We start from the raw sequence: 71,897 nt of genomic DNA on the forward strand, positions 1-71,897 counted from the left end.
TATTTATTCTGGGGAATTGACTTCGTTCTTTTACATAGCCACAGACTGACAATCTGTGGCCACAGTCTCATAGTTAGCCCAAAGTGAGGGCTATGGGTGTTCTTACCTTGGGAGACTGATCTGGCCCGCTATTTTCCAAGTCTGGGAAGAGGGTGGCTTGGAGGCTTTGGACAGGAAATCCGTCCCTCCTCTGAAATCACTTAGGATGGGAAAACTTATTAGAGCAAAAAGAGAAAAATATACTGTTACTTTCCAAGTTGGGACCACGGCATAGACTGGAGCTGACCTGGACAGACCAGATGTACGGTCACTCCCTGCTGCCACATGGCCCTGTGTCCTTGGGGAGAATAACAAGATTAGAACATGCCTTTGTTTGGTCAGGACAAAGTGCACACGGCACCCACGAGACCTTCATGATGCGCACGTTTCTTTTACTGGCCACCGAGGTCTTGTCCGACACATCTGTTGCTCGAGACAAAGGCTACCTCAGCTTGCTTCCAGACGACTCGTTTATAAAGGGCTCACAGCAGTGTCAAGCTGCTGCCTCCTGGGAGGATGAGCGAGCACTTCTTCCTGAATCATTCAGGAAATGATTTACAATACAAGACCCTGGCTGCAGGCTTCCCAGTGTGTATTTGTGGTGACACAGTTGTACCACAGAGCCGTTTAGATGTGCGAGAATGCCCTTTCTCAGAGTTGACAAGATATTGAGGCCCAGATGTCCTCATACTGTGAAAGTATTGGGGGAAATGCCCTTGTGCAGGACTTTTTGTATAAAAAGCTGTGGCAGGGGGCGGGGGCGGGGGAAGGGGTGTCTGGGTGGCTCAGTGGTTTAAGCGTCAGACTTGGGCTCAAGTCATGAGTGAGTTTAAGCCCCGTGTGTCGGGCTCTGTGCTGACAGTCAGAGCCAGGAGCCTGCTTTGGATTCTGTGTCTCCCTCTCTCTCTGCCCCTCCCCTGCTTGCACTCTGTCTGTCTCTCTCTCAAAAATAAATAAACATAAAAAAAATTTTTTTAATAAAAGTAAAAGCTGTAGGGAGGCTAGCTCAGCTCTAGCGACATTTGCAAAGAGTGACCAGCATTAAAAAGCCAGGGGTACAACAAGGCAGCTGGAGAAATGCCCAGGTAACTATAGGAACACTTCCTCGAAGAAAGGTTTTGGGCGATCGTTAATTAAACCAGGGAATTAAAGCTTAAGTTTTATCCACATATTTGCCTTATGACCTTGGTCGCAATGCCAGATCTCACTAAGCCTCAGTTTCCTCATCTATAGAGTTAGAATCATAAGAGTAGTACATGCATGTCTCGGAGAGGAAACACGATAATGTGCAGGGTTCTATTAGCACGGTGCAGAGCACAGTGGAAGGGCTTGGTACCTGCCAGCTGTTACTGCTGTATCATTTACTTCCTCTTGAGAAATCCTCCCTAATGCACAAGACCTGCCTCCTGTCATCCAGCTGTCTGTTCACTGACCGTCTAACTGCTGCCTGTCCAGAGGAGTAAGAATCCACAGGCATCCTATCCAATGCACCTCTGTGTCTGATCATGCAGGACTTAAGGCTTTATGTCCCTCAGTTATGGACTGGCATCCAGATCCTTGCATCTAACCTTCTCCCAAATGTCCTCAGATACCTCGAAATCAACATATGCCAACCTGCAATCATCATTTTTCCTCCCCAACCTGCTTCTTCTCCCTTTGGCCTCTGTCAGAGAATTGTACCCTGGCTTCCCATCACCCTGGCAGGAAACCTGAGTGTTACTCCACCTCTCCCCTTTCCCACCTGACTTTGAGCAGCCCTCAGCAGCACCTCTGGTCTGGATCATCCCAATGGCCTCTTTGCTGCTCTCCCGATTGCAAATATCTCTCTGCTGCATAAATTTTCTCCCCACTGTCTGCAATAGTGAAGGACATTAGACAATTACCCCTCTACAAATGAAACAAGGTTCAAATTCTCTAGAACGATGCATGCTGAAGTGTTCAGGGGCGAGGTGTCACAGAGGCTGTAGCTTATACTCAATAGATCAATAATCACTGAATCTAGATATTCATGCTACTCTTCCAACTCTCCTGTGGATTTGTAATGAATAAAATGGGGAGGAGCTAAAAGGTGTCTACACTAATCACTAAGGAAATGTAAATCAAAACCGAAATGAGATACCACCTCATACCCTTTAGGCTGGCCACTACCAAAACACAGAAAACAAGTGTTGGCGAGGATGTGGAGAAATTGGAGCTCTTGTGCGCTGTTGATGGGAATGCAAAATGGCGCAGCCACTGTGGGAAATGGTTTGATGGTTCCTCAAAAAATTAAGCGTGGAATTATCATCCGATCCGGCAATTCCACATCCAAGGGTATATCCAGAAGCACTGGAAGCAGGGTCTCGAGCAGATGTTTGTAGCCCCATGTTCACAGCAGCATTATTCACAAAGCTAAAATGTGGAAACAGCCCAAGTGTCTACTGACAGAAGGATAGGAAACAAAATGTGGTCTATAGATACCATGGAATATTCTTCAGCCTTAAAAAGGAAGGAAACTCTGATACATGCTACAACACAGATGAACCTTAAGGACATTATGCTGAATTAAATAAACCAGACACAAAAGGATCGATACTGTAGGAATCCACTTCCATGAGATTCTCCAGAGTCATCAGATTCATAGAGACAGACAATTGAAGGGTGGGTACCTGGGGTTAGTATCTAACGGGGTCAGAGTTTCAGTTTTACAAGATGAGAAGGGTTCTGGAGGTAGATATGGTAGTGGTTGCACAACAACATGAATGTATTTAATACTACTGAACTGTACACTTAAAAATGGTGAAGATAGTAAATTTTATGTTATGTGAATTTTACCACAATAAAAAAAATTGGAAAAGGTCTCTAAAAAGCTACACAAACCCTTCCTGGGTTGTCTCCGGCACAAGTCCTCAGCCTTGTTCTCACCCTACCCATCTACCTCACACTCCAAGTGTATGGGTTTCTAAGCTGTTCCACAATGTGACCTTTACTTCTTCCGCTCTGGGAAAATTCACCCTCTCTGCAACGTTCTGCCTTCCATTTCCCACCGGCTGGTCCACCCAGGGCCTCTTCAAATGATCTACTCCAGGAAGCTTCTGATCTCATCACGCAGCCCTGGGCTTTGTCTGTAGGGAGCCGTGCCGTCTCTTTCTACCATCTGCCATCACTTCAGGGTGTGGCCACGACCTAAGGAGCTTGGTCTCTACTCGGCACTCAGTGCCTGCTGTGTGAGCGAGGAGTGCCTTCCACCCTGGCTTGGTGTGGGTGCAGGTAAGGGAATGTCCATTCATCTTCAAACACTGTGCAGAACCCCTGGATCATTTCAGTCGCTCAGGAAACACCTTTTCTAATGCAAGTGGGTCAGGAGTAAAGGGAACTGCTAGATTAGCAATCGGGGCTGAAATGTCCCACCATGTTCCAGTAAGGCCATAGAGATTTTTTTACAACACTGCATGCTTTTAGGGCACCTGGGTGGCTCAATTGGTTGGGTTTCTGGCTCTTGATTTCAACTCTCAGGTCATGATCTGGCAATTCATGGGCTCCAGCGCCTTATCCGGCTCTGCACTGATGGCATGCAGCCTGCTTGGGATTCTCTCTCTCTCTCTGTCCCTCTGCCACTCTCTCGCTCTTTCTCTCTCTCCCTCTCTTTGCCACCCCCCAACTCTCTCTCATCTCAAAATAAATAAATAAACAAACACTTAAAAAAAAAACACTGCAGTGCTTTCAGACTGGTTGGTAATCAGCTCTAGTCCCCGTGCCTCCCTAAGTCTGCTTCAGAGCCCTGGCCTCACTGGTCTCTCCTCCAGCACCCCCAGCACCCCCAGATCTCCCCATGAGCCAACATGTATTGGGTAGCCCCCAGCACAGTACAGAGCCTCTGGAAACTGTCCTCAAGAAGTGCCCTTTCTGATCCTTTGGTGGCCATACCTTGCATGTTATATATTTTGTCATAAAAACTCCATTTGTGTTGGTAGCTTCAGGTAAGAATAAACAAAAAAGAGACTACAATGACTTCCAGGAGAACCACAGGTCCAGAATACGCTGGCCTGAGCCTCTCAGGGGGCCTTTTGCGGCGATTCCAGCCCGGGTGCTGGCGGATGAGTTTCAGGTGCTCACCCACTCCAGGACGAGGGTAAGATGGCCCTGGCAATAAGCAAACCTGGGCGGCGGCCTCCCCGGGGCATAAAAGTGCTCTTGGCTCTGTGACCATGAGGAATGGCTTGCACACAGCTTTGGAAAGATTTCTGCAGGGCACACACCTGGGAGGCTCTGACACGTGCTTTTTGGAATCAGAGCAGCAAAGTATTGGAAGGAGCTGACCAGTCTGATCAAAGAGAAGACTGTTGTGCTCTCTGAGCCAACCCTCCAGAGAGGCCGCCTGTATCACATGCAGACTTTTTTTTCAGGTAATTTCAGAAGGGAAGGTTTTATTTTTTTTCCAGCAACACAGAAATGATGCGTACTTAGCATTTTTAGAAGGAGATCATCGCTGTTTACCTTCATATGCAGACACCCTGAGTAAGTTCAGGCTGGTTTGGACATGCAGGATTTGAAGCAGAGAACAGTAAAGGTTTCAGGATTAATTAGGGCAGGAATCAGTGCAAGTTTTCAAGCGCTGTGATATTGCCTTTCATGCTAATTTTTACACAGCCAAGGAGACTGGGGGGCTGGGAGCCATTGCGGGTGTGAGCAGAATAACGTTGTACCCAGTGATCAATGCTACAGCTTACAGAAATATGCATTTCCAGGCCTTATATCGATCATCCAAATCTCAGTTTGGTTAGCAGAGCAGGACTGTGGGTGTTCATAGCTATGGAAAATTTGAGAGATAAAGTATCCTTGGACGCATGAAAAATAGGCCACACACACACACACACACACACACACTCCCAAACTTTGAGAGGTTCATGCCTTGATTGTTGTATAAAAATAACAAGTTAATGTGAATGTGGTTTGAAAAGTAGACATGGATTTCAGTTATGAGAGAGGGAATGGAAGTTGAGATTCCCTTACTGGAGGCTGAACTGGGTTAACTTAAACACACACTGCTTTTCTGGTAAAGAAGGGGCTATATTTTCATCTCGAGCAGGCGGCGACAGATGAGATGAGCTTACTTACGCTTTGGCACGCGGACAGTCTATCAGCATTTAGCGATGCGTGTAGCTACACATCCTTGCTGATTTCATCGCATTTGTTTTCTTAGAAGGAACTTCAAGCTGCTGCATGAAAATGACATGTTAGCAGTGGGAAAAAGGAACCCAAAAAAGCCATGTTCTGGACTAGCTTTCAGTGGGGAGACAGGTCCTACGGGTGTCAGAAAAACGGTTTCTTCCAGCTTTGCTGGCAATTGTCACTTATTGATCTATTGATTTGGAGGAGAAAAGCAGTGACTTAAAAAGGCTCCCTCCTGAATCCTGCTGTTGAACAAAACAGCACATGGCAAGAAGGGAAGTCCCTTGAGAGGAGGGGCCCAGGGCATTCCCTGACATTCACACTGACCACCCCGCAGACCTTGAAAAGAAGCTTTACCACCAGATGCTTCAGGGCCTGGCCGTGTCACATGGAGAAGGAAAGAGCCGATGCACTGTTTCGTGGGCTTGACTCACCTTCCAGGAGGTTTGCATGGACTCCACAGAAAATTCCTCTGACAGGGACTATTGGGTGGGGGAGGCTGATTAACACGCAGCTCTGTATTGTCCTTGGCGGTTCCCAGGGACGCTTTGCAGCTTTCCATGTTCTCTTTAGAGTTTCTCCGCCATTTCCAAGTCCTAACTACTATCTCCGTCCACATTCAAAGGACAGTGTGCTTGCCTGGGACACAGACCTGGCCAGACAGCAGGTCCGAGAGCTCAGGGACATGCTGCTTATGCTGCTTGGAACAGCTGCCATTCCAGCCAGGCCTGTCACCTCACCTAATGCCCCTCCTGCCCCTACCCAAACATTTCCTTGCTCCATTCCTCTCTCTTCCACAATATTCTAACTAGTGTCTTGAGTTTCACGGCCCCTTGAGCAAAAAATTTCAGTGCTGAGTTAGAGCTCAGCCAAGCCACGCACGAGACCAAGGCTTCTCCCCAGTTCCCTCCTGTGCTTCCCACTTCCCTTAGAGGCATCATCACGGTGGTAAGCACAGCTCATAGTCACATTATCCATTCCTGGGTCCCCAAATCTAGTTAGTGTCAAATTCTGACACCAGCCCCTTTTCCATATTTCTTATCCCAGCCCTTTCCTCCTGTTTCCTCTGGTACTTTCTAACTAGCCAACAGCCCCCTTCCAGCTCTCCCTGCCCCCAACTGGAGACTGTCCTGGACAATGTATCCTACAAACCCCTAAAGACTATCCCCCCAACAATGCCTCCTATGTGCTACTACCAGGCATCAGATAGGTCTACTCCTATCACGTATGCCCCTAACATACATGTGCCTGTGCATGTACACACACCCAACACACACACACCTAAAACACACATCCAACATATTCACCCAATACACACACACTCAACACATCTGCCCAACATACACGTATCTAACACATTCACATCCAGCACACTCACCCAACACACACACACTCAGCACATATACCCAACACTCACCCAACACACACATAGACCCAACACCCAACTGAACACACACACATGTAACACACACACCTAACACACACACCTTCAACATGCACATCACACACACACATATACACATACACATACACACAAACTCCTGCCAGCTCTTCCTAATATTCAGAGTAAAGTTTGTAGACAATGTCCAGCCTGACATGCAAAGCCTCCCACAGTTAGCTCCTACCTACTTATCTAGCTCTCCTCTCACTAGCTCTCTGCTCCAGAGATGACACATTTGTTTTTTTTAACACGTTTATTATTGAGAGACAGACAGAGACAGAGCGTGAGCATGGGAGGGCAGAGAGAGGAGGAGACACAGAATCCAAGCAGGCTCCAGGCTCTGAGCTGTTAGCACAGAGTCCAACATGGGGCTTGAACTCACAAACCGCGAGATCATGACCTGAGCTAAAGTCGGACGCTCAACCGAGCCACCCAGATGCCCTCAGAGATGACACATTTAAGGACAATTTGAAATAAGCTCATCATTTGCAGTGGAAAAAAATTTTCAGTGGAATATTTTGTGGTTGTTTAACTGTTCAGCAGACAACACAAGCTATATATGTATATACACATCTGCACATACATATGTAGATATATATGAGAAATGTATGTTATGTAATATATAGTATACCCACGTCTATGAGGAAGGAGAAATGACCCAAATGCCGGTCTTTGTCCTTATAACTTTTGGATCCAAGGCAGTGGTGAGGTTCTGTAGGATACAGATATTGATCCCCCAGCTCACTACTGGTGCCCCATTACAGCTTTTATCACAACCAGCTGTAATCCTTGATTTGCTTGTCTGTCCTCAACGGGATGGGGTTTCCTCTGAGACAGGGGAGAGGGTGGTGCACCCTCTTCATCAGTGTGTTCTCAGTGCTCAGCACAGCACAGAGCCAGTGTGGACCCCTTGTGATCTCCTCTAGTGAAACAGAATCGGGAGAGTTCTTCCACACTGGGGTTGTGGGGAACATGGCAAGGGTGCTGCTCAGTGATGTGTGTGTGAGCCTCCATGAAGCCTTCATTTGCAAATCTGTGATCTCTAAAAGGTAAGTTTCCAAAATCCTTCAGGCAACATTTTTTTGGGGGAGATGTGTGGTTTCCTTAAGCCAATCCACACCACTGTGGACACTGAGGCAGTGGCAGGCCTAGGGGAGATGACCAGGATCCTATAATGGCACTTCACATCCAAGAAAGACCTACTTGCCCCCCAAATTTTCCCCCTACTAATATCGTCACAGTGTCCAATCCATCCCTTTGGGTTGTGACCGTGATTCTCAACCCTGGCTACGTGTTTAAATCACCTGAAGCACTCAGTCCTGACACTGGAAGCTTCTGCCGAAGGTTCTGGTTAATGGTCTAGGGAGGGTGATCAGGATTGAGGATGCTTGCTAACACATCAAGAGGCACAGTGCTTCATTTCTCAGTTCCCAACCAGTGTTAGCGACAGTGTTCCATGAAGCTTCATGTTGTTGAAGGTGCCAATGGCACCTGCTTCTACTTTCATTTCAAAACAATAAATGAATAAAGCAATTACTCAGAGATTCCTCCCTTTCCAGCCTAACAACTTGCACTTCTAAGTATTCAGGGAGTGAGCCCACATGGCTATGCACATAGACAGTGCTCAGATTTTGTTACTCAGTTTGCTGGGTACAGCTAGCCATGCTGGTGCTTGTGACAGATTTTATATCATTCTTCATCTTAGTTTTACCTTTTAAATTCGTGCCCATAATGGGCCGTTGGTTAAACAAACAAGGCGTTTGAAATACTGACATTTAAATACAAGTTTATGAAGAAAATAACACAATCACTCCCTAAATAAGCCTCAAAAATTCTACCAGTTATATTCATTGAATCAAAACCCTTAAAGGACATCAGCTTCCAGTATCTCAAAACCATTGTCGACAAGAGAAAATACAGGAACTATTTTACCCAGTTGCTTTTCCATTTACTGAAAAGAAAATTTCACAAAAGAAACACCCTCTCCTTTATCTTCTTATTTTGAAACAAAGTATGAAAATTATTTAAAAAAATAAGTGTATGGGTTACTTTTCATGTCCCTAACATGACTAACTTTCAAGCTGCATTTTAATATTCGTTCTTTGCCCAAACCAAACACAATATAACAGGCCATTTTAAAAATTAGTTTGTCAACAAATTGTGCTTTTTCATATGAAATGAACACATATTAAACAGCACAAGCCACTTATTAAGTGAGAAAAGTAAAATGCATCTTATAAATAGTGATCATCATTACTCTAGCATTAGAAATACTTTATGACATCCTTTAATATCAGATTGATCTGAAATAAAACACTAAAATGAAAATAGCTTTTGGTCAAAGCCATGCAAAAATAATAAAATTGGGGCGCCTGGGTGGCTCAGTTGGTTGAATGTCCGACTTCGGCTCAGGTCATGACCTCGCAGTTTGTGAGTTTGAGCCCTGCATTGGGCTCTGTGCTGACAGCTCAGAGCCTGGAGCTTGCTTCAGATTCTGTGTGTGTCTCTCTCTCTGCCCCTCCCCCACTCACACTCTGTCTCTCTTTCCTTCAAAAATAAACATTAAAAATTTTTTAAAAATAATAATAAAATTATTTTTCTTAATTTTGAAGGAGTTCTTCAGATTATACATTACAAAAAAGAGGTGCGTGAGTTAGAAACTTTGGGGAAATGGCATCTTTCCCATAACTTGATTATCAGAATCACCCAGGGAGCTTGTAAATAAAGAGTCTTCTATTTCCTATCTCCTAGACCCACAAATTAATCTCCACGAGATGCTGAGGCACCTCTATTTTTATATGCACCCAGATGATTCTGATGGTGAGCCTGGTGTGGGAAACACCCATCTTGCCAGAAAGCAGTTTCTCGAGGCAAAAAGAAGCCAGAAAAGCAACTGTCTCAGCTGGCAGAACACAATTGGCAGAAGGCAGCCAGAGCGGCACATAGTCCTGCCCCAGAAGATGTTAGCAAGCTGGAGGGAAGGCAGGAAGACACTGAAGGGCTAGATTCAGGATTCCATGAAGATTAAAGCTATAGGTTATTGCAAACCTGCAGATGAAATGACTTGCCTCAGAACTGTCTCTTACCGTGGGACCTAGGGGAAGTCACTTGCCTCAGGTTCTTCATGTGTATAATGAAGGTTTTTATTTCTGAAGATTTTTATTTCTTTTCTTTTTTTTGTTTTTCTTTCTTTCTTTTATTTATTTATTTTTTAACATTTATTTATTTATTTTGAGAGACACAGACAGTGTGAGTTGGGGAGGGGCAGAGAGAGAGGGAAACAGAGAATCCCAGGCAGGCTTTGCAGTCAGCTTAGAGCCCAATGCAGGGTTCGAACTCATGAAACCACGAGATCAAGATCTGAGCCAAAACCAAGAGTTGGATGCTTAAAAGACTGAGCCACCCAGGCGCCCCAGTAATTAAGATTTAAAAAACAAACAAACAAACAAACAAACAACCTGCTAGGGTTGTGGTAGGGGTTAAAATAAATTATCCAGGCAAGGCATTTGGCCCCAAAACAGCCCCAACATAAGTAGGGATCCCCAAAGAGAGGCTGGGAATGACTTTGAAGAATGCTTTTGATTCTGCTTTTGACCTGCCTCAGCGAAACTATTATTATATTTTTTGAAACTATAACTTGTGTTTTGTCCTATTCTTTTAGGAGTGAGCAGTCTATTCATAACCAATCTGGGATCCCATGCCATTTCACTCAGCTGGCATTTCAAGAGGTGAACACTGTCTCCAAGCCTGGAAATGATTCTTCTCTAGGGAGATAGAGTTAAGAGCATCTTGGTAAAGGAGGTGGAACAATGCTGTCCTTTGAAAGTAACTTCTGTAACGTTCTCTGGGTGATGATGAAGGTTCTGGAGAAGGGGAGTTTTATAACACCAACCTCCACTGAACAAGCAAAGTAGTCAGGCTACCAGTTGGGGGCTGCCTACGCTGAGGTCTTTGATTTAATTCTGACCACAAAGCATTCGTTTATTTAACATCTTTCAGAGATGAAAATGTGATTGGGAGCTAGGCTTACAAATTGGTGGTCCAATTCTAAAGCCTGTAGACTAACTCACTGGAAGCATACGGGCTGGTAATGAGATTAGAGACTCAGCTCTCAGATATCACAAAGACTAAAATACATATTCAGGAAGCCGGAGATGGGGTCCCAGAGCAGACCAAAAATATGTTATGCAAATACAGTGTGTCTGTATTAGTCTGGGAAGTAATGAAAAATAGAAAAAAAGTAATCTTGAGACCTTTCTTGTCCTTAAAGATGTGCTGGGTTCAGAATCACCCCCCTGAGAGGATGCCCCCTCTCTGGGCTCTGGCTGGCTCTGCAGAACACGGATGGGTAGCTCTGGGAAGGCACATGCAGATGAAACCTGCCCCCCTCCCACCCCCCCCCCCGCCTGCTTCTGCCAATGCACAAGACCTGCAGCAATAAAGTGAAAAGCAGAGGAAAGTATGAAGTGATTATTTTTCTCTTTATCCCTTGTGGTTGGGCATGGCTGCCCTCAATCTGTTGTTTGAATTGATTGTGTTTTCATATCTCTGCCTTCCTTCCAGACACAATGCTCTTCACTGCTACAAATTATTAGCATATTTCATCAGAAATTCTTACAGCAGAAGTATGCCACATGATGATAATTCTTTTCATCAGCAGAATGGGACATTGCTATTCATGAAGTTACGTATCCATAGCATCTCTCCTTGATGAGTTTCCTCCCTAGTCCACAGGCTAACTAAATCCAGGACAGGAAATGTGTATGTGAATGTGATAAAGAGAAATTGAGATAATTTGCTCTGACAAATCTAATGTGCTGTTTTAAATTTACTAGAGAGGTCCAGCACGGGGGCCTCTCAATATGTACTCAATCTGTAAGTGAGCTCGTTACCACAGAGAAAGTGTCCCTTTAAATGAGTGACAAAATTGGTTCAGAAGTTAATGGTCTGATGTCTGCGGGGGGGGGGGGGGGGGGGAGGAGTGGCGGAGAGGCAGTATAGAAAAAAAAAATTCCAAACTTTATTATCCAGGTAGCAGTCTACAGAAGGTACAGATAGCATGGCTACCTACTAAATCCAAAACAGCATTCTAAAGATCTCCCATTGGGGTGCCTGGGTGGCTCAGTTGATTGAGTGTCCGACTCTTGATTTCTGCACAGGACATGATCCCAGGGTCATGGGATCCATCCTTGTGTCCAGCTTCACTCTAAGCATGGAGCCGGTTTAAGATTCTCTCTCTCTCTCTCTCTCTCTCTCTCTCTCTCTCTCTCCCTCCCCCACCCTCTGTCCCTCTCCCCCACTCACACTCTCTCTCTAAACAAAGAAAATGAAATTTAAAAATAAAAATAAAAAAAGAATAAAGAGTTCCCATTGATTATAGTCAAGGGTGAGGCAGATATTGCTTACGATATGCCACAGATTTCTTCCTCCTGAAAATTAAGCCATGGTGGAACGAAAAGCTGATATATGAATTTACCGGAGGCACCAGATGATCAGCTTCTAGAATATCATCTTTCCTTCTCCCAGACCCCAAGAGCCAGTAATTCATGATCTCTTAGGCTAACAAATGCAAATTTAAAAAAGATAAATGAAAGCCCTGACTTCTCAGGGCCCAGAGGACCTGGTTATGTTTCACAAGGAAGCAGCTGAAAACAGAAGATTCCACACTTGTCTTGGTGCTCTTCTGACCTGGTTTACCAGCCAGCAATACAAAATCTGTGCATTGAAGGAATGAATGAGTGGTAAAAGAATGGAAATGTGGACAAAGAGGGCCTTTCACAGGGAGAGGAAAGGGTTGGGTGGCTACATTTTGTGAAATTGAATTGGAGGTTGTACCTGGGTGGCTTGGTCGGTTAAGTGTCCGACTCTTTATTTCAGTTCAGGTCATGATCTCATGGTTTGTGAATTCAAGCCCCACATCAGGCTCTGTGCTTGACAGTGCGGAGCCTGCTTGGGACTCTCTCTCTCTCTCTCTCTCTCTCTCCTGCTCACTTTCTCTCTCTCAAAACAAATAAATAAGCTTTAAAAAAAAGACATTAAATTGGAGGAGTGAAAAGAATTTACACATGTAAGAAAAATAACTGGTTAATTCAGTAAATAGTCATAGGTTTTAAACCTGGGTTTATAAGCAGCAAACTGAAAAGTAAGGAAACAAACAAACAAACAAAAAAACTTCTCAAGATCACCAATAAAGTTACAGAGGCATTTCGGAGTTTCATTTCCTTAGGAAGTGTGCTCATTCATACCACACTGACGTAAAAACTTTTTTTTTTAAGTTTATTTATTTTGAGAGAGACAGAGACAGTGTGAAGGGGAGAAGGGCTGAGAGAGAATTGAAAACAGACTCCACACTGCCAGCACAAGTCCGACGCGGGGCTCAAACCCAGGAACCGTGAGATCATGACCTAAGCCGAAATTGAGTCAAATGCTTAACCAGCTGAGCCACCCAGGCACCACGCCATAGAAACTTTTCTTAAGTATTTTCCTGCCATTCTGTTGTTCCACTGAAGGATCCAGAAGACCGTCATATAGTGGATCAAGAGGACATTCCCACTTTTACCCCTATCCTGCTCACTCCCTCCACTAAAAGAATTTTGTATTAGTCCTTTCTTTGATATAAGAGTTCCTCGAAGTGCCTCCCAGCTAGGAGCCTGTTCAGAGAAGAAGTCTACCTATTCAGGATTAAGCCTTCCAGGCAGAAGGTATTCAGGCTGCAAGAAGACAGTGCAGACTTCCTATACAAAGGCATTATCTAATTTGGGATAATTTGGAATATGCATAAATATTTTTACCCACCTTATTAAGATGATTTTAATTCCATGTTTGTATGCGACAGCTAAATGGTATAAAAAATGGCCTGAATGATACACTTAGTCCCGTTTGCTTTTGAAGCCTCTAACTGGAACAGGGTATTCCCGGATTCAGAGTCATTTTTCCCAGGACAATCACCCTTATACCTCATGAACTGAAATGAACGGCCAGAGCAATAGGGAAGTGAAATAATTTGGATATGCTCAGTTTCTGCCTAATATTCTTAGCTATTAAAATAATTTTTTTGTTCATTGTGTTGGAAGTCACTTCAAACCCTTTTCAGAATGAAACAGTTATAATAAATAATTGAACAGTGTGTGTGTGGTTGCAATTCGAGGAATAACTACATTTCTCCTAACATGGGACTTAAAATCCTTGGAATTAATTTGAAAACACCCTCCTCGATTTCATTTTCTCTCAATTTAAAAAATACCGAGTACATGTCAAAATCTGTTTCCTGAAGGTGACCAGAAGCAGCAAAATTAATCACCAAGAGCTATTATCATTGAATATAAAACTGCATAAAGGCCCCTGAAGACTAGACTGTGCTTAAATTTCAAGAGGGTGTGGTTGTGGGTGTGAAATATGGGGCTATCATGTAAACCTTGGATGTTTGCCCAAAGCATGCCCACACAGCCACCCCTGGTTGGCCAGCTCTCTCAGAGAGACTGCCTTTAAGTAAGGCCCTCTTACAGCATGGTCTGAGAAGGAGCCATGTGGGCTCTGCCACAGCAGCTGCTTTGGTGATGAGTCTGTTTCTCAAATGCTGTGCATCAGCAAACCAGGGAAACGATCTCACTTACCATCACACTGTCATCTGCTGACACTGAACTTGGAGATTCAGGAGTATAGTCAGAATCAAAGGAGATCCCGGTCTGCTAAACTTTAAAATAGGTTAGTAACAAAAAGCAAAACCTACCAGAGTAGTCTGCAATGGCTTAGCTTCTGGACTATAGCTGCAGCCCAAAATTGGTCTTCAGAACTAGCCTTGGTTCCTTGGAACATACTTAATTTGGGGGTCTGATGGTGGATAGTCCCTCAATAGTAAACTTCCCACACATACATGATCTTCTCATTCGGAAGTTTAATGTAAATGTCATAACAATTTAACAAAAACTTCAGTAAAAGGAGGAAGCAAACTTTCCAGTTATTCTCAGCTCCTCTTCCATCACTGGCCCGAACAGGAGGTTTTTGGAAAGCAGTGTTTTGTCCATCCCTTTAAAAATATATTTACATGTTTTTTCAGGCTTATGACTTCTGCTCTGGGCTTACTGAAGCCAGGTCATTTTGAATGTTTGAGTTAAACAGCCCTTGGGAAAAGAAACTTCAATTATTTTCCTGTCTGGATAAGTGTCAGAACAATTCATCATAACAACTAATACAAATGTACTTACGTCTATGAAAGTCAACTCCTTGAACCAAGACACTGGTATTTGTTCCATTGCCCTGAGCTTTTTTTCTGATTTCAGTTCACTGAGCCCTTTATGCCTGGGCAGAATTTAAGCCCCATTGGTGAGGTCTGCATAGTCACGAGATAACATATAGCAGAAATTTGACAATTAGCTGAAATACTTGGGCTGTGCAGACAAGTAATTTGGGCTGCTACTTAAAAAAAAAACATATTCAGGCCAACTAGAGAGAAGGAGAGAGGGGTAAAAGTAGAAGCTTTCATTAACATGGACATATCTGCATTGAACATATCTGGGGATGAAAATACAAATAGGCACAAAAGCCAAAAAGAAAATCAGCATGTGATGATTTACCTTAGAAAGGCAGGTCACCCAAGACTCTCTAAAATTCTCTTGATTTGCAGTAAGCTATCTTCAAACATTATCTTGATGTAAATTTTCCCTTATTTTCTTAGACTGACCCTCAAAAAGAGCTAGAATGTTTGTGTCAAAAAGGCAAAGAGAAAAAAACAAGAGTGTTCCACCCTAGAATGGTTATCTTGAGATTCCAAAAGGAAAGCCACAGTGGTGCAGGAAATAAGAGATTATGTCCTGGAAGGAGAGGAAAGGAAGAACCCAAGTCACATGGGGTGTATGGCAGGGAACATGGCAGCAAAGGTGCTGTTGGCAGTGGGTGGGAAGAAAATTGAGAGAGAAGAGGACCATCTGGCAGGCAGCACAGGCTGCTGCCTGGAAGACAAATCACACAGGCAGATCCTGACATTGTGAGTGGTGAAGAGCTGTTCTACCTGTCCTCATTGGGCCAGGACCCTCATGGACACCTGCCTGCCCACTGCCAATGGACAGGGTGCTCATTTCTCCAAACATCTGCTGAGCCCTAGAACTGCCTCTTGTTTCCTCCCTTGAATGGCCTAAACAGAATTCCCCCCAAAGTAGAGTGGGTCTTTGCTACTCAGTCACACTGTTGGAGACAAATCCAAGGCCCTCAACCGTGTGGGTGAGATTGAGTGGAAAAATATAGCTCCCATTACAAATTCCTGCTCATTCTAATCAAATTTATGGAAATTGAGTCAATCCATATCTTTTCAGAAGCATATCTTCTCTATAAAGAGAGGGGTCCTGGAAGTAACCTTGGTCTTCTTGACTAGGAGCCCTTGTTCACCTCACCTATATGGCTGATGGGTGATGTGTTAGTTTGAGAAGGCACTAAATGGACAATATTTGGGGTATACAGATATGAGCAGATATCAAATGGAGTAAACATGACCCAAATGTTTCCCCATAATTTCCTAAAGAAGCCTGAAGTGCCTCACTCTCCTTTTCATTCACTCATAGAAGAAAACGTTTGCCTGGTACTAATCTAGAGTCCCTCTGTTATATCATGCAACTAATGCAGGTACATTCAGGGAAATAGCTGTACCTTCAGGAGCATTAATAATTGTACAACCAACATTGACTACAGTGAAATGATCATTAAAGTCCCATCTAGCTAGCAGGCGAAATGATTCTATTAAACTTTAGTTGAATATCTAACTTGGGGAAATTGGGTATAAAATGCAATGTCCTGGACTTAATTTGGGGGAGGGGGGTTCTTGTGTCCTACAGTGATGGTGGTGTGCAATAAACCTGGGTATCTCAGGACCAAGGACCCTTGAAATATAGCTGTCCCCACACTCTTTATTGCCTTGTGCACAGCTACAAGTTACACACAAGAAGCAGTATTGTTTGATTTAGCTTTTTCCTTGACTTTTAACTCAGTGAATAGGAATTCCTCTGGGACGAATTTTAACATGCTCGATAGAAATCCTTGCCCACTGATGCTTATACAGAATCTGAGCCTTAATACCACTTTAAGACTATCAGCAGAAATAAATGGCTTCTCAAGGCAGAAAACAGGACTTTTCCCCTCTCTTCTTGCTGATTTATGACTTACTGATTTGAAATCACATTTAGATTATCTGCATACTATAAAGGAGTAGAAATAAAAATATATTCTCCCTCTCCAATATTTTCTTTTAAAAATTTTCAAATATTCAAAAGTTGAAAGAATAAAATAGTAATAAGGGACTGCAACCCTTTCCTTGGATTCCACAATTATTAACATTTTGCTATAATCACCTCACCTATCTATCTATTTATTTATTGTGAGGCCAATTGAAAGCTAATGTTTAACATTATGGCATGTCATTACTAAGGACTTTGGCATGCAAAGCCTAAAAACAAGGACATTTTCAGTACAAAATATCATTATTACACTTATGAAAATAAAAAAAATTCTGAAATGCCATTTAATATCTTGTTCATCGTCTTTTCCAATGGTCTAAAAATTATTCTTTATGCTGATTAATAGATTTACTTTGATGTACTAGGTGTGACTTCTCAACACTTGGTTTCCTCTGTTGGCAGAAAGCATGACTTATGAGATTTGAGACTGTTGTAATATGCAGATTCTCATTTCTAGTAAATGTACTCCAAACTCAGTTACTTGAAGGCATATTTTATTTGACAATGAAGTTAGCCTGGTGGGATCACCAGTAATCTAAGTTGGTTATCTGTCTATGTGCATAGGCATGTGGCAACCAATTACTAAATGTTACTCTGACCTGTTCCTAGACGCAGATCACCGTGGACCATCTTGAGGGTGGACAATACCAGGGCCTCGACTGTTGTTTTGTTCAGGCAGGAAAGCAGCTCCTGGGCTATGGGCAGTTTTAGGTGTAGATCTTCCTTGCCCTACAACCATATGTGCTGGATGTTCCTCAGACATCGCAGTTATGAGGATTAATCAGATCCAGACAAGAATCCTGTCCTAGTGATTGAGAGCATATCCATGCTCTTTAAAAAAAAACAAAAAACAAAAAACAGAAAAACAAAATAACAAAAAAACAAAAAAACACCAGTTGAGCATTCAGACAGCAGGATGGAGTTCTTTAATGCAAAAATGCCTGCACTCTCCCCTGGCCAGAGTCAAAGCCTTAGCCATTTGCTATCTCACAGAGTTTCCCTGCCAGTGAGGGGACAGATCATGCCTAGTCCTCTGAAGGAAAAGAAAACACGGGAAGGAGCTAGTGATGGGTGGAAGCATCATGCTCTTTTGGTAGGGGGTTGGGAGTGACTCTCTTGTGAAGTGGTGGATTTGAGTAGAGACCAGGGAGGGCGGGAGCCATCCTGCCATCCGGTAGGACACCGGGCAGCTTTCAGCCCAGGCAAAGTAGCTGTGAAGGCCTGGGGTGGGTCTGCCTGACGTATCTGCAGGGGAGTAGACTGAGGGAATGGAAGAATGGTAGGGGGTAAGCTGCAGGCCTGGGAGGGCTGGGGGGAGAGGGTGACACAGCAGGTCATGTAAAAGTCTTGGAGGACAGGCTGGATTTGGGAGTTTAACTCTGAGATGGGAAGCCATTTACAATCTGCATTTAGTACCTGAATGCAGGTCTGTGGCCTGCATATCTATGTGGTAAATTTCCTTTGCTCCTCTTTCTCATCCCCTGTATTGTTTTAGACTTTCAGTTGTAAATTATGCATTTTTTATTGCATGTATAATTTGGAAAGTCACCTGAAATCTTTTGTGGAATCAAACAAGACATATCTGTATCTCTAAATCTATCTATCTAAGCAGTAAAAAAATTTTAAATTATATTACCTGTTTTGGCCTAACATTTCTGGTTAATATGAGCCGCTATGTTAGCTCAAAACACTAACAACCAAGTTCAGGCATGGAAATTTTATTTTGATTCAGAATAAGGAAATTCAGAATCCTAGTAGTAACCATGATCCTTTATTTAATCTAACTATTCAAAGAGGACTGATATCTGTCCTAATATAATAGATAGCCCTCATATGAATATTATGGGCAGTCACTGTGTCTCAAGCTACAATGCCAATTCCTTAATATTTCAACTTTGGTCTTGGGGTGCCTGGGTGGCTCAGTTGGTTGAGTGTCCAACTCTTGGTTTCAGTTCAGGTCATGATATGGTTCTTGAGTTAGAGCCCTATGCTGGGCTCTGTGCTGAGCATAGGGCCTGCTTGGGATTCTCTGTCTCTCTCCCTCCGCCCTTCTCCCCTGCATGTGTGCTCTCTCTCTCTCTAAAATAAATAAAATGAAAAAAAAATTAAAAGTATTTCAACTTTGATCTTTAAAGTTTCCTTATTTTTCCTGTATAGTTTCCACAAACAAGCTTACTAATTCTGCTCATGGTAGCCAATAGAAAACAGCTTGACTGGATGTTTTGATGAGCTAATAAATGTGAAAACAATGTTTATCTTGAAACCAGAAAATTATGTTAAATCACCTCATATATTCATGCATTTGTACCATTAGAGGAAATGGAATGGGTGCGGGGAAGAACTACAAATGTTGTGTCTGTCCACAGGCTGTTTGCTGACTCACCTCACACAGGTTATACATTGAAGAATATATATAGAATTCCAGTAACTAAACAGTGTGAACACCATCAGCCTTTCCCAGTGGGATTTTTAGGGCTGTGACTAATGCTGATAGTCTCAAACAGTCCTGGGTTTTCATTGAATTTTCAGAGTGTCATGCTAAAAAATGGCAACTTAAATTTAGGCAAACACCTTGGCTGCAGCGGAGGGTGAAGTCTATCTATTATCTAGGCCTTAAGTAATGAAATTCCATCCTCAGAAAAGGGAGAGTGTGAAACAATACTCAGTTTGGCAGAAGCAAAGACGAGATTGGCGGTGCAGGGGCTGAGGGCAGGTCACCTCAACATGTGCCACTTTGGCATATTGATGATTTCAAATAAAAGTTACCTAAGATACAGCAGTGCAAGAAGGACTTTCAGACTGTCCTCCCTTCCCCTAGAAGCAGGATATAAATCTCACATGGAAAAGGGACCCTCCTTGTACCAGGAGGTAAAGAGATATCCTTACCACCAGATAGAGGGAATTCAGAGCTTAGAAGGCCGTATAAACAATCTTTGCTACTTTTTACTAATTTACCACCCAGCCCAAATTCTGTTTAGAATTTTTTTTTAAGTTTTATTTATTTATTTTGAGAGAGAGAGAGAGAGAGGCGGGGAGGGACAGAACGAGAGGGGGAGACAGAGAGAATCCCAAGCAGGCTCCACACTGTCAGCACAGAGCAGGACGCAAGGCTTGAACTCAGGAACCATGATGAGATCGTGACCTGAGCTGAAGTTGGATGTTTAACAGACTGAGCCATCCAGGTGCCCCTAGAATTTCTTACTGAATGAAGCTCTCAAAGTTAAGTTTTATTCGTTCTGTCAACTCCCTGTAGATTTACGGTCTCTTTGTCTAAAAAGTATGAAAACTGCCTGTTTGGTCATTTCCTTAGTTCTTAATTTCACTGTTGGGCCTTCATGCACATTTAATAAAACTTTGGTTTTTTTCTCCTGCCAATTTGTCTTATGTAAATTTAATTCTTTATCCAGCTAGAAGAATTCGAAAGATAGAGGAAGAATTTTTTCTTTCCCACAATAGGAATAGGGTTAGGATCCCTTGGGGATAAGAAGGACGAGAGGGATTATATGGATAAAAAGACAGATTCAGGGAGAAGTGATGAGTGAGTGAGTCTCAGTGGTCATCTACAGCCTGATCTTACTTAGTAGTCAGGAAACAGAGACATTAGAAGCACAAGTGATTGACTACACAGCTAGCTGAATATCCTTAGTGACAAAGGAGAAGTGACCATGTAGACAGTATGAGAAAGAATCTGCTTAGATGAACTTGAACTTTTAAATTACCTTCGATTTACTGCAGTCATGCCTGATTATTGCATGAAATCTGGAAAATACAAAAGTGCACAAAAGAAAATAAAAACCCATCACTGAGAAATAGTTATCATGAAAATTTTAGTCTGTCCCTTTTTAAAATGGTTCAATGCCTGGGGTTGGATGATAAATTATGAAACTTCCCCAATGTCTAATTGTTGGAAATCAAGGGATGTCATTTTGGCAGGAGAACAGTGTTGGCTCTCTGGCTCATTCAGCCATTCTGCAGTTATTCAGTGAGCATTCATCAGGTGCCAGGCCCTGTGTTGGGCATGAGGCATACAAATATGAACAAGACAGGTATAGTTAGTCCCTGACCTCATGGAGATTACATTTCTCTCCAGGAAAACACGATTAACACTTAGGTACAATTATGAATGAATGCAGGCATTATGAGATTGTACAATGGTGTCTCTTGACATATTCCAGAGTCACTTTCTCTGGTTGTTGCTACCCAGAGTGGACTGCAGGCCATGAGCATCAACATCTCCTAGGAACCTGTCAGAGATACAGACTCTCAGGCCCATCCAGACCTAATGAAACACAATCTGCTGTTCACCAAGCTTCCTGGGGACCCACAAGCACATGAGGGTTTGAGGGGCACTGGTCTAAAGTATGAGTGGGAATCAGCAGTCCATGGCAAGTGGTGGAGAGAATGGGGAAGGCCTGTCAGGCCCATAAGTGGGCTCTGGGTGGAGATGCCTGCCACCTGGAGACAGTGGAGACAGGCCAGTGTGGCTGGAGCAAGACCAGATGGGGCTGGTGGGATGAGCAGGGAGGCCCTCAGTCTGGGGCTTGCCATGGGTTGGAACCACTTTAGATCCTCTTGGAGCCTTCAGTGTCCTCACCTGCCAAGGGACAATTATCCTCTGCCCCATCCCCCATCCCCAGGGGCTGTTGGGAGGCTCAGATTCGTTAATGTGCTACAGGTGTTCACAGCTGTGGGCCTCTCACTGCTCTTCTTTGGAAGAAAAACGAAGAGCTGTGGTTTCCAGGATGCTCACTGAATTACCTCACCATGTCTGGAACTGGTGAGGTGGGACTCAAAAGTAATTCCTGGTGCTCATACAAATAGTTTATCAAATGCATACTAAGCACAGGTAGTCATTCTGCATATTGGTGGAGGTAGAGTGTTAGTAGAGGGGTTACAAATGGTGGAAGCTGTGAGGTTAGGGCTGCCCCTGGGGCCAGGACTACCTCCCCCATCCCCAGCTCACTGCCTGGCATCAGCCCCCTGCTTCCTATAGTGTTGTGTTGTCAGACACAGGAGGGGGGACACAGGGTGACCTGGAGAAGTGACTACCAACCTTTGCACTGTCTTCCTCTTAACAGTGAGGCCTGGAGAGAAAGGGTAGAACTTAAAACAAAGCAAAACAAAACACCACCAACAACGACAAAGCCAAAACAAAACAACAAGAGAAGAAAAACAAACAGAGAAACCAACCTCCCTTCAAAAGTAAAGGCCTTGAAGCTCATTTGCTATTATGAATCCGATTGAAGTATCTGGTTTCCAAGGCTCTTACCCAGAGCAGGGCTCTTCCTGCGTTGCACCTGTGTAACTCTGCACCGGGCTTGAAAGATGGACAAGGTGAGCCAGAGAGCTCCTCTTTGTTCTCCACTTTCACACGCTATTATGCAGGCTCAGGCACTCAGCTGGATAATCAGCTTGATTTACAGCCTGAAACCACCCTACCTCCTGTGTATCTGGTCCTAACATTTATATACTACGGGCCTCAAAGGTGTTCACGGCTCACTTTCTGCCACCTGCCATGTTATCTGTCCTAGTAACAGGCATGGGCTTTTCCAAATTCTTGTTTACAATTCCTAATTCACAGAAAGGCATATCTAGGCCAAGAAAGTTTAGGTGGGTTTGAGGTAAAACAGCTGGAATCAGTCAGTGGCTCGACAGGACCAGAACTCAGAAGTGCTAGTACTTATTTCAGAGATCCATTCATCACCATCAGATGGTGATATTTAAGTAACAAAAAAAAAATACTAAGACGGAAATCTCATTAGCAATTATTCCCACCACCGAGACGCTAGCACTGGGGAACGCTCTGGCTATGTAATACCAGCCCCCCACAGCACCCTAGCCTTTTTAAAAATTACACAGTATATGGGGCACCTGTGTGGCTCAATCAGTTGAGCATCTGACTTCGGCTCAGGTCATGATTTCACAGTTCATGAGCTCGAGCCCTGCGTCAGGCTCTGTGCTGACAGCCCGGAGTCTGGAGCCTACTTGGGATTCTGTGTCTCCTATCTCTCTGCCCCTCCTCCCCTTCAAAAAAAAATAAATAAACATTTAAAAAAATTACATGGTATGTGAATTCCTCTAATTCAGAAATATACATAAGAACAGTATAAAGCCAATATCCCTCTGACACCCTCCTATCTGGACTCATTCACCACCCCAAAGGTAGCTTTATGAATTTGGCAGTATCTTTCTAAATTTAGAATTGCTTTGTCATACGTATCTTTATTACTACACTATACCCATCAGCTGTTTCCACTGACATTTTGTTTCTGGGATCTATCATACTTTTATAGCTGATCCATTTTTTTGTAGCTGTATTGTATTCTATCACGTGTCACTAATTTATTCATTCCACTTTTGATGAATGTTGAAGCCCTTTCCAATTTCTTACTGTGACAAACACTGCAACAATGAGTGTCTTTGTACCTTTCTTTTGCTGTCCACGTGTAAATACTTCTTTAGGATAGAATCCTAGGTGTTGTTGGATGAAAAGTTACACACATTTGCAATTTTAACAACTACTAAAGTGCCTTCCAAAGAGCCTGTCCCATCTGATGCAACCAAATCGTATGAGGGTACGTGACTGTCCATAATCTTGCAAAAATCCTTATTGTCAGACGTGTCCAAGTATACTTTTCAAAAGTTAAATACAACTCTCAAATGTTTCTACAAATATGGCATGCACATAGGTCAAATTTTTTTTTACTTCATCAATTAATGAGAAAATTTGTAAGATAAAAAAGTTGATTCGAAGACCATTTGAAGAAACAGGTTTATACAATCCTTAAAATATATTAAAACAATATTGCTAGACTAGACATAAAGATGGTTAATGTCCAGGGTGCCTGGTTGGCTCAGTAGGTTAAGCATCGGACTCTTGATTTCTGTTCAGCCGACTCTTAATTTCTGCTCAGTTCATGATCTCATGGTTGCTGGGATCAAGCCTGATTAAGCCCCACATGAGCTCTGTCAGCACAGAGCCTGCTTGCAATTCTTTCCCTCTCTCTCTCTGCCCCTACCCTGCATTCGCATGCACACGTGCATGCTCTCTCTCTGCATCTGTCTCAAATAAATAAAATTTTAAAAAATGGTTAATGTCCTACAGGGCAATAAATTATAACCTGTGAAGTTATCTTTTCTCTGGGGCGAAAATTATCTGCATCTCTACCAAGCACAAATCTACAAGTTAATATATAACTTTATAGAGTCTTAGCCTTTCATTAATAGTAAATAGCAACATCAAACAATGGTGCATTCTGCTAGAAAATTAACTAATCCTTGGGCTTTGAAACAATGCCTAATAACTATGAAAGGACATAGATTGAGAGGGTGACTATTCTCTTGGCCTTCTTTCTAGATATTGGATAAGTTTCTTAACAGATTTTTAGAAATCTGTATCAATGCAATGTATTAAAAAATGGTAGTTCATTGTGTTTCAATCTTAAGTTCTGTAATTACTAGTGGCTTTGGGGCAGTCATTACTTTTTAGTTAGCCCTGGTTTTCTCTCCTTCCAGGTCTCTTGAAACAAATATCACTGATAGGAAAACACTTTCTTCTCTTTAGTGACCAGGAATGCTCGCCACAGACTGAGGGGCAACTTTACAAAGTTAGGTCTCCCTAGCAACAGGGGCCCAAAGACCTGATTGTTCCTAGGCAAGATTTTACAGAATGCTTAAAAGCACCTTAATTCTGGCCTTTAAAGTACTAGGGATGGCTGTTCAGCCCAGTGGCAGTAAGAGAAAAAGAGTGTGTGTCCTGGGAGGGTGACCGTAGGGGGCAGGCGGGGGGGAGAATTGGGGGACTCAGTGGGGCTTTGTTGAGGGAGGTCAAACTCAGCCCTGCTCCACTCCTTCAGCCTCTGCCCTCAGGCCCCTGGGTGCACAGAGCAGACTCCCTGGGGTCAGCCTATCAATCACACCACACTTACTGATTGCCACCACAGTGCCAGGAGGCCATGCCAAATTGTGGAAAACCCCTTCTCCTCCCAGTTTGCACAGCAAACGGGGACTATGACCAGCACGGGGGACCGGGCGGGGGTGGGGGGTGGTTTAAGATAAACCTAGATGGTGAACCATGAAGATAGGATACCTACAAGTCACTGGAGCAGTCTGAATAAAACCTGGTGGTGGTGACGGGGTGATGGGGGTGGGAAGGAGGACACGTCTGGGTCTGGAGTCAGTCAAGTGACCAGCAACCCGCCCTCAACCTCTAAAGTTTTTGTGCACTAGCTGGCCTTTCGATACTTTCTAGAACTCTGCAAAGTGTGAAGAGCCAACCCGGTCTCTCCCACCCCTGCCTAGAGCGATGTGAAGTCACTTGAGACACTTCAGGACCCAATTTCCAATTCTTAAACTATCGCTTGAAATTATCTACCAATGAGGAACAGCCTAAGAAATCAAGGCTGCTATAGATCCCAGTTTTCAATGTGGGCAGTTAACCCACTTAGACTTCCGAAATCCCAGTCTCACAAAGGGCTACCAGGCTCCAGGGGAGGCTCTTTCAGAGGAGACGCCTTTCCCACCACCGGTTTGTCCCACTTCTTAAAAAGATTTGGGGTCTTCTTTTCCTTTTGGGGGCGACCGCTTGGCTGGCTGGCCGGACGAGATCTTAAGAGACGCCCCTTCTCAGTCTGTCCATCCCGGCGCGTCCTGGTCTACAGCAGGCGTCCGGGCTGCTGCAGCACGACTGGAATGCGCGGGGGGACGCGGGGCGGGGAGCGGACGCGGGGGGGGGGGGGGGTGGAGACGCTGGGCACCGGGAGGGGACGCCGGGCGCGGAGAGAACGCGGGGCAGGCGGGTCTCTGCCCTAGACCTCGGCTCCCGGCCCTGCCTGGGGTGGGTGGGCGACGGCTCAGGGACTAGCGCGAAGCCAACAGTCCCGACGCCCGGCGCGACCGGACCTCTGGCACCGCAGCCTCGCCCGCGCTCCGCCCAGCCCTCGTCCCGGCCCCGGCACACGTGCAGTTTCCTTCCCGGTCGCCGGCCGGGTGGGGCGCGCAGCCCCCCACCCACGAGTTCCCCAGGACCGAGAAACGGAAGAGAAGAAAGTCTGCACCGCGAGCCCCGGGAGTGCAGGCCCGCCCCCGCCCTCCCTTCCCAGCTTCTCGTCCAGTCACCGGTCGGCGGCTCAGGGGCCGGGAGGGGAAGGAAGCGGCGGGGGCGGTCCGGGTCCGGGCCCGGGCGGGGGGCGCGGGGGAGGGGCCCGGCGCTCGGGTTTCGGCCGGGCTCCCGGCCGCCAGGGTGTCGGCGGCCCCAGCAGCACGGGCTTCGCGTGGGCGGCGCGGTGCACCGCGGGCCAGGCCACCCCCTCCGCTCGCGGCCCGCGGCCCGCGGCGCGTCCGCTCACCCGGAGGCGGGAGGAAGGCGGCGGCGGCCTCGACGTCGACGACCGCGCCGCCCGCGATGGGAAGTGCCTTATAAAGCCTCAACTCGGCCGGGCTTGACCGACTCGCCGCCGCGCTTCCCCTGGAGTGCGCGCAGAGGCCGGGGGCTGACCCCAGACAGACCGGGGTTACGACGGACTCCGGCCCTTGACAGCCGCCAGACGGACCGCGGCTCCGGACAGACCTCGGACGGCCGGCGGACTCCGGCCCCATCCCGGGTCCGAGCGGACCACAGGCAGACCCCGGCCGGATCCCAGCTCCGGACAGACATCGGACGGACCCTGGCCCCGGATAGACCTCAATCCCGGGCAGACCGCCCGATCCCGGCTCCGGAGACCTCGGACCGACCCCGGCCCGGCAGGCGGGTGGGCGGGCGGGGGCCGAAGGCGCCCCCGGAGGCGGGGGCATGAGCGGCCCGCGGCATGGCCTCGGCGGTGTTTGAGGGCACCTCGCTCGTGAACATGTTCGTGCGCGGCTGCTGGGTGAACGGCATCCGCAGGCTCATCGTCAGCCGGCGCGGCGACGAGGAGGAGTTCTTCGAGATCCGCACCGAGTGGTCGGACCGCAGCGTGCTCTACCTGCACCGCAGCTTCGCAGACCTGGGCCGCCTCTGGCAGCGCCTCCGCGACGCCTTCCCCGAGGACCGGCCCGAGCTAGCGCGCGCGCCGCTGCGACAAGGTTCGGGGGCCGCGGGCACCGGGGTGGGGCCGGGGGGGCGCCTCGGATGGGATCTTAGCCGGAGATGTGGTTGCATGGTCGTCTTACAGCGCAATGAAGGGAGGAGGGGAAGTTATTTAAACCGAGATTGCGGCTTTCCCCTCCATCCCTGGCACGGGACGGGACGCTCAGATCCTCCGCTCCCAAATGAAGGGCGCCCGAGGCGGCAGTGGTCGGAGGACAAGGAGTCAGCCCGTGGAGCCCTGGGGCCTCCGGGCCGAGATTGGCAAGACAGGCGCCCTGACTGTCCCCAGGGACGAGTCCCTGACCAGTACCAGTGCAGCGGCCAGTGTTGGGGTGAACCCAGCCCCTGCTCCGGACTGGCGGCCTCCCCACCTCCCAACCCCCGGGAGGGCGGGCTGCGACCCCCGCCTCGCCCGGAAGGGGACAGGAGAGAGTCGGTGAAACATTTGGGAAGAGTTAACCACAGTGTCCGGCTGGGGTCGCGTCGGCTCTGGCAGCCGCCCCTCCGAGGGCTCCGCTGGAAGGGGCTGTGTCCCCGGTCTCCTCCGGTGACGGAGGAGCCTGGGTGCGAGGTGCCACGCAGCCTTCTGTCACTCCTCCGGAGGGGCCTCCCTTCTGGCGACTACTAGGGAGAACCCGGTCCCCACCCCAGGGGTGGGTCCAACATTTGGGTTTGATTAACCGCGGCAGCCTCCTCCCTGGCCTTGTGACTGCCCTGCCCCTTGGAGATTTGAGTTCTCAGAGAACTGCCGCGGCTTCCTTCTGCCAGGCTGACGCCCTTCCAGGGGCTGCACTTGGGAGGCAGCAGGAGAGGCGGCCGGCCGCCAGAGGGAAGGAAGCGCCTGAGCGAGGCGAGCCTAGAAGTAGGAGGGGCTGGGAGAGAGGGGGCCAGGGAAGGCTGTAGGGCTCTGAACAACCTTCCTCCACCACGGCTTGTGACCACCTGCAGCGCTGAGAATGGTCACACGTCACCCAGAGGCCGTCCTGTCCACAGTCTTCTAAACATACCTGGGGGCTCCTTTGGGGGCACTTTACTGAAGCAGAGGGTGACCGGGACGAGTCTCCTTAGCTGCTGGTCTGCCTGAGGTCTTATGATAACCTCTACTTCCCCAGGTCGATCCCCCTGCCCCCCGCCCCAGTGTGTGAATTATATGGATAATTAGCTCAGTTCTCATGACACATCCTTTGGAAAGGCTCCCAAAGCCAGCAAGTTTGAAGGCCCTGAGCCAGACGGCCTGCCTTTCAGGCTTCTCTTTGCCCCCCAGATTCTCACATTGATTTCGGATATGGAGATAGCTTTGTATTGTTTCAGCATGGCAGAGTTTTCCTTGGATTTGCTATTTGGGTGTGGATGTTGTTGTATTTTTTGATTTACCAAATGAATGCCTGAATCAGGAAAGCTTAGATGCAGGAACAGCAGTTTATTGTTGACTTACGTCCTTGCGGGAACAAGGCTGACCATGAGAGCCCCAGAGCTGGCCCTCCCCTCTGTGCTCCCCCCCACACACACCCCCTCCACCCCTGCTCTAGGTCTCACTCTGGTCAGGTGACACAGCTCAGGTGTGTGACCCCAAGCAGGTAGATTGGCTGGAATTGTCCCCCCACCCCCACCCCACCCCGTAGCATAGTACTTTTTCTATTCTTGTCTTTTTCTTTTCCTTTTTTTTTTTTTTTTTTTTTGGTGAGAATTACAATGCATAGTATAGTGTCCAGCAATAGTTAGTCCTTCCTATACTCTAGTTGTTACTGTTACCCTCAGCGTCAGCACTTCTGGCAAGGGTTGTAGCCAGCTGGGAGGCCCCAGGATATGGTAGTGAAAACACCTTGCCTGGAGCAGAGGCGGGGGTGAGTGTGAGGCACCAGACTTACTTTGCACACGCAGCCAGGCTCTGTCCTCTCTGTGCTCACGCTCTGGATCCGTTCTGGGTTCGTGATGCGGAGACACGTAGCATGCGTCTGAAGATGGAGCATCTACAAGTGAGAAAGGTTTAGGAAGAAAGTGATTATCAGGGAGAAAAGAAGATCCAGAGGGACAGGATGGCTGCTCAGGTATCTGAGGGGGACTAGAACTGGGTGTTAGCCAGGCTGCTGGTAGAGGTAGGGGCGGTGGAGGTGATCAGGACGGGGACCAGTGGTTGGCTTTGTACTGGAACTGTTGGCACTACCTCCTGGGCTAGAGTCCTGTCCAGTGGAGACCTCCTGCCAGGGCTGGGCTGGCACCCCCTGGAGGGGAGGAGATGGGGCACTGGGACCAGAGGAAGGCGTGACCTTAATTCTTTGTTCCGGTCCTAGATTCTCTGCCTGGGGGCAAGCTGGTACTGACCCCAACTGCACTACCTGAGTTTTGGGGCGCAATCCCAGGGGAACCCCTTTTCCTTTCTTAGATCCTTTTAAGTCCAGGGAAATTGTTCACGGAGTAAAACACATAACAGTAATGTAAGAGAAGATTCTACCTTATTTCTATGCAGGTTTATTATTTGCATAAAAACATTGTCTGGATATACAAACTGTAAATACAAAAGGTAACCAGGTGCATGTATTCTATTGGAAATGCCAGGTTTTCTCAGTATAATTCCCCATCAGATTCCCTCGCTTGAAATTTATTGAAATAGTTCTGGGCTGGGCTAGATCTGGGCTCTCTACTTTTATTAAAAAGCTTTGTGAGGAAATCTGGGTTTCAGAGCTCACGCTGGCAGCCGGCTGGTAGCTCTTATAAATGTCTGACTGAACACCCTCATGGGGTGTGAAAGCCTTGGCCCCTACTTGCATTTTTGAATCTGCATGCAATTAAAGGGATGTTGAGCCCTTTTTCTTAGTCCCCCAAGTACTGCAGTGGAGGAAAATGTTTATGTGGAGAGAGTGTGCTTTTTTCTCCCTTGTGCACATGCACTGTGGTGTTAAGCTCGGCAACCGTCCGTGGGCCTTGAATATTTCACAGAGACACATGCGCAGAGATACTTAAAGCCCTGCATGGGTAGAGGCACAGTGCTTACTAATTTACCTTCCTGGCCTCCTCTCTGGGCAGGGCTGACCACCCCGTCCTTTCTTGGGCCCCAGCCTGAGAAGATGGAGACAGCTGCTTCCTGTGGATATTATCTCTGGGTGACCAAGGGGTTCCTTTTGCCTTTTCTACACCTTCTACCCAGTGGGGCTGGGTCTTTAAGTTGAATTCCCTCTGCATAATACTTGTGTGGTTCAGAGTTTCCTGACCGTGGCCAAGGTTTCCTGCCTATTACATCCCTTACATCTGGGAAGGTTTAACATGTTAAAGCATCAGCTTGTAGAATCTCTGATTGACCATTTGGGGCTCTTGGACTATTCTGATTTTTGTTTTTTTAATAGCACCAATATCAGGCTTTGTGAAGTCATCTGGTCACCACTGCAGCAAGAAATTCTATTTCCAAAATAGTCAGGTGATCTTTGATTCCTGACTACTGTGAAGTCAACATTTTGATTTCACATTCATCCATTCAGTGAGTATCCGCTGAGTACCTACCATGTGCCAGGAATTAGTCTAGGTGGTGGGGACACAGCAGTGATCAAAAGAGACAAAAAAAAAAAAAAATTCCCTGCCTTCATGACTCTCATTCTCTTGTTGGGATAAATCTAATAATAAACAAGAAAGACAAATAAATAATATGTTAGATAGTAATAAGTATTCAGAAGAAAAAAGCAAGGAAAGGGCCTATGACCTCTAAGGGGAAGAGTTAACTTTCAGATAAGGTTCTCCAGAAAATCTCAAAGGAAATGAACTTTGAGTCGAGACCTGAAGGAAGGGAGGGAACAAGCCATTTTGTCAATACCTGGGGAAGAAAGCATTCCAGACAGAGGTGAGAAGTGCAAAGGCCCTGAGGCCAGCATGTGCCTGATGGCTTCAAGAAGTGAAGAGGCAGCCCTCATGGCTGGAGTGGAGAGTAGGATATGGAGAGTAGGTGACCAGAGAGGAGGGAATGGGCAGATCTGGGAATACTCTGGCCGCTGAGAAAGACTGGAGGTGGGCAAGGGAGAGTCAAGGAGATGGGAGACAGGTGCTAGGGCATCCTGCCAGGTGCAGCAGAGCAGGTGTAAGAAGTGGTCAAACACTGATGTGTGTGGAAGGGAGAGAGATGAGATTTACTGAGAGACCAGAGGTGGGGGGTACGGGAGGGTCAGGGCCACACCACAGCGTTCAGTGTGAGAAGTAGAATAGCCATTTCCTGGAATGGGGGAGCCTGCAGGAGGGCTGGTGTTGGGGCCCAGCTTGAGTGTGGTATTTGAGCATTTTCTCTAAATAAAGCCCATCATTGAGGGCCTGGCTGTGCTGCTAGCATACAGGCCCGAATTCACTTGTATCACCAAGGACGTTAATCTACCTGCATATCGCAGACGGTCTATTCTTCAGTTTGAGATCTGAGGAATGGAGTTAAGGCATCCAGGACAGCAGCAGAAAGGGCTGGCCATGGATCCACTTGCCCAGCTCGCACAAGCCTGACTGTGCCCCCAGGCCCTAAGCCTGCATGCTTATTCTCATGTGGACTGCGGGGGCAAAGGTCTGTGCTACCCTGAAACTAAAGGGGAGATCACCACCTGATGCAGGGGCAAAGCCACTGACTTTACTTTCTTAGTGAAAGTGGCTGAAAAAAGGTTAGAGGCCACACAGGTCCCAGGCAGCAGACCAGAGACAGAAAGCCCACCTCTGCCTAGCCCAGTGGACCCTTGCAGCGTGGTTCTCAGTGGTGTGGGTCTGACACAGCTCCCCAGGCCCCATGCATGGCTTCACTTTAGGGCATCCTGCCCCTTCTGACTGGGGCAACTTCACTTCTCACAGGGATTTGGGGTGTTTTTGATTCACAGATGTATTTTTGAATCTCTTCTATGTATAGGGCGCCGGGGCTGGTGTGCTTTTCCCAGGCCCCCGGGGTATGCTGTGCCGCCCTAGCCCAGCACCAGGACCTCCGCCTCCTTGTAACTTGTTCTCTCCTCTCTGCCTTCTGTTTTCTCTTTCTTCCCCAAATGTGCACCCTGCTGCCACCCAGCCTCTGCTGTGATTTCCTTTTCCAGTGCTCCAGGGCCCTCTCCTTTCTCTTTAAGTGGCCACGTGGCTGAATTTGGTTCTTGGTCCTGTGATCTTATCCCATCAGATCTCAGACTGTGCTGTGGGCCCCCGGTGACCTGACCTAACCTCTCAGCTGGAGAAGGAGCCAGCCAGAAACTTACACAGGTGGTTAGGTAGCTTGCTTCTAGGTCACGGTGACTTTCCGCCCAATTTCCAGGGAGAAATTTGGCCTGCTTCTTGAGCAGACAGCATTGTGAACCTACTGGTGGCATCTTGGCTGCCCTTGAACCAGCCCCCTGGAGACACAGGTCCCCTTCCCTTTTAAAACAAGTCTGGGCCTCCTGTGTCTCTGCTGTCTGTTTTTACAGACACTTTTCCAAACGGTGAAAGATGTTTCTGTGTTGTGAAGAGTCAAGTAAAAGGAAGATTCAAAGTGCTAGTGGATGGTGACAGTGCCACGCAAAGTTACTGAAATAATGGGCATTTGATTGGGGTGCCTGGGTGGCTCAGTTGGTTAAGCGTCTGACTTCAGCTTGGGTCATGATCTCACAGCTCATGAGTTCGAGCCCCATGTTGGGCTCTATATTGACAGCTCAGAGCCTGGAGCCTGCTTTGGATTCTGTGGTCTCCGTCTCTCTCTGCCCCTCCCCCACTCACACTCTGTCTCTGTCTCTCTCTCTCTCAAAATAAGTATTTAAAAAATAAAAAAAAATAATAATTTGATCAGTTTGCCACTTCTCAGTGAAGCTCCGTGTGGAGGGGGGTGGGATTCGGGAGAGTGAGGACAGGCTAGGAGTATGAACCCAATATGCATTTTACCCTCATGGCCTCCCCGACAGACGTTGGCCATGGCCCACTCTTTGTGTGTCCTTGGGAGGGAGTGGGAGAGACAGTAAACTGAAGTGAGTCCTCATCAGTAGTTGGTTGCTGGTCCACTGAATCCATGGAAATAGCTTTTTATTGGTGTTTGTGTTCACGTTTACTTTTTTGGGTGACAGTAGGCATCCACTGGACACTTTTGGTCGTCATCACTGAAACATGGACCCCGTGTCCTGGAACGGGTCTGGGAAGCTCCCCGGGGCCGCTTCATCTGCATCCTCTCTTTGATTGATGGGTGGGGCAGGGACGACGTGGGGGCGAAGGTGTCCATGCCCCATCCTTTCCTGGCCAGGCTGCAGCCTCCCTTAAATGGTGAGAGCACAGATGTGTCACGCCCGGCACAGACCCATGTGCGGGGATGATCGTATTCTCCAGACAGACTCCTCCAGTCCACCCTCCTCACCCCACCCCCTAAACTGAGTCATGACTGTGGACAGAGCCACTTAGCTCTTTGGCTGATTTACACTGGCAAGTTTTCATATTTGTCTTAAGAACAAAACATCTTAATCACCCTTTGCAGGTACGTAACTTAGAATCAGCAGGAAAAATATGATGCATGGCAATTCGACAGAGGGTAGAGAGGGAGGAGGGAAGGAATAACATGTGATTAAAGCTTTTACCTAGAGAATCTGAATCCCACCAGAAGCCCCTCCTGTGTCCTTCAGGAGAAAATCCCCAAGGCCCTGCAAGATTGAGGACCCACCTGGGGACAGAGGGTCCAGGTGGGAGAGGTCAGGGTCATAGTGACTCACCTATGGATACAGCAGTGTCACCGTGGAAGAGGATCAGGCTGAGTGGTTGAAGGCATTGGCTTTGGAACCAGATGGGTGAAGATTCAGACTCTGGCTCTGTCACCTGCTACTTGCTGGATGACTTCAGGCAAGCTGCTTGGTTCCTCAAGCCCCACTGCCTGACCGATGAAAGAGCAGTACTGATATCCACAGGCAGGCTGCTGGAGTACCGAAGCAGTGACAGCCACAAAGTACCCAGCACCTTGGTGGACACTGGAGAGCTGCTTTGGACTCAGGACCATGTGTCCCTGAAGCTTCTGCCCTTTGCTCTCGAACACACAGCCTTCCCTCACTGAGAGTCAACCAGATGGGCAAGTGCGAGTATCATTGCCCGGTCTGCTGCCCCTGACAGCGTCCTCTCCAGGTGTGGCTCTTCGTCCTCATGTCCCTAGGAGGCAGGGATGTTGATAGCCCCTGCCTAGGCTAAAGAGAGCCCACAAAGGGGGTCACCGAAATTACCTCAGTGGGATGCTTACAGACCAGGTCTGTGGCTTTGCTTATCCAGAAACTAGAATTTGGTGTTTGACATGGGTCATGCTTGGGGACTGTGCTCCAGGGGGCGGTTTTACAGGGGGCAGATTAGGGTGGACTCCTAGGGCAGGTATATGTATTAACCGTAAGAAATAGAACTGCCAAGTGGGTAGAGTTGGGACCAGAGCCTGCATAGGAGGCCACGGCTCCCCATTGCCTGCCACAGGGCAAACCCTTAATGCAGTTTGTAAGGGCCTACTTGTCTCAGTCCTCACCTTCCAGCCTCCTTAGGGCCTCTACACTTCCTGACCCTGTTCCGTGTTCCTGTCCTCCCTCCCTGCCTCCTGTATCTGCTCACCCTTCAGGCTTCCTTGCCTAGAGAGGGTGGTCTCCCTGCTGGGAGTCTTCCCAGCCCCCCCATGTGACACCCTACTCTTTGTGTCCAGTGTTTGCCACAGCTCCGTTCTCCTGGCTCTCAGGAAAACTCTGGGGATCTAGGGGTGCCACGGCACCCCCACCTGACAGGGTGCCTGGCCAGTCAGTACTTCAGCATGTGTGGGTAAATACATGCTTCCTGTTTTGTGAGTGTGGCATGGGATGGGGTGCCCTGAATACCTTTGTTGGTTGAAGACAGACTGGCCGAGTGAGTGGATCTTAAACTCATGAAGTGTGAAGTTCAGGAAGGGAACTGTGCTTTTATTGGGGGAGAATAATGAAGAGGCCCAGGGAAGGAGGGATTGGGAAAGGGCACAGTAGAGACCAGTACGTTTAAGTCAAGCACTCACTCTCTTGTGCTGGTAAAAGGATGTGTCACTCAAGGGAGCACCTCCCAGGTGCAAGAAGAAGCAAAGGAAGGAGGGTCTTCTTCTCTCAGCCCCTTCTTCGATCCTCAGGGAAGTGCTATTTCTTCTCTGCCTCTCTGTGTCCTCCTCCTCCTTTCTGTCCCCTGCTTTTCATTCTTGGAAAGATGCAGGGAAGAAATTAATGCCCATCAGGATTCCCACTCTTACAGCAGGTGTGAGCATCACTGAACTAGAGCAGCCTATAAGAGGGAGGGTAGGTACCACCATCAGCTGGGAGCGAGGGACAGACAGGGTTTCTGTCCTTCCAGAAATGCTGTGCAATACCCCACACATGGGAACAAGGAGACCTGCATAGAGTAACCACGGGCTCCCAGGGAATTAGAACTTCCACTGAGATGCTTAAGTACGCACAGAATAACCAGCTGGGTCACACTGTCAGGCAAATCATTATTTACTTGCCACTTCTTGAATGTTGAGTACCTACCTAGAAAACAGGCACTTAGGAAATGAGCACTGAAAATTTCCCTTAGAAGATTTATAATATTTTGCTTCTAAAACTCATAAGCAACCTTTAAAGAATACCTACTCCTATGCTCCCAGGATGACTCTGCATTCCTCACCTCACCCGAGCAATCTGCCTTGCTGTACAGTGTGTTCATGGACACATTTTTTTTAAATGGAAAAGGACCTCTTTAAATGTAATTTATTATTTGAGTCAGTTTGAAAGGTCACTTTACAGAAAATTTCCGTAGGGCTGTATTCTGAGAATCTCCTCTAAGAGACTTGTGTTCTTAGGGTAATGAGCACTTCTTAATGTGCTTTGAAAAGGACGTTCTTCCTTCCCAATTGACCCAAGAGGCACCTTGTCTTTATTTCTGGAATGATGGAAGATGGCACTCAGGTTAGATTCCGACCTCTGAAGCCCAGCCCCCCGGGGAAGCCTGGCTCAGTTATCAGAGGAGTTCATCCCAAAGCCTCCACTTACTGAAACAGTGGGACTTTGGACCCACGTTTCTGAGGTTAGGAAACTGGTTTGTTTACATTAGCTCTTACTGATAAGTCTTTGTGCTGACCCTGAAATGTTCAGTTTGGGTTCCAAGAATAAGTCAGGTGTTTATGATTGCATGAAGAGGTTAATCCTGAAAGGTGACAGAATCACATTTTCTGTTCTCAATTTTCAGTGCCAAACTAGTTTAGAAATAAAGGGCACCCTGGCTGCTCTAGGCTGATTTTTGGCCACCAAATGTATGTTAAATTGGCGCACTGTAATTTACATATAATCATATTATCAGTCTTTCGGATTCAAATCTCTATTTTAGGATAATCTGGTTAAAATCTCCACATCACAAACTGTGTAGATTGTAATTTTACAAATTGAGGTTATATTAAGTGATTATGCTTTATCAGAAATTAGAAAAATTGCCAGGGGCCGTGAAGTTTTCTGAGTCACCTTCCTAACAACTAAAACATGCAGGTGGACGATTATCTTTCTATCCTCACTGGATTAAATCCCGTGGGTTCCACAGAGTGCTGGCCCCCTCTGCTGGCTAGTTCTGGAATGACATTCTCAGTACCAATAGATAATAAAGTTTTCCATCCGGCTGTGCAAAATCACAGCCGTTGGCCCGCCTGCAGTTTTTGTTATCACCATCTCAGTACAACGGAGCCAAACAATATCTCCACAGAATTATCATTTCATCCACAATATTTGGAATAAAAACCTAAAAGTATTTACATTGTTGTACTTAAACATATTTTTGAAATAAGTTTTAAAATTGTTATTCACTGTAAACAGTTGCTATCTGGAGAAGCTTTAGCAGCCATTAAAAACCAAAGCTGTTGCGTCACAAAGGAAAAACACAACCGTTAGGGTAGAAAACAACCCCAATGCATAGAATTAGTCTGTTTGGGATGGGCTCAGTTCTTGGCCACCTGCCACAGAAAAGTAACGCAATGACCCACATGTGGGTTCTCTTCACTACTTCACTCATCAGCGCTTGTAGCATTTTGAGAATTTATAATAATTTTGAGTGTCGCCAGCAGGTGTCTAAGGTTTCCACCAGTTATGAAACAAACCTGAAAGGAAACCAGTGAGTATGAAACAATTAGAAATTTTAAATTTTTTAAAATTAATTTATTTATTTTGAGAGAGGGAGAGAGAGAATCCCAAGCAGGCTCTGCACTGTCAGTGTGGAACCTGTTGTGGGGCTCAAACTCACGAAACCGTGCGATCATGACCCAAGCTGAAACCAGGAGTCATATGCTTAACCGAATGGGCCACCCAGGTACCCCAACAATTAGAAATTTTAAAATAAATACTTATTTCATTTTTGCACTGTGGCCGTTTGGGGTATGTCTTCTTAAAAATATTTTCCTAAAGCATTTCAGGTACCCATTGTTCAATGGGAGGCACTTTTAAAGCAGTCCAGAAGGGTGATGTCCAGGGCCCAGGACAGAAGGAAAATGCAGATGTCTGGCCAGGCAGCCAGGGGCTGCTTGGAGAGTGGTGACTCCTTCATGCCCGCATTTAGGGTGTTGGGAGACTTGCTGTGCTCTTAGCTCTGGTGGTGGCTGTTAGACGGCTTTCACCACATTCTGCTAGATCCATCATTTCATAAATTTCTGCCTTTTATTAGCTGAGGCCCCTGCTGGGGAAGAGGCCAGTGCTAGTTGTCACCCCGTGGATACATTTCTTCAGAGAGAGGGGGACGGCACCTTGAGGAAGCTGATCCAGATTGCCAGCGTGATTGTCTCCGGGAAGCCCTGAGAGAGAAGCAAATGATAAAATGTGCCCCCAGCAAAAGGCCCAGAGTTTAAAAAGTAATCATCTGTCCTTTCTGTTCTTGCAGTGAGGGATTCCAGCATCTTCCTTTCCCTGGTTAAATTTCCTCAGCCTCCTTTTGTTTGGAAACATGTTTACATTTCCAAGGAGGACCATCTGGCCGCCATTCGGAAACATAAAGACGGGTCAAAGGAAGCAGTGTGGTTCCACACACTTTCACAAATAAAATCGAGCCAGACTGGCCGGTGACTCACATGGTATGCCCCTTTGTTCTCAGGCAGCTCTCCTGTGAGGCCTGTGACCTAGAGCCGGCTGGCAGGAGGTTCTAGCTGGGGTCTGGCTGAGTGTGGTGCTGAGAAGCAGGAATTAGGGTCACTGCCCCGTGGGCAAGACAGAGCACACGCTTGGAAAATAACACATGCTTGACTTGTGTTCGCTAATACTAGACTTCTGTGCTCTCTTATGCAACTTTACTCAGTCAGCAAACGGCTAACAAACATGGATCCCCTGCTTGTGTCAGGCCCTGTGCTCAGTGATGATAAAGGTGAGATGAGCCACAGGCACGTCCTACCCTCAGTTTTGCACAGTGGGCTTGGGGAGACCCAGAGGTCGAGGAGCAGTCACAGTGCCAAGTAGCAAATACTGTGGTGGGGGAAGGTCAAGGGGTTTGGGTAGCATGGACCTTCTCGATGGTCATGAGAGTATGGGGATGGCAGGGCACAGAGCTGGGCAGGTGGGGTGGGGTTGGTCATGGAGGGTCTGTGCATTGAGCTCAGATACCCATACTTTTTCCAGTATCTTCATCAGGTTCTTCATCAGATACTTCCAGAGGGCTCTTCTGGTATTTCCTGCCTTTCTCCACTTCATTCTGGAAAATGGAATACTCTACCAGGAAGAGAGCATTGCCAGATAAAATACAGAACCCCCAGTTAACTTTGAATTTCAGATAAACAGCCAATAATTTTTCAGTAGAAGTCTATCCATACTATTGTATTATTCACTGCTTATCTGAAATTCCTATTTAACTAGTGTCCCATGTTTTATTTGCTAAACCCGACCATGCTTAAAAAAATCAGTATAGAAAAGAATGTATTTATCTGACTAAATCTTACCCTTTGAGGTCATAGACCCAACCAGGAGCTGAACATTAATGAAATCAAAGATGTAACCAAAACTATGTCATTAAGGCAAAAATGCAAGAATTGTAAACCTCTGTGCTAACTTAAGATTGTTAAATTATGATTTATATTCTATAAAATGGGTTTGAGTATGTTGCATGCATTGATTATATGAGAGGCTAATCTTCCTACAAATGTACGTACAGAATATTAAAATACAGCTACTGTGTCATAAACTTGATTGATTTAAAACTTATGTTCCAGAGGTAATCAAAGTTGTAATTTAGTAATAGTTTTGATTATCTTAGGATACAGACGCATTCAGTGGAGATGATTTATTTAATTGTCCTCTCTTTAAAAACAGTTTTGCAGTGGGTTTTGCATTGGCCCTCTTTTCCTGTGTAAACTCCCATGTGGTAAGCAGAAGATGAAAGCATTTTGGTACCAAGGGTGGCGGCACAGTGTGTGTGTGTGTGTGTGTGTGTGTGTGTGTGTGTGTGTGTGTTTCTAAGCAGGGAATTTAGGGCCTAGGGGAGAAGCATCCTGAGAATCTGGCACTATTTTCTTTCTTTTCCCTGCTTCCCACAATATGAAGGGTGGTGTGGTAGGGCCTGGTAACCCAAGGAGAAGGGGAGAAGGCCCGGTCCCTTTCTCTAGTGACTGCTGGGATGTCATACTGGGGTGTGTGTTCGAGTGGACAGAGGCTGTAGGTTTCTCAGCAGGTGAGTCACAGCCCACCCACCTCTGGGACTCCTCCCTGAACAGCTACAGGCTGGCCACCTGGGCCTGCATGGCTGAGGAGGTAGGCAGGGCCAGACGGCCCCTCTGATACCCAAGGTGGCCTGTACTTTAGGAAGTTGAGAGAACAATTCTCAGCCTTGACTACAAGTTGTCCCTGACTCAGGCTGATGTGAGGGATCCCCCTGCTACCACCCAGGCTTTTAGAAATGTCCTCACTCATGTTTGGGGGTGTCCCTGGCTCCAAGAAATGTATGTTCTGGTTGTCTTATTTTAATCATATAGTTCAGGCAATTAATTTTATCATGATGTAGTCTTAGTCAATGACTTGCCTGAAAAACAAACAACCCTTTTGGGGCACCTGGGTGGCTCAGTTGGCTCAGTTGGTTAAGCGCTTGACTCTTGGGTTTTGGCTCAGGTCATGATCTCGTGGTTCATGAGTTCGAGCCCCACACAGCAAAGAGCCTGATTGGGATTCTCTCTCCCTCTCTCTCTGCCCCTCCCCCACTCACTCTTTCAAAATGAATAAACTTAAAAAATTAAAAAACAAAGCAAAACAACAAAAAAAAGAACCTGTCTCCTGCAAAGCAAAACCAAACCAGAAATGAAAAACTTAGATTCAGCAGGTGACAACAGTTCTGGGGTTCTGGCGTCTGGTTTGGTCATGACTCAGGGACAGTCATGCTGGGTCACACGAAGTATGGAGAAGAGGCCAGTGCCCATGGGAATCTCCTATTCCCCTGTCTCTAGGACCCCGATGTGGAGAAACTGAAAGGGGAAGGTTTGTGTCCTTTACTGTTCCTGGGGAGAGGGAAACGTACCCCGGACCTCCAGGCTGCCAGCTGTAGTATTTTACAAACAAAGGACTATACTTTCTAACAGCCCCTTGGGACTTCTGGTAAGTGTAACAAGGATAGATGTTCAGATTCCTGAAAAGTGCTGTGAGTCATACCCACTTTGGGTTTTTCTGGTTAAAGTTCTGATTTTTCCCCTTCCAAACCCAGCATTTAAATGACTTGCCTAAATATGGGCTCCATTTACATATGCCCTGCAGTGAGGTCAGCTGAGGCTGGCAGGGCAAGCCCTTCCACTGTGTGGTTGGGGGTAGGCAGGTCCTGGGGAGCCTCCCCTGGCTGTGGCCACCACGCTGGCAGGGGCTGAGTGGTCCCCAGCCAAGCTGTGGCCTTCTCCAGGGTGTTTACAGGGCTGGCCCAGACTGTCCCATTCAGAGGAGACTTTGATATGTGGCTTACACCTTCCTTTCCCACTCATTCCACTGTCCCCAGCCTGCCTGACTTCTTTTGGATTGACATTGTCCACTTCGGCACATGTGTAAATCATTCAATGGGTCACTGAAACTCAAAATGAGGTTTAGAGGAGGGCTTTCAGGGTAGGACTAAGGAAATAATCCCAGACATCTTTTATGGAGGATGGCACAGGGCATCCTTGTCATGGGATGCCTGTTGTTCTGTATTTAACTTAGGGGCACAGTTCTTGGTCTGACTTTTTGGCTTTAAGGCATTTCTGTCTCAATTCTAGGACTGGTCGCCATAAAGGATGCGCATGATATAGAGACCAGGCTCAATGAAGTGGAGAAGTTGCTGAAAACCATCATAAGCATGCCGTGCAAAGTAAGTAGCACCTGGGCTGGGCTGGAGGTGGGAGGTCAGGACACATCTGGCCAGCTGCCCCCTCCCTGGGGGGGTAGAAATAGCCAGGGGAAAGGAAGACTTTTGTGGGGTGTTATGACTCCATTGTTTTCTCCTTGGGGAAGAAGCGGGAATGAAGGGCCGAGGAGGCATCGAGTAGGAAGAGGCAAGGTCCTTCCATTGCCGTGGTCTTTGCTCTCTTGCCTCCACTCAGAAGCCCACTCGTCTTGCAGCGGGTGTTTTGGAAGAGGGTGTATGGGAGCCAAGAAGAGTGTTAGTAGATGAAGTTTGCAAGCTTCATGTGGGGTCATGAGGAAGAACCTGGACTCTAGTCAGGCAGTCACCACTTGACTACCATAGCATCCGTTTCCTCACCTGTGAACAGGGAAAGTCGACACACCGCAGTTTATTGTACAGTGAAGGGACCTGTGTGCGGAACACTGGCACATACCAAGCGCTCAGAAAAACTCACCAGCGTTTCCATTAACCCCATCCTATCTGTCCCTGGGGCCTTGCATTTTTGCCACGTGGGGCCCAAAGTAAATGAAGAGTGTGCCATTATTGAAGCCTCATCAGTGTGGTCAGTCCTGCAGAGCGTCTGAACAGTACGGGGACGTTAACATCAGGTGAGGCTGCCATGATGGAGGATGAAGTTTTAGTAATTAATGTACTTACTCCCAGTATTCTAGGTCAGAAGTTGTGCTCACCTTCTTTGAAAGATCTCCTTTGGATCAGGTGTTAAAAAATGACAATGTCCATAAAATTCAACCCAGCTTTCAAAGCCCAGTGAAAATATCAGGTAAGAGCTACAGGGAAGGCATGGCGGGGGGCAGGTGCTGCTGTTGATGGGTGCGGTTTCCCAGAAGCCCTTCCAGTTCAGTGTCTGTGTGGTGGGCATCCCCTTCTAGGGGATCCAGAATAGTGGGTATACGCTGTGGCCTGATTTTCATGACACACTGCGTTTTCTACCTACTGACCTGCATTTACACTTTTCCTGTTTCCAAAGTGAGTAACATGGCATGTAAATTGGAACTTACCTAAGAAATAACATAACGAGAGGCCCGAGAGGGTGGCTCAGCTGGTTAAGTGTCTGACTCCTGGTTTCGGATCAGGTTATGATCTCACGGTTCATGGGTTTGAGCCCCGAGTCAGCCTCCACACTGAGAGTGCAGAGCCTGCTTGGGATTCTCTCTCTCCCTGTCTCTGCCCCTCCCCTACTTACTCACTCTCTCTTTCTATCAAAATAAAGACACTTAAAAAAAAAGATATGATGAAAACATTAATAAGGCTTTTTGAAGCGAACTACTGTAATCGGGAGCCTAGCGTGCTAAAATAAGATGGTTTCTGTAAGGTGGCAATGAATTTGGTTTTAGGGCACCCAGGACAAACAGGGAAGCCAGTTTGGGTATCACCAGTCTTGATGCCGGGCCATGCCTTCTAGCGCCGAACAGGCAGATGTCCCAGCAGCAGGAAGAGCGAATGGTCAGCTGGGAGGAGCTGCTGGCTGGCTCAGCTGTGGGGTGGATGGAAAGGGAGGGCGGGCCTGGACTTCACCCTGTTGGGTAGCTTTCTGAATCTAGGTCACACCTGTTGCTAGGACAGTAGACTTTTATTTTTGCAGTGCGATTGTGGTGAAGGCTGCTGAGGGGCATTTTGTGGGGAAAAGAGCTCTGTCCTGGGAGCCTCAGCTACGGGGCTCCCCCAGGCAGTGGATCTATTTCTGAATGGAGGAGGGAGGAGAGAAGAAGGAGCAGTGGAGGAGGAAGGCTCAGGAAGTTGATGAAGAAGAGTCCACAGATGAGAGCACATCTGAGCCCAGAGCTGGCTCATAAGAAGGCATGGGGGGTTCATGGTGATGGGGAGACATAGGACAAATCAGGATGGTGGCAGCCAATATCTTTGGTAGAAAAGTGTCCTTACTGAGCTATGTGTCACACAGCAGGGTTGAGATTCCTAGTTGTGTGCAGTGGCGGTGTGGACAGGATGGACAAGTCCTGGGGCCCTGGAGTGGAAAACACGTTTGGATATGGCTACATGTAAGCAGGATGGCTGTTAGGCCTGGGTTTGTTGGGGTCTGGTGCTTTTGATGTCTTCCTGTGTGTTCTTAAAAGAGCAGGGTTGTTTGGGCATCTCTCCTTAGCTGGCACCTGGCACCCAGAAACTCCTTTATAAGAGAAATGGCAGTCACTTATCTTGGTTGGGTGTCTACGGACCCCAGTCCTGCAGGGCACAACCAGGACTCCGGGAACCTAACTGTCAGTCATGTTGGGCTTTACTTGCTGTCACCGGGACTGTGGGCAAGTGTCTGTTCTTTAGCCCTGAGCAGAAAAGTCCCAGAACTGGTGTCTCTGTTTTGCCTTATTTCTTTCTGTTTTGAGCAAATAGGACAACAGAGAGCCACAGAACCCTTTCAGACCTTGTGTTGGTGGCTGAGCTGCATGGAGTTGCTTCTGATTCATTCCTGGAGTGCAGCAAGCTGGAACACTCCCTTTGTCTCCATGTCCTGTTTGTACCTGTGGCTTGGATAAACACAGAACCCATGTTTACCCTAAAGGGCTGAGAGTAATGAGGTGAAAATTAACAGGGGTAACTGTAGTGTCCCAGGTGAGATTTGAACTACATTCTCTGGGTCTATTTGTGAGGACTCAGGACAGGTTTCAGCCTGCAGGGACACGGCAGTAGGTGGAAGAAACTGGAACAATTTTGGCTCCACACAGAACGCTTTGTAACAACTGTGCTTGCCTAACAATGAAGTCTGTAAACATCTATTGTAAATCTGTGCTGAAAGACTTACACTCCGTGCAGAGGCCAGGGGGCCTATCAGAGGCATCCCTCTCAGGGTTAGCAGACTGTGAGAAGCCTCTCCACCCCTCCAGGGCTAAGATTCTCTGACTCCTGGGGATTTTATCCTGTTCATCAGCTCTGATCTATTGGGCACCAAGTCTGGGGCTTCTCCCTTGGAAGCTTCCCAGGCTTCCCATCTTTGCTCCAGGAGTAGCCAGCCCTCACTCTGTCTGAGTGAGTGCTTCTCACCATAAATTAGTGTGTACATGTGCAGGCAGTGAGGGGGCATTCCCCAGGAAGTAAGATGTACTTTCATTATTCACAGAGGGAGGAAACCAATCCAGTAAGACAATGAACTATAGTAAATTCAAAAATACTTTTCAGTGAAACTTCTACTTACAGTAACACAAACAGCCCTTTTGGGAACTAGTCTGCACAGGGGCAAGCCATATTATGCTGGCTGGTTCCCCTGTGTGGGTGTTTATGAATTCGGGGAGCCTCAGGCTCTGGAGAGCATGGCCAGCCTGGGAACATGCCCCAGGACACACCCTGAATACTGAGGTCGGTCATAACTCTGACTTCCTGGGCTCACCCATTTTCTCACGACCTTACACTCATGGTAAAGGCCAAGTGCCCTAGTCATTCCAGGCATGCCGGAGTCTGATCCTGTCACCATAGAACCCTTTGCTCCAGACCCTCAGCCTCCCCTCAGTGGGGCTTTGCAGGGCTGTGGGCCCCTGTCTTCCCTCTGTTCACACAAACTCTGCCTGTCTGTCACATCCTGCTAAATTCCATTCAGTGGTAAAAACCCACTAAATTGCACTCAGTCGTGAAAACATCCTTGCCTCCTGCGACTCACTGCACCCTTCCTCCTCCTCTCCTGTCTCATTTCTTAATGTCTTTTTATGCTGTGGATGTGGCATTTATGGAGGTGGCACCATGGGGGACAGGCACTTGACCTAGGCTGTCAGAGGCTTGCTTCCCTTTACGGGTAGGCGGGCACACAGCCTCTTCTTTCTCCTATTGAGACCGCCTTGTGGTCGGGGCTCCACTAGATGGCGCCAGGCGCTAGCAGTGTGGGAACCACGCCACATCCTGGGGCCCAGGAAAGGCAGTCAGGAAACTCTGTGGCCCCTTCAGCAATGCTTTGGGCCAGTACAGACTTAAACATTCTTCATCCTGTGTTAATCTAAATGTTTATGGAATAAAAAAAACGCTAAATGTTCTTTTCTACACTGTGGCTGTGTCTGTGCTTTTAAGCATAAACCCCAGCTGAGATCTGGCTACTTGGACTCATCAACATAAGCCATAAAAATCTAATTATTCAGGTTTGGGGGGCCTGGAAATGACCTATAATTTCATATTTCATTAACCAAACATCTGTACAATCTCAACTCTAACTTTTACCTTAAAAGGTTAGTCCGATTAGCCAATTAATAAAAAGGTGGTGCTTTGGATTTTGTTCTATTGCTGGACTACACTGAAAATATAACGGGAGAGAGGATTTAGATGGAGGGTGGCTACGCTATGAATGCTTTCAGGACTGAGCTAATGTCTGCTGAAAAAAGGAATGTATGAATTACTGAACTGAAGGAATGATGGCCTAGGGGGCATATGAAAACATGGCTACAGATAAAAAGATAGAGAAGTTGCCACTGGGCAAACACCACAGTAGTACAGTTGACCCTTGACCAACATGGGGGTTGGGGCACCCACTCCCCACAGTTGAAAATCCATGTATAACTTTGACTCCCCCAAAACTTAACTACTGGTAGCCCATTGTTGACCAGAAGCCTTACCAATAACATAAACAGTTGATAGCATATATTTTGTATGTTATATGTATTACACACTATATTCTTATAAAAGTAAACTAGAGGAAAGAAAACATTAATAAGTAAATCATAAGGAAAATACATGTACAGTACTGTACTATATTTATCCAAAACCAAATCCACATGTTAGTGGACCCATGTAGTTCAAATTTGTATCATTCAAGGGTCAAGTATAATTGTTGCAGTAAAGACCCTATCCTTCCTGTTAAGATAGTAGGGCAAAGTTTAAGGTTTTACACACTCTCAATGCATCTCCCCTGAGATATTTATTAACTACAAAGAGAAAGAGTAAATGTGGCAGAAACTTCTTATGCAAGTGATCCTGATGAACATCCTGGAAAAAAGGCCTGTTGACATCAGACACCCCCTGGCAGGATGCATGGAGGGGACACAGGGTCACCCTGCAGGATTCCTGCCTGGAATGCACCACCTGGGTCACATCGCAAAAGCATCAGGCAAATCCAGGGACCTTCGATAAAATACCTCACCAGTCCTGCCCAACGTGTTACTTTCATGAGAGATGAGAGGAGAGATCGAGGGACCATCAGAGGTCATACAAAACTGGGACACAGCAACTCAAGGCAATAAGGGATCCTGGATTGGGTCTGGAACAGAAAAAAAAAAGAGGGACATTAGTGAAAAAGCCTGTGACACTCAAGTAGGGGAAGTATTTAGTTATATCCAGCTTTCTTCACAGCACCATAGTTATGTAGAATATTAACATCAGGAGAAGCTGGGGGGAGCTCCGTGAGAACTCTGTACTATTCTTGTAACTTTTCTGTAATTCTAAAATTAGCTCAAAATAAAAAGTTAAATGGCAAAGCAGAACTCTTCATGTGAAAAAAAAATATGAATGCAGAAAAGTAGCTTGAAAGTGAACGGCTTCGTGGAATCAGTCATGTATGTGATTAAGGCAATTACATTGGCCAGTGATTTTTGCTATAGGTACTAAGCTGACTTCTAAGAAATTCACATTTTAAGTATGTTTGAAGATAGCCTTCAGAGGTTAGCACTTTTCTGTAATAATAACATTTTCTTTGGTTCTTTTTATTTGCTTGACATTAGCAATAATGATACCATCATTACCGTTTTTCAAGCCCTCCACATTTGTTAGATTCTTTACAAATACCATCTCATGTCATCTCCACCTAGGTCTTTTAGGATGGGCACCATTATTCCCATTTTGTAGATGAAGAAACCGAGCAAGAAGTAACCTGCTCCTCATGCACAAGTAGCAGAACTAGTTTCCAGCTTGCCTTGTAAAAAATTAAACCACATGACTATGTACAGAGGTTTCTTTGCATAAGCAGTTAAGGGATGATTTGTTACAAATCTGTTTTGGGGGGCTGGCAAACATTCCATGTTTTAGAGTTCCAAATTTCATATTTAAGAAAAATTAGGAAGTTCAAAAGTTCCCATGCAAGGTAACTCTTCAGAAACATGTTCAGAAATGTTTTGCTGCATATACATTCGTTTTCACTTGTAGGGTTTTCCCCTCCAAATTCCCTTAGCAAAGGGGCGGGAGAGGGGCTGGAAACTATTAGCTGGCTGAGGTTTTATGTGCTTCTGAGACAGATTTGAGTCAGGAAAACACAGTAAAGAAAGTGGTTCTGTGCTGCCATAGATTTTTATTTGAGCGGCAAGGGAATCTTAATCTTTCCTGTTAAGAGTTAGTCATCTTCAGAGTCTGTTCACTGAGACTTTGGTAAACATCTTCTCTCACATAGAAATGCTGTTGTTCCCAGAGGCTCCAAGCACTGACTTCTCCTAGGGTTTTGGTGCTCCTTCTCATGACTTAGGCTCTCCATGCTTGTTCTTGCACAGGGAAGGCAGGTGGGCTTCAATCCAGAGGGGTGGGGTGGGCAGGAAGAGCAATGTGCTGATGTCACCCAGAGTGTGATTAACTGGGCTGGTGTTTCAAAAGACCAAAGGCACTGGACCTGTCACTTCTGCAGAAAGTCAGGAGGAAATTTTAGCAATTACTTGGCAAATCTGGTTGAGGAAGAGTCATTTTAGTCCTGTGGGGTAAGGAGGAAATCTTCTGTTTTTCTTTGTTCATTTTTGTGTGGTTTCCCTAATTCTCTTTGTGTGGAGAAAACTTTGAAGAACTGTGAACCAAATACCTAGAAAGATTAAAAATAAACAGGAAGTTGTAATTATACTTATGAAAAAACCAAATCCACACATGGGAATAAAATAACCTAAATTACAACAAGATATAAGAAAAAAATATAAGGAAACAATCCCCCAAACAATTGCATCAGATGCCCACTGAGACTGTGGATAGTGAGGAATGTTCTTGTTGGCTGGGCTGGGCCAGTAGGAGAGGAAAGCTATTTAGAGCTGTGTGTGTTTCTATGTGTTAGACCTTGAATGGGGAGAGGATAATCCTTTGAATTTGAGAATGCCCCAGAAATTTGGAGTCTATTTTAAGCCTTTTTTTTTAAGTTTATTTTTATTTATTTTGAGAGAGAGAGAGAGAGCACAAGCAGGGATGGGGCAGAGAGACAGGGAGACAGAATCCCAAGCAGGCTCCACACTGTCAGCACAGAGCCTGCCATGGGCTCGAACTCACAAACTGTGAAATCATGACCTGAGCTTTGCTGTTAAGAGTTGGATGCTTAACCAAGTGAGCCACCCAGGCACCTCTTAAGCATGTTTTTTAAGATGAGGTAAATGGAGGGCCTGATTTGAGAAGACAGACAAGGGCCATAAACATGGAGCTTAGCTAAGAGCTGAGGTTAGGGGCTAAGCCAGCCTCACAGAGAGATGGAGAACTACAACAACAAGGAGAACTGGTAATGGCTACCAGATATATTCTTGGAGTATGTTTAATCTACTGAAGTGACAAGAAACACATTCCTGGGGAAAGGTAAATAAAAGCTATGCCAGATATTACAAGTGAATCAAGCCACATTGGCTCCTCATACTTAAATGGACCAGATGACATGATGGAATCTGGAAGTTCATGGGAGTTCAGAGCAGAAAGGATCCTTGGAGATCACCCAGCAGTATTCTGAAACTTTCCAGTTGAGGATACTGAGTCCCAAGACCATGGAACTCATTGTTGGGCTGAGGTGCAGTGTCCAGGCCCCAAGCCAGTGCTGTTTCAGCTACCACACATTCACGCATCCCTTTTCTTTCCTCTCCCGGTGCTGGGTAAGCACCAGCCTTCCATCCTTGGAAGCTGTCCCCATACAGCCAACATAGGCATATGAAGACGCATTCTTTGTTGGCCTTTTTAAATTACCAAGATTGTGCTTACAGGTAAAAAAAAAAATCAGTTTGTTTATAGAATTATATAAAGTAAAAAACTGAATTTGCCCATTGGCTTAAAGTGCATACTGATCTCAGGGCACCTGGGTGGCTCAGTCAGTTAAGCATCCAACTCTTGATTTTGGTTCAGGTCATGACCTCATGGTTAGTGAGTTTGGGCCCCACGTTGGGCTCTGTGCTGACAGTGTGGAGCCTACTTGGGATTCTCTCTCTCCGCCCTCTCTCTGCCCTTACCCTGTGCACGCGCTCTCTCTCTCTCTCTCTCTCAAAATAAATAAATAAACTTAAAAAAATATATGTAGATAAATAAAATGCATACTGATCTCATTTGACCCTCCCAGAAACCCAGGGTGGTAGACAGTGTTATCCCCATCTCAGGCACGGGGGAGACTGGATACCCTGTGCAGAGCCTCATGGCAGTGTGTGCCAGACCAATAGATATGAGCTCAGTAGTCTTTCTACCCCAGCTGTAAACCAATGGGGAAGGCATTTGGGGAGGGTGCTGTGCAACCAGAGCATCTTTCTCGGGGGAGTGATGTGGCTTTTGGCTTGCATGGGGTCCACAGGTGTGGTTTCTGTGGAGCTGATGCCAACCTCTGGCATCGGCTCCTGAATCTGTGTGGTAGAGCTCCAGAATGGGCCTCTGGGGTACAGAACGTTCTCTCAGAGCATGGGGGAGAATCTGGGGCAGTAGATGGAGGGGGAAATAGGGAGATTGGTATAAGCCCAAAACTTCAAACTCTGGCCTCTCCTGAATATTTACTTTGTTGCTTTCATTTTTCAGAAATCATGAGGTCCAATGGATTTTGCTTAGCAAATACAGAAACAATTGTTATTGACCACAGTATACCGAACGGAAAAGACCAACACCTGGGTGTGGATCCCACAGAGCATTTGTAAGTACATTGATTTGAATATAGTTTTATAGAAGGGCTGCCTGAATGGTCAGCTGGTGCCAGGGACTGGATTTCTCTCCCCAGACAGAGCTCTAGAGGAAGTAGATGTGGCCAGAAACATTGAGCCATCCTATCTGTATTTGGATACTTATCCTAAGTGTTTGCCTCTTCTAGAGGATGGTGAGAGCTTGATTCATAAACTTTGTAGGACCAAGTGGCTGGTTGTGAGGGGGCATTGAGGATAAGTTGCCAGGCTCAGATCTATAGCTGGGGCTATAGGGTCCATAAGCCTCTTCATTCAAAGGGTCTGGTCTCCTGGGATGGGAAGAAGTGTCACCTGCATGGTCTTACATCGCAGGGCTGGAGGTTCTCCTGACTCTGAGGTGGCCTCTGTGTGGCTCACAGGCTAAGGCCTGGCCCTGCTGGGCCTGCTGATTAATGGAGTCTGATTAGTGAAGGTGGGACCACCAAAGACACCACTGCCTTCCCTGTTCTTCTTTCCCCTAATAATGGGGAACTTTGACCATGATAAGTGCTCTAGGAAAGCCCAACCCTGGGGTCTCTGAGGGGCACCTTCATCGTTGGTTCACTTCCAGGTCATGTCCTTGGGAGTCCTTGGGAGGCAGCTTGAGGGGACATCACAAATTGGCTTCTGTTGACTGTCAAGGCCAATCCCAGGGCTCTTCCTGGTTGTGTGAACTTCAGAAAGCTATTTAACCTCTTCTGGCTTCTTTTCTTCAAAGTGGGGCCCACTATGCTCTCACAGGGTCACTGAAAGATCTCAGATGGTAACTGTGAGACATTTGGCCCAGGAGCCCCTGAAGGCAGCTCTGGGTGCTCAGGGTCTCCCTGTGGGTACATGGGCAGCTCATCCCAGGATCAAGGGGCCTTGGGGTCCTACATCCTGCCCCACCCAACTGAGCTGCAAATAAAAATGAACTAGGAAAACTCATGTGCTGAGACACACCCAGACCAGCTGAATGCAGAACAGAGCATGACCCCAGGATGTACAGGCGACTGGAGCCTCCTCCTCTACTGGACTCTTCCTGTGTGGCGGAGCACAGCAGGAGCCCTGTCCAGCCCATGGAACTGGCTCTGGCCAGCAGCACCCACTTTCCCAGGTGTCTCTTAGGTGGATGGCACAGGGATCCCTCACAATGGTGATGTCATGAAATACTTGTTTAAAAGGATATGCTGGTGAGGCTGCGAGGGGTGGCCCTTCTCTGAAGTGCCATTGTCTCTTCTGCATGCCTTGCCATGACACCACATGGCATCGCACCCACTGTATGTGTATATAGGTAGCTCATTAGTTCTTGACCCAACGGTCCTCTGTGCTGGCATGGGGCTGGCATCATGGGGGAACAAGATGGCTGTGCATTAAGTGGGTGACAGGAAGGAGAGGCCCTTTACCTTCACAGGAGGAGCTTCTGGAGAGAGCTTGTCTTGGTGGAGGAGAAACAGGTGGAGACCCTCCCTCATCACCCTGCAGGGCCTTGGCTCTGGCCCCACAGTATTCCCAGAGGGGACCATTTCCATCGTCAGGAGGCCTCAGGATGCCATCTCTGCACCTGGCCAGATTTGACAAGCAAGTTGAACCTGTGGATAGTTTTGCCGAGGAGAGGCACGCAGAGAGAAAGCAAGGGTGGTCACGTGACACCCCCCCCCCCCCCCCCGTGGCTTTGCATGGACAAGCATGGCACACCCCCAGTATGTGGCCCCCTGGCTCCAGGATGCCCAGCTGGCAGGAAGCCAGCAAGAAAAACCTCTGTGATCCCAGAAAAGCTTAACAAAGAAACGTCTGCCTCCAAATGGCTCAGGGGAGCATTTAGAGGAAATTCCTGACTCGGGCTTGCCAGGATTTTCTCTAGGTGCCTAATGTAGAGCAGCACAGCTGAGCTAACGGTCTGCTGCTGGAGTCTCTCAAGAGCAGCCTGTTTTAACACTGCACAGAGTTAGCAGCAGGGGAGGGGGGTGATGATGGGACAGGAGGTTGCAGAGATGACGTTTGAGTAACAAGGCTGTGCTTCCCTGCCACAGCTGTCCTCAGTGGTACCCGGGAGTTACCATTTGGCCCTGACACTGGGAATTTGGTGCTGTTGAGCCTGCCAGTAGGACCAGTGCTGTAAAGCCAAGCAGATAGGACAGAGACCCCACTGCACTCAGGGAATGGGGGATGGGGTATGCCTAGCAGAGATGTGAGTCAGCGTGACAGTGGGGCCTCTGCCTGGTGACCATCCTAGCTGGCTGGAGTGGTGCCCGGGCTCCCAGGAAACTCACTCAGGGCTGAGGCAGCCCCCACCCTGTCCTCACAGGATAGGAGCAGAGGTATCTGCTCCTGGTCACTCACCTTCCCCAGCCTCCCAGCCTCCCCTCCCTGCCTGGGTTTTCAGGGTCACCTGATCTGATGGCAGGCGTGTAGGAAGGGTGAGAAGTTGTCCCCACAGGGCTGTATCTTGGTCCTGTCCCTCCCCTGGCTTGAGCCTTCCCCTACACCCAAGTCCTCTTTTAATTCATTCCAATGCTGGTTTTCTGGAAGAGACTTCACATCCTGTAATAAAGTTGGAGAGTTGGTCTTCCCTCCACCAGACATGTTGCCTGACTGGCTGCGCACACTTGTGTCCACGCTACATCTCTTTCTCCGCAGCCTGGAGCTACCACCTGGGCGGGCAGTGTGGGGAGGAGTAGCTGAGCCCCCAGCCCTTCCCCTGCAGGTGTGGGGAGTTCCCACGCATCCACACACACACCCCTCACTCTGGAATTAAAGGAAGACATGCTTCTGTGGCCTTTTCTGTCCAATTTCGAACCTCCTCCAACACTTTTAAATTTCAGCTTCCACTGAGAGGAAGCCTGCTTCCCTGGGAGCCCCACCTCTGAATCTGCGGGATTCTGCCCAGTGTGCTCTGCAGGCATGGGCTGGGCTTCTTCTCTGCACCCCATGCAGCCCCCTGGCCCCCTGGCCGGTGCAGCCAAGCAGACTCCCCTTGCCGTCTCGTTTGCTCGGTTCGTACCCTTCCTGGTTAGGCCAAACCTTTCCAGGTACAGCGGAGCTCTTACAGCTGTACTGCTTAGTGCCGGGAATCAGCATAGGGACACAGTGTGCACTGTGGCCTCCGCTTTCCTGGGAGAGCCGAGGGGGAGCCTGCATCAGCCCACCTCTGCCCTGCCCCGCTTTTTGGGATTGATCCTTAGCCTAGGAAAGTGGAAACAGCCCAAGCAACTTCTCTGTTTCCCTTCCTGGGGAGAGTGTCCTTCAGGTGCTTCTTTCTCTTTTAGGCATTTTTTTTTTTTTAATTTGGAGTTTTTTTTTTCTAGCTTAGGAGGCCTTGTCTGGGTTAGACAGGGATTAGAAATGGTTTCAATTCATGGGGGAATGTCAGGAAGGTGTTAGTCACCTTACATTTGGGGTACATATTCACCTGCCTCCCCTCCCCCCAGGTACACCCGCCAGTCAGATGAAGGCCCCCTCTAAGAGGAGCTCTCCCTCCATGAACCTCCCCTGCCCCCTGCCCTGCCCACACCTCTCTGGACCGCTGCTCTCAGTCCCCGTAGTCCCCTGTGCACGTGTCCCAGGGATGTGGTTAGGTTGTGAGCTTGTGACCACAGTGGCTTCTCTCACTCATCTTTGCTGTTGTCTGCGTTCCCACAGACCCACAGACCCACTCCCTGCCTGGCTAAGTGCTGTGTCCCCAGACACAGAATGGATCCCTAGATAGAGAAAAATAATCACTCTGTGAATGAATGAATGCCTCAGTAAATATTGGCTAATGAATACAGATAGCAGTCTCTAAGGCAGTAAAAAGCAGAGCTATCACAGTCTTTAGAGAAGGGTCCATTTCACCTAATTAATTTGTAATCATGGTTCTTCCCCATACTTCATGCATTGAAAGGACTGTGCCTGTTGGTCTGATGCACCTGTGTATCCTGAAGAGCATTGTGGACAGGCCCTCTCACAGTGTTTGGCATTGACCCTGAAGCGCCCTCTTGCCAATGACCTTCTGTCCTTTATTTCTCCTCTTCAGTGGTGGTGGGGAGTCAGTGAGCCAGCCCCAGCCCTCACCTCTGGACTTTTCCATTTCAGGTTTGAGAATGGCAGTGAGTTTACCTCAGAGCTGGAGGATGGCGATGACCCAGCGGCTTATGTCACCAACCTATCCTATTACCACCTGGTCCCCTTTGAGACGGACATTTTGGACTGAGTCTCTATTGGGCCCCCACTGCTCCCCAACCCTTGACTGCTGGTTCGGCACTGGCTGCAGTGGGCAGAGCCGCTGCCCCAGGCCTGGGCCAGGTGGTGCCTCTGTGGGGATGGTGCCCGGGAGGCCCAGGTGTCCTGCCAGTGTAGCAGCAGGGTTTTCTGGAGTGAGGGCTGACTCGCAGGTCAGCCAGGTCACCAGAGTCCCGCACAGCCTGCTGCTTCTGAGGGCTCTTCTCTCTGCACCCGACACCACCAGCCTGTCTCTGCACCCCTGGGACTCGCTCCTCACCCTCGTGTGGGAGACCCACAAGTGCCTGCAGGACATGTGGGTGCCAGGGTAGACACCCAGGGCCCGGCCAGGTTCCTCCTTTCTCCATGACTGCTTCCTGGAGAGGAGCCTTCCTCTGGGTGCTGGGGGCCCAAGGCCACCCGGCCACCCTCACTCCCCACCATTCCTTCATACAACAAGCGCACAAAACATTGCCTGTGAGATTGTGTTGGGTTGCCAAGTTCTGGACGACATACACGGGGAATGTTAGGTAATCCAGGATTTCCCTGGGAACCAGGATGTGTGGCTTTCGTTTCTGTTTTTCATCTTCTATCTGGAAACTGTGGGTTTTGTGTCAGCCAAAGGGGCTCTTCACAGAAGAGTCATTGTGAATGGCGCATATTGGCTGTGGAGACAGGGGAAGCCGTTGCTGAGCAGGTGCCCGTGAGCGGATACTGAGAAGTGCTGATTCTCCTCAAGAGGAAGAGAGTTCCTGCCTGGCCTGCCAGCCCCTCTTCAGCCCTGCAGTGTGGGGTAACAGTGCTGTAACCCCTGAACCGCGGACCGTGGGAGGTTCACCTCTCCTGCTGTATACCAAGCTCTCAGTGATGTCATGCTGTATTGACCTGCAGGGGGGGATCAACAGGAAAGCGCTAAGTCTCCCCTTTGCCCCTGGGCGGGCGGGTCTGGGTTCTGTGTGCTCCTCTCCTCATGGTGTCTACTAACGACCAACATTTGCTAATGTAAATACTAGTAAATTATTGAGAATCCTAATTCTTTTACACAGTCTGTTTTTTAATCTATTTTAATTAAATAAAGTGTATTACTCTACTCGTGGATTTAAGATGTTTGGTGTGTCAAGGTATGGCTCTTTTTATTCCGTGCACCCTCAGAGCTGGCCACGGGGCACTCTGGTCTCATTGTTCTGCAGGAAATGTGTTCAGTTCTCACCCTAGGAATAATCTGTCCAAACTGAAATGTGAGCAAACAGCTTGTATTTTGTGTGTGTGTGTGTGTGTGTGTGTTTTGTTTTTTTTTATTTCTTTGTTTACTTCAGGTTGTCCACCTTCTCCATGTTCCTTTTGGCAGTCCCAGGAAACCTCCTCCGTGACCCAAGTGCATAGCATATGGGATTTCCATGGCACCTATATTTCCCTTCTGCCTTCCAGCTGCATTTGGTTTAATACACTCTGCTTTCAAATAGGCTGTTGGGTGGCTGATGGCGGTTGACCAGTTGCCTTTCTTATCTTGCAGGGTGAAGTGCATTCTTTCCAAGGATAGGGCTGCTTGCCTGGCAGTTAAGACTGGAAATCAATCACCACATTTAGTTAATCACCACCTAGATTTCGGTTGTTGATCCTCATTATCCCTGTTACCCAGAAGTGCTTCTCCTTTCTGTCCAGCCACTGTCAGGCAGCTGCCTGTGGTTCTCAGCTGACTTGGACTGTATTTCCCCATCAGGTCCCAAGGTTGGTTCCAGAAGCTCCCTATCTGCCTTCACTGAAGAAGCTTCACTATTTCCAGTCAACACACCGTAAGATTTCTCAACTAAGAGTCGGCTGTTGGCATATTTGTTTTTCTATGAAGCACATCAGAATATTCTCTGGTTTCCTTCCCCCTCCCCGAAAAAACACAATGTAGGCTCATTCTTCATGTTCCCACATTTGAAACAGTCAGAAGTACAGATAAATAGTTCTTTAAGTGGCATGGTAACTGGTTGCTGGCACTCAACCTCACTGTGGGAAGGTCAGTGTGGAGCAGTGGGGACTGGAGCAAATGCACAGCTTGTGCACTGTAGAAAGGGACCCATTCCCACCGCTCAGTTTAGCGGACTGTTCCAGCCAGTGGTGTGAGCCCAGTGTGGCCAGTTCTCCCAGTTTTTCAGTAGGAGCTGGAAATTGGGACTTTTCATACGAAATATTCCAGTTTTGAAGGGCTACAAAAAACAACAGTGATGAGAAACTTTTCCAAGTAAAAGAATAAGGAACTTTGAGCTTCTAAACCATCAGTTCAGAGAATCAACACCAGAGGAGTTCAAGTTCATGTGGGAAGTTTGCACTCTTGCCCTCACATGTTTCTCCAGAGAATGCTTTTAGAACAACCTGCCTCTCATCTTATTTCTTCTGTGACATGTCCCTTGTGCTGCCCTGGTAGCCAGGAGGCCCTTGGCAGGGGTGGCCTGGATACTGCCCTTTATTACTGAATCCTGAGGACTACTGTCAAGAAGTTCATTTACTCTGCTAGAGAGGCCCCTGCGAAGGGGTATGCAGTTAAAACAATTTCTTAGCAAATCAAATGAAAGTTGCCTAAGTTTCCTATTCAATAGGAACCTTCAGCAAAGGCTATTTATAGGCAGGGGGTGGGGGGGGTGGGGGTGGGGGTGGTCATCTGCTCTTTGTGTCGTAAATAGATGCTGTATTTCACGGAGGAGGTTTGCTTGAAGGGAAGATGCACAATGAGGACATGATCTAGGTCTGCCCTCTGACGAGCCTGCAGAGTTGACATGCTGAGCAGGACGCGTCCTTGCTGTGGGACAGCAGACAAGCACAAGCTACCTGGTAATTGAGCAGGCTGGGGGGTGATTAATAACCACACAGTTCTCACAGATAGAACATTCATTAATAGCAATATATGCAGGGGTGTTGGCAGCCAAACTGCCCTGAGCAATGTGTCCTAACCTTGGCTGCATTCTCCTGCTGGGGATAGAATGCACTCTTGGTCTTCATTTAAGAGGGCATTCTGTCAAATTACAAGCATTTTTATTGCAGGTGAAGTTTCTGACCCATGTCGGGTGCACTAATGTGTCCACTGCAGATCAGTATTCTACTCTAGGGTCCTACTGTTTTAAAATGTAGATTTTACAGCAGGGGGAGAGGGGAAGGGAAGGTGCATGGGTGGCTCAGTTGGTTAAGAGTCAAACTCTTGGTTTTGGCTCAGGTCATGATCTCAAGGTTCATGGGTTTGAGCTCTGCATCAGGCTCAGTGCTGCTGGTGTAGGATACTCTTTCTGCCCCTTCCCTGCTCTCTCTCTCTCTCTCTCTCTCTCTCAAAAAAAAAAAGAAAAAAATTAAAATGTAGATTTTATGGTTCTACAGGTATGGCAAGGCCACCAGATCAGATGATTCCCATTGAAAAGATAGTTTGTTACTCACAGATCCCAAAAGGAGGGAGGCACAACACTATGTAGGACCACATGGAGAGACACTAGAGCTGGTCAGGAGACAGAGAAGGGAGGGCCTGGGGGCAAGAGCCTTTTTGTTATTTCTACAGACAGAAACAGAGGCAGGGTAAGCAGCTTTAGGATTGGCTAGGTTGAATAATTTCAGTGGGCTCTGGGGCACAGGGCTGTCCCTACTTGTAGGATACCTGGCCTTGAGGAGATTATGGCAGGTGGACAGTGACCCAAAGTATGAAAGCCCATAAAGGAGGTGGTGAGGGTGTGGACTCTGCATTGGTTGGTTTTCATATACTCAAAGGCAAGTTGTTCACTATCTCTAGGACTTGGCTAATCCGTGGAGGGAAAGCCCCTCCAATATGAGCAAGACCTCAAGATGTCTAAGCATCAAATACAGAAACTAGAAGATGCTGTTTTACACATATTAATCCCTATGAGTCCTTGGTCTACAGAGGGATCTGATTTTATCCCCTGATGAGGACACAGAGAAAATCAAACTTGCGCCATGACATTGTGCCTCAGGCAAAAATCTTCCAACAGGTACAGGTCTCCATATAGATATAGACATTACTTTTTCTTAAATCTTTTTTTAAACTTATTTATTTATTCTGAGAGATAGAGAGGGAGAGAGAGAGAGAATGAGCAGGGAAAGGGCAGAGAGAGAGGGAGACAGAGAATCCCAAGCAGGCTCCGTGTCATCAGCACAGAGCCCAATACAGAGCTTGATCTCATGACTGTGAGATCATGACCTGAGCTGAAATCAAAAGTCATATGCTCAACCAACTGAGCCACCCAGGCACCCCATAGATGTTACTTTTTCTTCATTTGAATAGGTAATATATTCCTGTGGTGCAAAATTCAAAATGATTTAAAGGGTTTTGCACAGAAAGTATCATTCCTATTCCTGCCTCTATCCTATCTTCCCTAATACCGATTAGTTTCTAGGTCAGGCTTCTAATATTTCCTTATGAAAATACCAAACAAATATGAATATACCTATTTTTTTAGACAATAACTAAAGAAGTCTTCTTAAGTCTATATAACTTAGCATTCATGGTCAATAACAATGTGTCTTGAAGCACCTCAGAATTCAATAGTCTGCTCAAACTTGATAAATTTTGCTCCTAATCAGAGAGTGTGAACAGCTAACTGACTTGGCAGGTGTGCAGTGTATCAAATCTTAGACATGCTTAATTTTATTAGATTGTTGGGCACAGTGTTAGCATTTCTCTTATTTGCTCCTGTCTGTTTTGGGGGTGGGGGTGAGGATAGGAGTGGTAGGAATTGACAGATGAATGTGAATTTGCCATAAGCTAGGGGCTGCCCTTGGTTAAGACAGTAAATCCCAAGAGCAAATTTTTTGTGTGGGCATATTCATGTTAAACAATCTTGAGACAGATGTCTAAACACCAAAGGGCCTGGTCATTTATTTATTTACATCAGAGACAACTGATCCAGGAACCAGAATCCTTAGAAGTTATGGCTGGCCAGTGCCTTCACTTCTGGCAAGTGAGAAAAGTTGAATAATGATCTAAAGCTTGTTCATGAATATGGAAATTAGAAGAGAGATTAATTATATTAAATGCCACTAGAAATAGCAGTGATACCAAGACTCTAGAGTTTTATGGAAGGCATTTTGACACCACACAGAGTCAACAGATTCACAGTTTTTAAAAGTGACCATGTTTTTTTTCTCATCTCTCTGCAGGCAAGTGAAAATTTGTCATGGACAAGCAATGAATTATTGGAAACCCAAGAGTTGAATGAAAAGACAATAGAGATGACCTCACCAATGTTATAAGCAGTAACATCTCCAAAGTCAGGATGGCCTTGCCTATCTGACTCAAATATTCAGATGAGGATTATGGGAGGGTAGACCCTCTTCTTGGCCCTGCAGCATCCTTGCTCAGCAGGGAAACACTTCTCCAGGAAGAGTTTGTTGGTGGGAGGTGGGGGCATATAAATTTTCATCCTTTATGTTCTTTTGGATCGAACAATTATGGCTTCCTACTGGACCAAAAACTCAGAGTTGGTTGGGTGGATCAAGATTTTTCGAATGGATGGTGCTTGGTAGGCACTGAACAGATTTGCTTCTGCAATGCACTTCTTCTCTGAGACACATTCTTTCTTGAGACACTTGAATATATTCAGACATGTCTTGCAGTCAAGTCTTGGGATCCATTCTTCCTATTAAAGGAGAATTCGCATATCTTAATTCTAATCAATTAAGTGTTAATTTTGGAATGTAACTCTCAATGGCAATCTTATTTGACTTTATGTTCTGAGTAGATATTGTTTGCACATGATACAAAATTCAAAATAATACAAAGTGGTGCTCTTTGAAAAGCAAGTTCCTGCTCATCCTTATGCCCTAGCTACCCTAGGGACAATGATTATGACCAGTTTCTTGGGTATACTCCAGAAGTATATATGAATGTATATACATTTTAATGTATTCACCTGGCTCTTTAACATATGCACATATTGGGGGTGATCTTATAGGCCACAGTAAGGCATTGGCTTTACTGTGTGATTGAACCCCAGGGAGAATTTGAAAGGAGGAGTAATAAGATATGATGTATATAAGGGTCATTCTGGCTGCTGGGTAGAGAATAGGACTGAGGGGGCAGAGTAGAAGTAGGGAGATTAGTCAGGAGGTGTTTCAGTAATCCAGGAGGAGATGATTGTAGACCATGGTGGTAACACTGGAAGTAAGGAACCGTGGTTGGGTTGGTCACTGGGTATGAGAGGGTAACTACAAGATTTTGAGCCCAAGCACCAGATCATTTGGTTTCCCTCAACTGAAATGCCAAAGGCAGAGCAGGTTTTGGAAAGGAAGAGCAGGAAATAATTTGGACATGTTAAATTTGAAATGACTATCACTATTACTTGGCTTTGAAGTTCAGGAAAGAGAGCAGATCTGAGGGTGGATATTTGGGAATTACCAAAATAAAAGACAAACTATTTAAAGCCATGGGACTGGATTTGATCACCATAAGAGTGGGTGTAGACAGAAAAGAGTTCCGAAGATTATTCCCTGGGGCCCTTCAACACTGAGAGAAAAGAAGAAAAGAGAAAACAAGAATCAGAAGGGCCAGTGAGGTAAGAGAGAAACTGAGAGAATGTGGAGTCCAGAAGCTAAGCAGAGATGGTATTTCAGGAAAAGAAACAGATCAAGTGTGTTTAATGCTCCTGATAACTAAGTATGGTGACAATGGAGAAAAGAATATTGGATTTTAGCATAGTGGAAGTCATTGTTGACCTTAACAAGAGCAGTTTTGGTGGAATAATGAGGGAAAAAACCTGATTGGAATAAAAAGATAACCAATGAAAATTTTCCTTCCTGTCTTCCCCATATACCATTTCCCCCAACCCTCTACCCCCAGCTGGGTAACCACTTTCATTGTTCCTCATCTGTCGACTAAGAGTTTTTATATGAATATAAGCATACATTTACCCATTTTTTTTTTGTACTCTCCACTTTTTTCACACAAAAGGTAGCATACTATGCACACTTCTCTATATCTTGCTTTTTTACTTAAAAAGATACCCTGAGCGTCTTTATCAATTCTGAAAGAGCTTCTTCATCCTTGGCTGGCATCTGCACAACATTTCATTGTGGAAGTACTCTATCTAACCAGTTGTCCCCAGACAGATGTGTGCATTGTTTCCAATATTCTTCAGTTATTACAAACAATATTGCAGAGAAGAACCTTTTTACAATACACATCTAGATATATCTGTAGAGTAATCCCTCCAAAGCAAAAGATCTGGGTTACAGGGTACATTAATTTATAATTTGGTAGACATTGTCAAATCGTCTTCCTCAGGAGCTAGACCAGTTTGTACACCCACCAACAATTCATGTGAATATAACTAGGCCTCTATTGATGGAAAGTGAGATTGCTTCAAAAATTTTGCCATTGCCACAGTAAGAAGCAAAAGTATACCTGAGCATATAAAATTTCTCACGAATAAGAATGAATGTATTTGTTGAATAAAGCCTTATTGGCTGTAGAAGTATTTTTACATGTGAAAGATGTGTAGGAGTTTTTTGTTTGTTTCATTTTTCAATGAAGGAAATTAGCCTTTGTATCACTTAGCTTTTGCTGCATAACACAAGCTCCACACTTAGTGATTGAACTGCTATTTATTTAGCTTCCAGTTCTGTGGATCAGCACCATGTCCTGGGATTCACTGGGTAGTTCTGCTGGTTGGAACCCCTCTTGGCCAATCTTGGCTGGGCTCTCTGCAGGAGAGCTGGTGTAGGAGAGCTCCTGGGATGGCTCATCATTCCTGCTCCATGTGTTCTCTCCTCCTCCAGCTGGTCAAGTCAAGCTTTTTCACATGGGAACTCAGGATTCCATAGGCAGAAAGAAGGGAAGCCCCAATGTGCAAGTGTTTTTCAAGGCTGTTTCCATAACATTTGTTACGGTCCATTGGTTTAAGCCTCAGGTCCATGGACTCAGGTCCATGTGGAAAGACACTACCAACAATATGGGTACAAGGAGGTTTGAACAAGTTGGAGCCATTACTGCAATGAATCCACTATATCCCTTAAAGGCCCAATCTTAATTCTCTGTTTTAAGTATTTGGGGTCAGTCTTGTCCCTATTATCAATAAAGCCAGGTACTGTGCTAGGGTGGAAGACACATGAGTTATGGTCTCCAAGCCCTGGACTCTAAAGCAGTTTCAGGTCTAGAATATGAGCTTTTTCACTCTGGAGTTTATTTCTTCTGAAAAGACATAGATTTAGTGGGAGTGAGACCCAGGGAGGAAGGCTGCTACCCAATGTGGGATGCACCTCATTTTTGTGGTTTTGAAAATAAAGTTTTATTTTATGAACAGTTTGTTTTCCTTCACTCAAAAGGAGCTTAATGATCAGGTATCCCTCAGGCATCCCATGCAACCCAGCAAGATTTTGCTGATTTCAGCTGATAATGTGTTTAAATGGAAACAACATTCATGCTAGGGCTTTCAGAAATGGACTGGAATGGCTGGATGTTTAGATTAAAAGTTCCCCAGTGACTTGAAATTTTGACTCATTGAGAATAGTCTGATTGACACTTCTCCACCCAATTTATTTCTTTTCATATTGTGAGTGGTGTTGACTTGATTAAGTCAGCCCAAGAGCCTCCTGTTTGGGAGAGAGAAGCATGCAATAAAATCCATGAAATTAGTCCTCTGAGAATTTAGGCAAACAGCTGACAATGACTTCCCAACCCTGAGGCATGAGGGTTGGTGTGACATGACTGTTGTCATCCACATCCAGGCCTGGGAAACCACGGAAGGCCCTTGACAGGGAGTGGGAAGAGGAGGAAGAGAAGGAACATTTGTTGAGCATCTATTATGTCTCAGGCACTGCTCAACACATTAAGTGTCCAGAGGTGTCTAAGATGCTAAGTCTTGAGTTGACAGCAGCTAGCCTGTGAAAACATGAAACAAAACATAGTAGGAAGGAGGAAAGGGAGAAGAAGGAGGAGATAAGTAAGAAGAAAAAGAAAAACAAGAAAGAAAAAGAATTCCAGAAAAGCAAGGATAGTGAGAAGGTGTGTACTGACTAACTGCCTGGTAGGGCATTTGAAGGTGCTCTTTAACCATTGTAGATGGGCCCCGACTCCTTCAACCTCTGCTTAGTTTCAAGATACTAGTCAACTCACAGAACAGTTTGAGCTTTCAATCTACCTCTGAGTGTGGGGCCGGGTGCACAGTGTCCACAGCCTGTGTGGTCTTTATGCTTGAGTCTGGTCTGCACTCTGAGCTAGGATTTGCGAGTTAGAGTCACAAGCCCAGGAACTTCTTTCTTTAGAACTAGACTCTGCTGGTATGAGATCGGCATGCAGACAAGAGCCAAGCACTTTGAAAATCTCGGGAATTCCTTCAGGGCGCCTGGGATCTGATTGAGTGAGACCGGAGGCCCAGTGTGTCTTGCTCACCTCATCATCCCAGCCCTAGAAAGATGCTTTGCACACAGGGAGGCGCTAAGTGGTGGCATGTCGTGAGAGCATGTCATTATGGCCGGAATGGGTTAATACTTTTTCCCCAAACACCCACAGTGCCCTGGGGAGTTATTTATTCTCTCTGGGAATCTGGTTCAACTTGATCTTCAGTAGTCCTGGTGGGGGTGGGAGCATGGGCCCTGGCTTGTACGTGTCCCTCACCAGAAGGGATTTCTCCTCTTGCTCACCACAAAGAAAATAAGAAGAAAGAATGAGGAAGCATAAACCATACTTTCTCTGTGTCTGGCTTATCTGCTATGGGAAAATCCTTGTGACTGGCACCTGAGGATGACAAAGACCCTGGGTGTGCTCTCCTGGCCTGTGGATGATAGGTTACTTAGCTTCTTGGATCACTAGAAGCAACATACAAGTTTGGATTCCAAAGGTCCCAGCTCTTACAGCAGGTAGCAGCTGGGTAGTCCAAACTACTCCCCACCAGCAGGTGGGCTGTGGTCTGGGTGCTCAGGAGCTGCTGCCTTTGATCCAGCCCCTGACGCATCTGCTCGCTGGAAAGGCAGGACTTTAGTCTGGGTTTGCTGAAGTATCCAGGTGCCTGAGGGGTGGGGCCTTTCCTGAATCCAATTTGTTCTGTGTGGAGCTCTGACAGCCTGCCCATCTCCTGCCAAGGCACCCTGCTTCTGCAGTTCAGCTGTGGCCACAACCCTGTGGCCCACGGTCCACCATCCCATCATCCGCCAACAGCAGAGCATTGCACCACCATGAGTGGGGCTTCTGACTTCCAGTAGATTTATCACTTGGCATGTTTTGTTTAAAACCTCCCCCCCCCCCCATTGGGGCGCCTGGGTGGCTCAGTCGGTTAAGCGTCCGACTTCGGCTCAGGTCACGATCTCGCGGTCCGTGAGTTCGAGCCCTGCGTCGGGCTCTGGGCTGATGGCTCAGAGCCTGGAGCCTGCTTCCGATTCTGTGTCTCCCTCTCTCTCTGCCCCTCCCCTGTTCATGCTCTGTCTCTCTCTGTCTCAAAAATAAATAAAACGATAAAAAAAAATTTTTAAACCTTCCCCCCCAAAACCCCCAAATACACTGCCTAGAACCCACACAATCCATTCTGTGTTGCTGGCTCTGTCACAGTGAGATAAAAATGAGTTTCGATGATGAATTAAATGGAGAACTCCTAAGAAGTTTTATTTTCTCCAATATTTTCTAAAAATCTAAGAGCTTGATTAGATTTCACGGATTCTTATCAGCTTGAAAATTAATTTTGGGGCATCAGGGTGGCTCAGTCGGATTTTGGCTCAGGTCATGATCTCACAGTTCATGGGCTTGACAGTGGGAAGCCTGCTTGGGATTCTTTCTCTCTCACTCTCTCTCTGTCCCTCCCTCACTCACACATGTGCTCTCTCTCTCTTTCAAAATAAATAAATAAACTTAAAAAAATTAATTTTGAAAATCAATACCAAGCAGGGCCAAGATTAGGTTGGTGTCGGTGGGCTTGGGGTGGCCTGATTGTTGGTGGTAGGTATCACCTCTTCTTCCTATGACCTGGCTTTTTCCACCAAACCTTTTCTGTAAACCATAATTTATTACTTTCCCTCTCTGATTATCCTAAGTAGACTGGGTTCAAGTGCCAGTCTCTTGTTAGGTCATCGTAGTTCATAATTGTTACCCTTTAGTGGGGAAATAGTAACTATAATTCTTCTTTTATAGTTATGTATTAAGGACAAGGTTCAAAGTTGCTGTGATAACTTACAAAGCCAGCAGTATAACCTCATAGTTGTAGTACAGTCCTTGGAACCAGATAGACCTGGTTCAAATCTCACCACACCACTGAATGGCCATAAATTCAGCTGGCTGCATGACCTCTCTGAGTCTGAGTTTACTCAGCTGGAAACATGGACAATGGTAATTTCTTCATAGATTTGTTAAATAATTTTAATGAAATAAGGAATGTGAAACTCTAGGGTCTAGGAAATAATATGTGGGCAATAGATGATAGATTCTGCTCTATGCATCTATTTTGGAAGCAATGTATATTGGAATCTGGTCTAGAACAACTTCTGTTTGCTTTCTTAAAGATGAAGCACACTGTTCATATTTATATATACAAATTTCTATTTCTAAGTGAGTACCAGAAGGATTAAGTGACTTGCAGTTTGCATATCTACAGCTGTGGCAGGGGGAAACTGAGGAAGTGGGCACAGGGACCTGTTGGCTTTGAGGTTGGTACAAATGCTGCCTTCTCGTGGGCATCTCATGCTCCATGCTGGTGACTGTGAACTGGACAGATCATCCAACGGACTCATGTCTGATGTTTTCATGGATAATTCAGCTGAAAACACTCAGCATGCATCTGAGGAATATGCTCAAGGAACAAGAGGAAAATAGGGTGAAGACAAAGGGTGAAGGACTCTGTATTTTGCTTTGACCATCTTTTGTTATCACTATGCAAACTCAGAGAGGAAAGGTGTTAGGCGCCATGTAGATCTGCAATCTCTCTCCCCATGTCAATCATGTATCTGTTGTCTGGCCCTGAGTCCCCCCACATGTCCTCACATACAGCCTCTCACAGCTCCCAGACTGCTTATTTCTCCTGGAGCACCAAAGCTTGACTAAAGTATAGGGAGTCATCCCTCCTCTGGGTATTACAAGTTTTACCAGGGGATCAAAATCTCAAACCAAAGGGCAGATAGAGGGTGGGACTTCAGGGCTTGGTCTCTGTGCACAAGGGACGAGTAGGGGATTCAGTATCACAATAACACCCAGAGGCGGACACTGAAATAGTGTTGGGCATGGACCCTGAATTGTCTTAGCACACTGTGATGAAGTGCCAGGTGTTGCCTCAGGACTGTGAGGAGCCATATTCCCCAATGATTGGACTTGACCCTGGGGCAAGCGCGTTAGGCAAGCCCTTGCTCTACCACTGCCACCTCCAGCTGGCAGCTTCTACAAGTGTTCAGGAGGACACTACGATTTTAGTTTATATTAAGCCACTTACATATTATAGCTGTGATCATGAGCACTAAAGTCCTTCCTCCCCTCCCCCGCTTCTGCTGCTATTTGGTGTGGTCAAAAGCACCTGAGCTTTGGAATCCGAGCCATGCGTGTTTAAATCTTCATTCCTACCTGGGCTGAGTCATCCTGTAAGTATGTGAAGGGCATTACAGCTGGACCAGGCCCCGGGGCTGCAAGCATAAAAGGACAGAAGAAGACCCTCATCCTGAGATAGCTTGCATTCTAGCAGGAGGAACAGCAACACGGGGACATATCAGGCAGTGTTTAATCACAACAGGGAAGCAGAGTTGAGCAGGAGCTTATGTAAATCGAGGAAGCTGGTGTGGCACAAGGGTCTGAGTGGGCTTTCCTGAGGGAGTGACAGGTAAACTGAAATGAGGAGGGAAGATTAGTGAGGGGGTGGTGGTAGGAAAGAACAGCTCCAGAGAGGGAATGGTAAGACCACAGCCCCTGAGTAGGAAGGATCTTGACCCTGAGTGTTTGGGCACCCTTTTGTTTACCAGCTTTTCCCCAAAATTGTTCAAGAGGACAAGTGAAAGGCTACGGTGAATATGAGAAGTGTCTTGCACAGTGTTGGCCTGCTACCCTGTGGGACTGGCTGCCTTTCCCCCAGTACTCTCTTTTTTCTAAGAACTGTGAATGCCTATCTTCTCCTTATTTTTAAAAAATGTTTATTTAGTCATTTTGAGAGAGATAGAGAATTAGGGAGGGGCAGGGAGAAAGAGAAAGAGAGAATCCCAAGGAGGCTCCACCCTGTCAGTGCAGAGCACAACACAGGACTTGATCTAATGAACTGTGAGATCAGCACCTGACCCAAGATCAACAGTTGGATGCTTAACCGACTGAGCCACCGGCAGGTGGGGAGGGGGGGTACCATCTTCTTATTATTAAAATGCTAGTAAAATTTTTTCCCCTCACGAAAAGTGAATGTTCTGGAGTTTAGAAAATTTTGCCACCACAGGGATCGAGGAAGCCCGAAGTCTCACACAGCACAAGGAAACACCAGCTCCAGAAGGACTGGGCTGTAAAATGATAAGGGGGTGAGATTGTGTAACTTTGCCTCGGGGCTGGGCAGCAGGTGGTTGATGCCTCATCTGGCTCCCTGTGGGACTGGCCACCTGCATGAGTATTTCCTACTCTGTCACTGTACCTTTGTCAAAGAATTCTTGGTTCCTTCCATTACACTGCGTGAGAAAGCCTAATGACCGTAGGATTTCTCAGCTATAGGTCTCAACTGAGCCTTAATTATTCATATGTGCTGGATTAATTATTGAAGACAGCGAATTGGCGTGTGCAGTGCGGGTTTACTAGTAAACAAGAGGCTATGTGAACAGCGTTTGGCAGGGGAGACAAGGCCTCTTGATGATTTCATTTGTGTATGGAAAGAAGGGTTTGTTCAGTGATGACTTATGCTGACTTCAGGATGCAGCTGTCTGCTGGTGTGAAAAGCGACTTTGCGTATACTTTCTGGACAGGGAGGAGAAATGTGCTTAGACCCTGTCTCTGGGCCATGGCTCCTGGGGCCAGATTATATTTGATCTTCAACTGGTGATAGCTCTGCCAAGATTTCTTATGTGTTTGCATTCTTGATCGTTTGTTGTAAAATGTGTTCATGAAACAGATCTTTGGCACAAATTCTCCTCCCAGCCTGGAGTGCATGAAATTGGAAACCAACAGAGCCAAGGACATGGAGCTCAATCCTAAGACAGATATGGACTCTTACTGCTGATGAGGTGGCTGAGATTTTCCGAGATACCCCATCCAGATGGCCAGAGCAGCCTCTCAGGGCCCCTGCGCCCCTTCCCTGCCTGACTTCACCTCATCCAGCAGAGCCCTGGTTCTGCCCCAGGACCCCTTTCCCTGCACCCACTGCAGTGGAGAATGCTCATTTTCCTACAGCCCGGTCGTTCCAAACTTTGCATCTTATCCCAGGCTGATCAAAAGCTCCCTCCCCTTATGAAGGAGGCTGGTGCCTCTCTACCCCCAGTCATGCCTGACCTCCAGGGAGCAGCACTGTTCAAAGTCCCTCTCCTCACTCACAGGGATGGTGACTTTGCAGCCTTAGCTCCTTGATCTCTTTCCTCCCAGTAACATCTCATCCTCCTCCCCCTAAGCCACCCACTGTCATGGCCACACTCTAGACTTTAATGATATAATTACCAGCTCCAAAATAATAAAACCAAACACGTCAGTCTCTGGCCACAACTTCCTGTTCTTTCTAGCTCGCTGGCTCACTGATTCTCATTTTAAAAAAAATTTGTGGTAAAACATACACAACGTAAAATTTACCACTTAAACCATTTCAGGTGCACAGTGCTATGGCGCTAAGTACAGTCACATTGTAGTGCATCCAATCACCACATCCATCTCCACAACTTTTTCATCTTCTGAAACTCTGTCCCCATTGAATACTATCTCCCCATTCCCACCCCCTCCTCCTAGCCCCTGGCACACACCATTTTATTTCCTCTCTTTGTGAGTTTGACTATTCTATAGGTGCAATCATACAGTATTTGTCCTTTTTTGACTGGCTTAGTTCACTCAGCACAATGTCGTTAAGATTCCTCTGTGTCGTAGCACTTGTCAGACTGTCTTTCCTTTTTAGGACTCAATCATATTCTACTACGTGTTTGGACCACATTTTGTTTATCCATTCACATGTTGATGGATATGATCATCCATCATATGTTGATGGGTTGTTTCTACCTTTTTGGTTACTGTGAATGATGCTGCTATGAACATGACTATACAAATACCTTTTTGAGTCCCTGCTTTCAGTTATTTTGGGCATATATCCAAAGATGGCACTGCTGGGTCATATAGTTTGGCTTTTTGAAGAGCTACCAAAATGTTTCCCATAACTGCTGTACCATTTTACATTCCTACCACTAATGCACGAGAATTTCAGTTTCTCCACATCCTCACAAGCACTTGTTATTTTTGTTTATTTCTTTACTTACTTATTTACTTACTTACATGTTTGTTTGTTTATAATAGCCACCCTCATGGGTGTGAAGCAGTCTCTTATTACGGTTTTGATTTGCATTTCCCTACTGTCCAATGACGCTGAACATCTATGTCTTTATGTGTTTACGGGCCATTTGTTTGTATACATTCTTTGGAGAAATATCTATTCAAGTCCTTTGCCAATTTTTCAGGCAGGTTGTTTTGTTGTTGGGTTGTATGGTTTTTAAACATACATATTCTGGATATGAATCCCTCATCAGATATATGATCTGCAAATATTTTTGCCCTTTTTGTGGGTTGCCTCTTCATTCTGTTGACTGTGTTCCTTGATGCACAAAGTTTTAAAATTTTGATCAAGTCCAACTTATCTGTTTACTTTAGTTGCCTGTGCTTTTAGTGTCATATCCAAGAAATGATTGCCAGATCCAATGTCCTGAAGCTTTTGCTCTATGAGTTTTAGAGTTTTAGAGTTTACCTCTTATGTTTAGATCACTGAAATATTTTGAGTTGATTTTTATATATGGTATAAGGTAAGGGCTCAACCTCATTCTTTTGCATGTGAATATCTAGTTGTCTCAGACCTATTTGTTGGAAAAATTGTCCTTTCCCCATTGGATGGTCTTGGTACACTTGCCAAAAGTCATTTGGCCATATATGTGAGGTTTATTCCTGGACTCTCCTTTCCATTAATCTATGTGTCTGTCTCTATGCCAGCACCATATTATTTTGGTTATTGTAGTTGTGCAAATTTTGAAATTAGGAAGTATGAACCTTCTACCTTTTTTCTTTTTTCTTTTGTTCTTCAATATTACCTTTACTATTCAGGGTCCCTTAAGATTCCATATAAATTTTAAGATGAATTTTTCTATTTGTGAATTTTTTTTTTTACTTTGGAGCTCTTCCAGTCTATCAACGCTTTCATTCAGTCCCTCTTCCATGGCCCATCATTATCACTGGTTTCTTGCAAACATTCTCAACTCCCTGGCTTCTCCCTCTCCTCTTCACGTAAGCTTGGGTTCCCAACCATCTGCCTTCTCCCTGCCTGAACTGATGCACTACTACTACTCTGATTGCCACCGCTGCTGCTGTGAATATTACAATAATAACAGCCTAACACACACTGAGTGCTCACTGTGAGCCACACACAGTTCTAAGCACTTTATGTGAATTAACTCATTCAGTCCTCTTACTTCAGTAAGATGTTTCTGGAGACAGCAGAGAAGACTCACATCACTATAAATTCATAATCATTCTCCCAAATGAATACCTAGCACTGCCCTGTAGTCTTACTATTTTTTCCGCTAAGCTGAACTTTCCACTCTCCAAAACGATTATTTCTTACCTTCATGTTTTCCAAAACCTCACCTCTCCACATTCTTTCTCAGCTGATGACCTTGCTTCACACTCCAATGGAAAAAAAAAGCCATCAGATGGGAGCTCCTGCTGCCAAATCCACAGACCTATTTGCATCTACTCTCCTCTTCTTTATTCTTTGTGGGCCAGAGTCTCTCAACATGGAATTCCTGATCCCATCCATTCTCAATCTTTCAAGAATCTTACTGCCTTGCTGTTTCCTCTTATATCCTCTTCAACCTCTCTATCTACTGGGTGCAGATATGGTGTAATGTTTACTACCACACACAAAAAAATCCTCCTTTCATATTCTTCTGGTTAACATGTCCAAAGCAACTTATCTCTCCATTCTTCCTTCCTTCCTTTATTTCTTTTCTTTTCTTTCTTTCTTTCTTTCTTTCTTTCTTTCTCTCCTTCTGTCTTTATTTATTTCTCCTTTCTCTCTTTCTTTATTCTTTCTCCAAACCTACTTTCCCCCAAGCAATCTCCATCTTGGTGAATGGCACTTTCATCTACCCATCCAGAAACTTGGGAACCATTCTTGACACAGCCCCAACATTTTCCTACCCCACACTCATGCCATCAAGAAATCCTGTAGATTCTACTTCCAAATTAGATTTCACATCCATTCACCTCTCTTCTTTTCCACTGCCACCTGCCACTGGCTAGTCCCATTCACCACCATCTCTTTTCCAGACAACTATAGCAATCTGCTCACTGCATCTCATAAAGGGCAAACATCGACAACACCTCCTCAAATCATGGCAGAAGTCTGTCATGATTCCAGAGAGGGAAGTGAAGTTCTAAGATCCATCCTGGTCTCACAAACTGTAATAAAGCAGGGGCACCTGAGTGGCTCAGTCGGTTAAGCATCTGGCTCTTGATTTCGGTTCAGGTCATGATTTCATGGTTCATGAGATCAAGCCCAGTGTCAGGCTCTGTGCTGTCAGCACAGAGCCTGCTTGGGATTCTCTCTCCCTCTCTCTCTGCCCCT

The 71,897-nt window shown here is 46.4% G+C and overlaps 1 protein-coding gene across 1 annotated transcript; it reads left to right on the plus strand.

The window, feature by feature from the left end:
- The first annotated feature begins 26,127 nt into the window (after positions 1-26,127).
- PXDC1 (PX domain containing 1) lies at positions 26,128-55,271 on the plus strand. Its single transcript, XM_042985838.1, has 5 exons — positions 26,128-26,916; positions 41,076-41,167; positions 41,867-41,984; positions 49,865-49,976; positions 54,055-55,271. The coding sequence occupies exons 1-5, from the start codon at positions 26,661-26,663 to the stop codon at positions 54,170-54,172; spliced, it is 696 nt and encodes a 231-aa protein (XP_042841772.1). The 5' UTR covers positions 26,128-26,660; the 3' UTR covers positions 54,173-55,271.
- Positions 55,272-71,897: the final 16,626 nt, after the last annotated feature.

The sequence above is a fragment of the Panthera tigris genome, chromosome B2, assembly GCF_018350195.1.
Source record: "Panthera tigris isolate Pti1 chromosome B2, P.tigris_Pti1_mat1.1, whole genome shotgun sequence".
NCBI classification, from domain to species: Eukaryota; Metazoa; Chordata; class Mammalia; order Carnivora; family Felidae; genus Panthera; species Panthera tigris.

What these genes read in the sequence shown, in the direction of transcription:
- PXDC1 (XM_042985838.1), top strand. Translation starts at nt 26,661, where the DNA reads ATGGCCTCGGCGGTGTTTGAGGGCACCTCGCTCGTGAACATGTTCGTG. An exon ending in GCGCGCGCCGCTGCGACAAG is followed by an intron (nt 26,917 to 41,075) that starts GTTCGGGGGCCG and finishes TCTCAATTCTAG; the next exon opens with GACTGGTCGCCATAAAGGAT. An exon ending in TCATAAGCATGCCGTGCAAA is followed by an intron (nt 41,168 to 41,866) that starts GTAAGTAGCACC and finishes ACTTACTCCCAG; the next exon opens with TATTCTAGGTCAGAAGTTGT.